Source organism: Petaurus breviceps, unplaced genomic scaffold, assembly GCF_028583685.1.
Source record: "Petaurus breviceps papuanus isolate PSGF00001 unplaced genomic scaffold, PetGlider_PUasm1.0 181, whole genome shotgun sequence".
NCBI classification, from domain to species: Eukaryota; Metazoa; Chordata; class Mammalia; order Diprotodontia; family Petauridae; genus Petaurus; species Petaurus breviceps.
The window spans coordinates 10433358-10504123 of NW_027185784.1; the positions used below are offsets into that span (position 1 = coordinate 10433358).

Consider the following 70766-nt stretch of genomic DNA (forward strand, 5'->3'; position numbering starts at 1 on the left):
TCTGGGGTCATGGTGAAGCATTTCTAGAAAAAAATTATTTGGGCTACTTTGAAATTCTTGGGACCTCCAGGGAGCCAAGAGAAAAAGAAAAGGGGAATAAGAAAGATCTCAGGTGTACTAAGGGGAAACATTTGCCAACAAGAGCCAACAAGAGTCCAGTTTTTCTTTTCATATTTCATATTCTAGCTTCTGGCCTAACATCAGTTCTGTTCTCTTAGCCAGGAGCTGGACAACAACCTACATCTCACTTAATCCTTCTCTCTTCCTCCTCCTCCCAAGGGAGCCATCCCTTATACAAAAGTTTAGCAATGTTCTGGATTCATTCTCCCAGAGCAAGGCCTGGTACATGACCCTCAAGGTTCTAGTGGTATCCCTGAGGGGATAGGAGGATTCTTCTAATGACACCAGTTTGAGCTCCCATTCTAGTGTATTCCTCCTGCTGATCAACTGCCAGTGATTCAAGCTCCACTTTCATTTCACTAATATCAATTAGCTGTTGCAAAGGACTATTTACTGAGAAGGTAGATCAAGAACCACAGTGATAAATATTTCCACCCCTGGGGGCTCATTCTCAAAGTATTTTCTACAAAGCATTGGTCATTAGTTTCAAAGGTGACAGTCACTGGATACCTGCTCATCTAACTACCAATAGGCTGAATCTCTCAGGTCATTCCTCAGGGACCTCCCTGCTGGGCTGGCTGGCCACAAAACCTATCATGGATTCTGGCTCCCAGTCTTCTGGTAGCTCATTATTCTGACCTTTCAAAGCTCACAAGGTTGTTTCCAATAAAACAGGAAAGGACAGACTTAATAGAGACAGAAACAATAGCAGGATATGGCATTCACTGGCCACACTGTAGCTACCCCAATGGGAAGGTAAAGTACTGAGGTCTCTCCCTGTGTGGGACAGAGACCACTATCAAAAATCAATACAAAGACTTATGCACCTGAAAGCAGGGGATTGCTTTCTCATGAGAAAGGATACTGCCCCTCATCTCCCTAATGGTGTTGTAACAAGAAATTACGAGTTGAGACCATTAATCATTTTAAGTGGAGCTTTAATGAACCTGGGGACTGCAAGGGGCATGTAGCCAAACCATGCAGCCTCAAGTATATACATCTTGGGGTTTTTATAGACAAAAGCCACAATATAACTGTTGCCAAGGGAGCAAGCTGGGAAAATACAGAAGCCAAAGGATAGCGTTGTTAGTTACCTAAACAGTAAAAATCCCTTAATTGGTTCCTAGGTAAGGGTGAGGGCCTGTGGTGTTCTGCTTGGCGGGTTTTTGTGGTGGGCTTGGACAGGCCTGACTTAGAGGGCCTTTCTGGTGGACTAGGTCTGTTTTGTTGTGAGTTTCCTAGGAGACCAAGAATACAGGTGTTAGGCTGGTTTCTTAGGTGAGCTTGATAGGGAAGGGGATTGGGGAAAGAGTTCCCCAAAATGGAGGTTACAACAATGGTGCCGGCCAGGAAAATAAAAATTGATTCTGGAAAGCAAAGTCTTTTTAAACCTTAAGGCAAGCCACCCCCCTACAACCCTTTTTCCTTATCCCATTGGCTGGGCTTCAGGAGGAACAATCTATTCACTTGAATCTTCCCTGGCAACAAAGAATAAAGGACTAGAAAAGAAGGGAAACTATTAACCCTTTTGAGGAGACTTCACTTCTGAAAAATCATACCTCACATACCTATCAAGAGCTTTCAGAAGTTCTTGCCTCTTTGGAACATGGCCAGACAGAAATGAGGACCAGACCCTTCATGATACATTTCACATCTTTTAGATGTAGTCAAGTTTCATCTCCACAACCAATCAAAAACTCCTCTTCACCATGTAGTTAACTAACTAGAAGCAGCTACAGAATGTCTTTGCCTGTTCTAAAGCCCAAGTAGGGAATGAATCAGTCTTGCTTATGCTCATAAAGATGACCATATTTCACTGCATAATTGTCACAAAGTTTATGCCAGTTTTTGTCAAAAGGTAGGGTGCGACCATTATGTAAAGCTTTAAAATGTGCCAGTATTAACTTGTCTTTTAGTTTCTACCAGTCTTACACCAACTTTTCACTCACTGAAAACTGTCAAACACAGTCACTTTCAGCTTGAAGCCTGCAGAATAGTTTTTATATTTACCTATCATCAGAAAGAAATGCTTTGCACATTAATGTATGGCTGGCAGATGAACTATACAATTTAGCTAGCAAGAGAAGATGCAAGTCTTACCATATCACATGACTTATTCATGGCAACATCACTTGCCCACACCCTCTCCTTGTGCCTATGGTTCTTCATTGGGTTGAGTGACAATATCATTCATACCGCAGCATTCTAACCCAATCATGTAAGTCAGCTTTGGGAAATATATTGACAATGTGCTTTAATTTACTCATTTGTACAATGAGGGACTTAGAGTAAATGGGAATATAGGAATACAGAGTTGAAACAAAACTTAGATGTCATCTAGTCCAAAATTGTTATTTTATTTCTTAAATTTTCTTTTATTATTAACTTCATAAACATCAATAAATGTGAACACTTCCTTATACAATGAATAGGAAGGGATAATTGTATATGATACTATGAATCTACTATGTACAGCTTGGGTTTTTAAAGCATATATTAACTTTATGACAGTAATTGCAACCCTACTCTGCTTGCCTGTGAATCCTCTTGAACTTCCTTCTGTATTCTTCTGTGTATTTTTAATGGTTCATTGATGCGCTTTCTTTTCTCATTTTATCATGAGTACTACTCTTACCAATTCCTCTCAGAGCCCTACCACACCAAAAAATAGAATAAAAATCTTCCCTTATAACAAATAAGTACAGATAAGTAAAATACTTAAGATCTTAGCCATGACTGAAAATGTGTCTCATTCTGTACCTCTTGTCCATCACCTCCCTGCCAAGAGAGGGGGAAACATCAGTGTTCTGGAGCTATATTTGGTTATCACATCAATCAAAATTTTCAAGTCCAGCATAGATGTTCTTTACAATGTTATAGATCCTGTCTAAATTATTCTCCTGTTTCTGATCATTTCACTTCATCAATTCATATAAGTCTTCTGAAGTTTCTTTGAATCCATCCCTTTCATAATTTCTTATGGCTCACTAATATTATACTACTTTTATATGCCATATTTCTTTCACCATTCCTCAATTAATAGAATCTACTTTATTTCTAGTTGTTGCCAAAAAAGAAAGAAAGAAAAGGTACTGCCATAAGTATTTTTGTGCATTTTGCTGTTTAATTGCTTTTCAGTCATATCCAATTCTTCCAGATCCCATTTGGGGTTTTCTTGGCCAGTATACTGAAGTGATCTCCCATGTTTTTCTCCAGCTCATTTTACAGATGAGGAACTGAGGAAAACAGGGTTAAGTTACTTTCTCAGGGTCATAAGGCTAGTAAGTATCTGAGACCGGATTTGAACTCAGGAAGAAGAGTCTTCCTGACTCCAGGCCTGGCACACTATCCACTGGGCCACCTAGCTGCTCCATTTTGGTGCCTGAAGGTCCTTTATTCTTTGATTGCTTCGGATCATATGCCAAGTAGTGTTTTCTCTGGCTCAAAGGGCAGACGTAGGTTAATGACTTTTTAAGCACAGTTTTGGGGAAGCGCTCTAAACACTCCACCTACCCCTTTTTCTCTTTCAAAAATATTATGAAAAATTATGAGTATATATTATGTATGCATACACATAGATACATTGTGTCTCACAGTCACAATTTTAGACACAGACTTTTTAGCCTAATAAAATGCAGGTTGTTAAGTATCACTCCCACAGTTCAAATCCCTCATTTTACAGATTAAAGACCCTAAGGTCCCAAGAAAAGAAAAGACTTGTCCAAAGTTACACAGCTAGTAAGTGGCAAAGTGAGGAATGGAACTCAGCTTATCTGACTCCAAGACAGTATGTTGTTTGTTAAAGAAAAAGCCTAACGTTCTTTCTCAGTCAATGCTTGTGGCTAGGTCCCTTTCTCCTCTCATATTCTATAAGCACATATCACAGCACATTTGTCTCCCATGGAATCTTATCTTCCCAGCTGCTCCAGAGTCAAAGTTGTACCATCACCTCTCTGAACCCCATGTGGAGAGTATCATACATGCAGTAGATGCATTGTGCTAACTGATGCTGGGAGTGAAGCCTAAATAAAGTACAGAACAGTACCTGTTCTGCTTCCCCAGTCTCTCTGTAACCAGAGAAGAGACTTAGCTCTGAAATCTCTTTCCTATCTGAACTGTGAAAAGATTTCCTTTCTCTAGAATCAACTATTATGCTGACTCTCACACTTCCCCCATTCTTCCCGTTGGACCTATAGGACAGTATCCTAAAAATAATCTTCTGCTGAAATATGTATAGACACTAGGTGCTGCTGGTTTACCATAAAAATAGAAATTTCTCTTATTTGTTCAGCAATAGACCCAGTTCCATTATCACAAGGTAGTAGGTAATAACACTGAAAATGAGAGGATTTTTTTTTCCTTTTTGGTTATGATACTTCTGACAAATAGGAAATTTCCAAAGTATGCATTAGTCATGTTTCTCCCCTTCTTAGAGGAATTTTCTCAACCACTTCAAATACCAATGTGTGCAAGTAGTAGGAAGGGGAAATAGTCACCAACTCAAAAATAATTTCTCCTCTAATTCTCTCTCTAAATATATAGAATACTTGGAATAAAAAGTAGCATGTTACACTTTAATTTTAATATTTTACCGATGTTCTTATATTGTTATCATTTCCCAATAACTGCTAAATAAACTGATACATTGTCAAACAATGTATTCCTCATTCAGAAACTATAGTCTATCACTTCTCTATTGCCAAGAGAAAAGTATGCTTTATAATCAGTCCTCTGGAATTAATTGGTCATTGAAATGATCTGGGTTGGGATGTTTTTTAAAGTTGCTTTCTTTTGTAAAGGGAAAAAGTCTTAGTGAAGTTCTATACTTTAATAATTTCAGGATTATGAATGCTACAAACTTTAAAAAATAGTTTGAAAACTTAATTATTTGAGTTTTAATAATATTGATGTTTTAATTAAAATTTGACATAACTACCATCTTGTGCTATATATCACTTTGATTGACTTTCAAACTTTGTAAAAACTTATATGCATACATGACAATTTTAACATTACCTCATGAGAAAAAAAATAAAATGAAACTAGCTTAGATGAACAAGGTAGTCAAGCAAGAGAACCTCCTTTACCCTTCACCTATCTGAGAAAATCAAGAAATTGCCACTCATGCAATGCATAATGTCAGGATACCCCATCATGCTGAAATTAAAATTAAAATTCATTTTTTAAAATTCTCAAAACTAAATCAGCTTAAAAGAAATTTAAATAAACTTTCAAATGATTTTTTTAAGAATGGTAGCTCTTATACTTCTGAAATTGTGAAAGCTTAAAGACTTTTAGACTTAAAGACTGCACTCAGACTTTTGGGTCACCCTGTATTACTGTGGTCATTTTGTATACTCCTGGTTCTGCTTACTCCACTCTGCATCCATCTTTCCATATTTCTTTGAATTCACCATATTCATCATTTCTTATAGTGCCATAATTTCCTTTACCATAATTTATCCTGCCAGTCTTACAGTGAATACCCACTGTTTCCAGTTTTTTGCTATCACAAAAACAATCTTGCTATTAAAATGTTGGTATTTATGGGGTCTTTCCAGTTCTCTATCTATGATTTCCTTAGAATTTTATATTTTTCTAATAACTTTCAAATATACTATCTGATTTAACTACTACAACTACTTGGTGAAGTTGATGATATTGTCATTAAAACATACAGAAGTAGGGGTGGCTAGGTGGTGCAGTGAATAGAGCACCAGCCCTGGAGTCAGGAGGACCTGAGTTCAAATCCAACCTTAGACACTCAACATAAAAAAACTAGCAGTGTGGCCTTGGGCAAGTCACTTAACCCCAATTGCCCCCCAAAAAGCAAAAAAACCATACAGAGGTTACATCAGTGTCAATTAATAACATATCCAAAACTAGGATCCATGTCTCCTAAAGCTGGACCATTTTATTTTCCATAGAGAAAAGTATAAATAAGTGTTAGAGCAAATAAGAAAATATCTATTTTTTTCTCAATAAGGAATAGCTGAATAGCAAAGTTTGAAGAAGAAGCAACTACTTTCCAACTCACCCCCAATACCAGCATTAGGAATTCAAAAGTACAAAGAATGATTGAGAATAAATGATGTAGTAAGATTATGCCCCTTGTAGTAATAACTTTCAAGTGAGGCTTTAGGGAAAGGAGAGGATAGAGAAAAGGAATAGAGGAAATGGAGGGAGAAGAAGGGAGAGAAGAAGAGAGATACAGAGATAGAAATACAAGTGTCTTTAATATTTAGCCTAAGAAAGACCTATTGAGCCTCAAGAGAGTCCAAAGAAACTGGCAATATATAAGGATTCAAGGGATAGAGTAAATTAGGTTTGACAAATATGAAAAAGAAATCAGTTTGGGGAGTTAGAAGAGTTTACAAGAAATGTTATGATCTTAAAGGATAGAAAAGTTTGGGGTAAATAGCAGTCGAGGATGCATAACACAGTAAGACAGGGAAAATGAGGGATTAGTTTATCTAATTGCATTTGTTACTAAAAATAAATGCCTTCCCAGAATATAATAGCTTAGGGTTGGTAGGTTAGGGAGTTGAGTATGTGGTATGTGGTTGTTCCCTCCCCTCCATGTTTCAGAGAATAGCCCTGAATAATTTGAATAACCATATGCAGCTTCCTGGGGTAAGAAATTGGAGTAATCTGAGAGATAAATGGGGACAGTGTGTGATCTTCCACCAAGCCTTTATAATGGCAAGTAGTCTTGGCAAGGACAAGAGATAGAGTTGTGGGGAATAGAGTAAATGTCCAGCATAGAACTGGAGAGATGCTTGCAAGGTACAAGAGATAAAGATGCCTCAAGATTCCTATGAGTCCTTTTTTGTTTTGGAGGCCAGGAGCCACACTGTTGTTACTTCAGTCGTGTCTGACTCTTGGTGACCCCATTTGGGGTTTTCTTGGCAAATATAATGGAGTGGTTAGCCATTTCCTTCTCTAGCTCATTTACAGATAAGGAAATTGAGGCAAACAGAGTTAAGTAACTTGCCCAGGGTCACACAGTTAGTGACTAAGGCCAGATTTGAGCTGAGGAAGATGAGTTTTCCTGACTCCAGGCCCAGCACTCTATCCACTGTGCCACCAGGAACCACAAGAATTACAATACAAAAAGAGGCTTCAGCAGTAGAGACATTCTAGTTTGATGGCATGTTTTGAATAGCAAACACGTTGTGGTACGATAGGTACCTTAGAGTTCTATTTCCCTAAGTAAAGGAAAAGTCCAGCATTGTCTTCTGGAAGCTGTCCAAGGCCTGAACTTTATGCCTAACAACACCATGCAACAGAGTTAAAGGAGCAATCTCCCGTGCTGGAGCCCTACTCAAGGCAGTTCTGTGTCTGAGACTTTATGGGCTGCTGGGTGGATGGCTGCTTAATGGTGAATGTTGTTATTTTTCATGGGCTCTGACACAAGTTCTATTTGTTTCCTTTAACTTCTTACTAAATCCAGGTTTTGAGTTTTATGAATCTGTGTGCTTATAAAGGGAGCTTAACAATAGCCCGTGGGGACAGTGGGATATGGCCAGACACTGAAGTTCTCAAATTATCTGGGTAGGGACCCTATAGGAACAAGAAGAGTGAAAAGTCCTACAAAGTATGTCTGGGCCCTTCTTTTAAGAAAAGAACTTTTACACGGGAGCTATGTAAATCCCTTCTCCAATTCTAAGAGCTATGTGTCTAAAGTAGGGGGAGGGAGAGAAAAGGATAGTAATATAATATTGGAGCAACAGTGTCAAATGCAAACAGACCACTTAAACATGCAGAAGGACCCCTGTGGCTACATGTTAACTTGGAAGACCACATATTATCTGTGTTCTGTTATATTTTTCCTTACTTTGTTAAATATTTCCCAAATACATGTTAATCTGGTTAGAGCTGTACTCAGGAGTGTTGTTGGCAGCAATGGGACATTTGAGCCATGTGGTCCAACACCTCTGCTGTGGCTTATTCCCTTCCTATTCTCCTTTCTATTTTTGCTACAATGCAAAGATGTTCCTAATCCTGAATTCTGCTCAGATGTAGCAATACAACCTCAGACTCAACTTCCACGATGTAGCAATGGATTCTGGGCAATTTCCACCACACCATACTGCCTCATCAAACAGTTGAGGTTTTTAATGACAAAATATGTCTTCAAGTTCTTTGGAAGGAAAAAAAATCAACCCTAGACAACAAAGGGCATCTTTGTGCTTTGACAGATGGATTCTTTACAGTAGAACCTCAGTACATAGTCTCATGTGCATCCAGGCATTTAAATATCATTTGATGATTAACTTGTTTCTTTCTTTGCTTATTATTTGTGCCCTTTCAAAGGTGGAAAAGAGAAGATGTAAGGCATATTGTAGGAAAAAACTGATCCAGAAGACAGATTAAGGAGAAAAATCTAATCATCTAAACACCAATGAACAATCACAAGGGACTAATGGATAAACTGCTTACATTCTAATATGGAGAGGTGATATATGTGTCCCTTCTGAGCTCTATCATCATCAGGGATCATAGAGGGAGTCTAATTAGACAAAGGACCTGGAAGTGGTTCTTTTATGTCTTGATGATCTTAAAAGAATAGAAATTGAGGGGTGGCTAGATGGTGCAGTGAGTAGAGTGCTGGCCCTGGAGTCAGGAGGACCTGAGTTCGGATCCGGCCTCAGACACATAACACACACAAACAAAAAACCTAGCTGTGTGACCTTGGGCAAGTTACTTAAACTCAATTGCCCTCCAAAAAAGCAAAAAGAATAGAAATTGAAAGGAAGATGGATATCCTGTGGTGAAGGTAGGGTAAGGTGGTAGGGAGTGAAAGGAAGGTTAGAAAAAAATTTTCTTGAAAGTCATGAACAAAAAAAAAAATCTAAACATCATTTTTCAAGAAATCTTAAAACTAACCAGACCTCTTAGAGCTAGAGGGCAAGTTGGAAACAGAAAGAATCTACTAGTCACCTCCTGAAAGAAACCCAAAATGAAAAATCCCAGTGATAAAATTAAGATCACTTCTGCATTATTTTCTCGTTGACCTTATTTACAATTAATTGATTTTGTCCTGTAACTGTTTTTGTGTGTTAAGTGCTTAAGTCATGGCTCTTTGTCTCTGAAGTTGGTTCAGGGATTCAGCTGGCCTGTAATAGGTTAAATTTTAAAATTCAGCTCTGGGGCAGCTAGGTGGCGAAGTGAATAGAGCACCGGCCCTGGACTCAGGAGGACCTGAGTTCAAGTATGACCTCAGACACTTACACACAAAAAATACTAGCTGTGTGACTTTGGACAAGTCACTTAATCCCAATTGCCCTATCTTCCCCCCTCCAAAATTTTTTTTTAAATAAATAAGTAAAAATCCAGCTCTTCTGCTAATCACTGATCTATTCTTGTCTCAAGGAACTTAGTTGACCTTGGGGACAGTGTGAATACAAAGGGAGTTTGGGACTAATATCTTTCTTTCTACCACCAAGCTATCCTTCAAAGATGTCTGGTTTGCTCTCTAAGAGGTCTGGTCCATTATCTCTAAACCTTACACCTGCACTCAAATAATGAGTACTTTTTAGTCTCATGAGAGAAGGGGCACAAGGTGGGGATCTTGCTAGCCCCCATTACCAAACTTCCAACCAGTTGTGTTGTTCCCTGTGCCTCAGTTCTGTAAACAACACTGTTATCCCCAATCCCATGACATCATCTGCCCTATTCCATTCTTAGCTCTGTACCCCCACAAACTTTATAAAAGCTGTCTGCTTGGAGTCTTTGATAATAAATGGAGGTAATCCATTGACCCATTTATTGATATGCAACAAGCCCCTGTTAACAAATGTTATCTTTTGCAAAGAATTGTCTCAGTTTACCTCCTTGTTAAATTTAAATCACTACACCAGGAACATTATAACCAAAACCCAGAGTCTCCAGGTCAAAAGAAAAATACCACAAATAGAAAAAATTCAAGTACCAAGGAACCACAATCAGGATCACATAAGATTTAGTAGTCATGACTATAGAGAAGTAGATCTTGGAATGCAATATTCCAGAAGGCATAAAATATAGTCTTACAGCAAAGAATAATTTATCCAGGAAAACTGAGTATAATCCTACAGTGGGAGAAATGGATTTTTAATGAAATAGAAGATTTTTTAGCATTCCTGATGAAATAACTAGAGCTGAACAGAAACTCTGATACTCAAAGAAGTTAAAAGAAACACAAAAAGGTAAATACCAATGAACATTCACAATGGACTAACTGATAAACTACTTACATTCTAATACGGAGAGATAATATTCCCTTCTGAGCCCTATCATCATCAGGGGTCATGGAGGGAGTCTAATTAGACAAAGAACCTGGAAGTGGTTCTCTTATGTCTTGATGGTCTTAAAAGAAGAACAGAAATTGAAAAGAAGATGGAGATCCTGGGGTGAAGGTAGGGTGAGGTGGTAGAGATTGAAAGGAAGGTTAGAGAAAATTTTCTCACATAATCAAGTGCACAAATGGATGTACATAATAACAAGGAGAAAGTAGGGGGTGGCTGACACCTGAACTTCATTTTGATCTGAACTGGTCAAAGGATAGAAAATACACACACAGAGTTTGGTAAAGAAATACATTTCACTGAATAGAGAAATAGGAAACAAAAGGGAGAAGGAAGAGTAAGAATTATAAGAAGGGTAAATTAAGAGAAGACTTAGTCCTAAACAAAACATACTCTAGCAAAAGATTACAAAAATATTTTTAGCTCTTTCTGAGGTGACAAAATGGGAATCAGAAGGGGTGTTTATCAGTTGGGGAATTGCTGAACAATTGTAAGGGGATATTATTGTGTTGTAAAAAATAATAGAGATGGGGGCAGCCAGGTGGTGAAGTGAGTAAGAGCACTAGCCCCAGAGTCGGGAGACCTGGGATCGGTTCCAGCCTCAGATACTTGGTACCCACACAAAAATAACTGGCCGTGTAACCTTGAGCAAGTTACTTAACCCCAAGTGCTTTAAATAAATAAATAATGGAGATGGTCTCAGGGGAAAAGTAGGAAGAATTACATGAACTAATGTAGTTAAGTGAACTGAACCAGGAGAACAATTTATACAAGAACAATATTGTTAAGACAAATAACTTTGAAAGACTTAAGAATTCTGATCAGTATAATGATCAATCTAGAAAACTAATGATGAAAAATGCTACTAATCTCCTGATAGGTGAAAAAATTAAGAGTGCAGAAAGAGGGGTGCTTTTAGACATGGCCAAGGCAGAAGTGTATTTTGCTTAATTATACATATTTGTAACAGTCCATAAACATTTATTAATTGCCAACCATGTGCCAGGCACTGTGCTAAGTACTTCGGATACTGTAATGCGAATGTAAATTTTAAAGATCTTCCCTGCCCCTAGGCTAAAGTGCACCAGAAGCCTGGGGAGGGAGGCTTGTTTTTCAGTAGATACTTTTTGATTGGCCAGTGGGTCAATAAGGTTGTTACATTCTCTGAGCCAGGAGAAGGCTATATAAGCCCTGATGTGTAGCTTTGTTTTGGGACTCACTTTGAGAAGTGTTCTGTGATTTGATCTGCATTATGGGAAGCCGTTGTTGAGAGTCCCCCGGCTTTGAAAAACCCAGAATGTGGAAACCCAGATGTTGACTGGGTATGGATGTAATGGTTGGACAGTTTGGAAATCTGTCTACTTGATGTTTCTGTCTTGATAATTCTGCCTGTATGCTTTGAAGTTCGGGGTGCTGACCTTTTCTCCTGAACAAGGTAAACGATATATGTCTGACTGATTAAAGTAAGCTTGTTAACCCATTTTGAGTTGCTTTCCTTTAACAAAGCAGATCCAAGAACCTGTGGTAGCTGCAAACCCTGAGGACGCTTGGGGTGCTTGCTGCTACAGATACAAACAAAATTAAAAGCCAGTGCCTGCTTTTAAGGAGCTGTCTAACAGGAGAGAGACAACATGCTAACAACTATGTACAAACAAGCTACGTACAGGAGGAATTGGAAATAATCATCAGAGTGAAGGCATTAGAATTAAGGGAGATTGAGAAAAGCCTCCTATAAAAGATGGAACTTGAAGGAAGCCCAGGAAGTTGGAAGCAGAGTTGAGGCGGGAGAGGGTTTCAGGCAGGGGAGACAGCCAATGAAAACTCCCAGTGTTTGGAGGTGGACTATCTTGCTCAAGAAACAGCAAGGAGGCCTGCATCATTGGATAGAATACATGGGGATGGAGGTATAAAATGTAAGAAGACTGGTAAGATAGGAAGGGGACGGAGTTTTAAAGATAAGAGTTTCATAACTCAGTTTTAACAGCCTCTAATATCCTAATTGCTTCTGCCCTCCTCCCCGATCTAGTCAAGCCCATCGAACCTTTGTGTGGGCCTACTTCGAGGCACCCATGATGGAGGAGCCCTTCCCATCAACTTCAGTTTCTGAAAAGGCATAGCTTGCTTCCTGTTGGCCACCATGACTCAGGGATTCCTACTGAATGGTGACAAATAGTCTTTCAATTAGCAGTTGAACCTGACATTTGTGGACGTAGCAGAGTGAGACCCTTTGCCCCTCCAACTTCCTCTTGACAACATTGAACTGTAAGGATAACTGTCTCTAATCACAACCACCTGGCTGTGACCTCATGGCCTACTAGGCAAACCTGCCTACTTTGGGGGGATATAAGGCCTTGTGAAATCTTAAAAGACATGTGGCATCTTCCCCTCCTTGAGTACCCAAGCAGCAGGGCAATAATACCAGAAGAGTTGCAACAGCAGCAGAAGCAGACAGGCTGAAAGGTAAAGGAGCTCCTTTGGTGTTAATGAGAGTGGGCTCAGGAGAGATGAAGTGTAAAGGGCTAATTTAGCATTCCTCACAAACTGTTTGGGAATGTGCCAGTGAGATTTGATTTTTTTTTTTTTTTTGGTTTTTGGAGAGGGGAAGGTAGGGCAATTGGGGTTAAGTGACTTGTCCGAGGTCACACAGCTAGTTTTATTTGTGTTGTGTCTGAGGTCACATTTGAACTCAGGTCCTCCTGACTCCAGGGCCAGAGCTCTATTCACTACGCCACCTAGCTACCCCATGAGGTTTGAATATTAGCCTTTCAACTATACTAGTAGTAATGAGTTACTAGATTCTATTCTAATCATTCTATGAGTCCTTATTGTTTAGTATTCCCCTTTTCTATGTGGGAATAAAATTATCTGTTCTGTACTTGATTCATACTTGTACTGTGGGAACTTTTTACTTCCCCTCACTCCTTTTAGCTGGGAAGAACCCTTAGACTAAACCCAAGACCAGAACTGTTCCTTGAGAATATAAATAGGGGTGGGGGTGAAATTGAAGAACTGGGCAGTCTAGTTTCCTTATTGAAGGGACAGGCAACCTCAGAGCAGTAAACCCTAGGCAAACTGCAACAGGTAAAGGACAGAAATTGACAAAAGTTACCAACCCCAGTGGTCTCAGACTAGTAGTGTTTGGCTAACTACTGTGCTAGAAGAGGAAAAATTAACCCAAAGCTATAGTTTTTGCTATGTTTTTATCATAGCATATCATTACTGTTCCAAACATATTTTTTGTGTTCACCCCTCAAGGTAGTGTATTGCAAGTCTCCACTCAGCATCAGAATCAACTTTTCAGGAGCAGATAAGAAAGGAGGTCTGGTCCTCCACTAAGAACTTCATCCCAGGTCTTTTTCAGAAGTAAATCTAAGGTCCTATCATTCTATGGACCTTTTAATCATAGCACTCAGAGCCACAAATCTCTGCTGTGAGGTAAAAAAAAAAACACCAAACCAACAAACATTTCTCCATACCAGGATACAACAGACAGGTGCTTAGGGAGTTCAATTAGTGACAAAGTAGCAGCATTTGAGATTCCCACAAGGGAGTTTAAGGAGATGAAAGAAATATTACAGCAGGATTCTGAGTTTCACAATTCCCACAGTACCTGTAGGAAGGGACAAACTCTACTTAACAAATAAAATCATGTAAGGAGAAAGGAAAAAAGAAAATCACATTTACATGGGAAAATTTTAACTCCATTGCCTTCCCAAGCCAAAGGGCAAAACCTCCTAGTGCAGTGTGCCATCTTAATGGGAGAGAAAGCTGTGGAAATTCTTATAGTAACTTGACCTGGAAATTTAGCTAACTCAGAAAGGGAAATGTGTAATGTGTCAATACTAGCAGCCCTCCCCTCAACTTGGCTATTTTATTATACTTCTCAATCCACTGGGCTTCATGACCTGCCCTTCTAATTCCCATTTGAAACAAAGACCTTCTTGGGCAAGGTCAGCAGAATTATGCCTTTAATACAACAACAGAAAGAAGTTTTAAGGCACCCAACAAAAGGAAGAAGAGGAGGAACAAGGAATATGACCAACCAGCTTTCCTCTTACTACTTTCCAAATCTCAAATTTCTAAAGCGCTAGAGGGCTATGAAACCTCATGAGGTACCACTGCTCAAATGAAGTTAAAGTGGAATATTTTTTCAGCTGAGATTCAAATCCTCTGCACTCCAGGGGTCCCCCTGCAACTTATGAAATGTGACCAACTAGGCAAAAAACTGCTTTTTTTCTTCTCTTCCTGGTCTCCCCACAAGGACGGAAAGACCTGAGAGAGAACAAGAGGAATTGCTTGCAAGATGGCCTGCCAAAGCTTTGTAACCAATACCTAACACCTCCCAGTACTGAGGTAGGATATTATATAAAGTGATTGCTCAACTGGGAGGCAGTTTTCTTTAAAAACCGGAAGTTCAACATTGAAGATGTAGCAAGACAAATAACCATTCACTCCACAACCCACCCCCAACCCAATTCTGATTTCAGCCACAGGGATGGTGGACAAAACAGGGCTAAGTCTGAGAGAGGCCTAGTCTAGGCATACAGACTCCTGATATTCCCAACCAGAAAAGCTAGGGCAGGGGAGGTCTGAACTTGTCTATGAACTTACTTTTCTTTTTACTATTTTGATAAATGTATTTCTATATTACTGTTTTCCTTTGTAATGCTAGTTATTTCATTTTATGTATTTAAAAACATTCTGAAAGGGGGTCCATAAATTTTACCAGCCTGAAAAAGGAGTCTAAGGCACAAAACAAAAGAAACCCTGTTCTAGGGCAAGTACAAGATTTCAGGTCTACTCTAGGCTGATTATTGTTGTAATTTTAGGTCTGAGACACCTGGTATTATCTGGGCTCATCCTGGACTTCCTAATGGCCACCTATGTTTATTATTAGTTCTAGATCCTTTATGTTTGGAAAATAGTGTGCTGTGACAAGCAGCACAAGAGTTCACATACCCAAGTTTCTTCTTGAAAATTGGGATAAATATTGAGACCATGGAACCAAAATATAAATTAATTACTTTGGGGAAATTTTAGCTCAAAGGTAGCATGGTACAGAGGTGTCAAACTCACTGAGGCTTATACAGTCCTGCCAAGAACAGCTGAAACCAGATTAAAATGTAAGTGAGAAACATCTCACAAAATAAATAAAAATACAATATAGTATATTGTTAATGGGGGTTTTCTAAGTCAATATGAAACCTACAAAGATCCATTTCTTCTTGTTTGGCACCAATGGGTTAGTGGATCAAGACTTTGAATCAGAAAGACATAAGGGATCCCTCAGGTGTTTATTAACTATGGGACTCTGAACAAGTCACTCTTCCTCTCTGTACCTTGTTTCCTCATTCATTAGATAAGGAAATTGGATTCCTTTAAGATTCCTTCCAGCTCTATGATCCTATGATCTACCAGATAACCGCCTGGTATAAAGAATTTAATTAATAAATCCTATCAACAAGGGAGAAATTCAAGACTTGCTTCTACTCTCAATTTACCATCCTTTCATAACATATGAGCTGAGAGAAAGAGTAAGAAATGAGTATTAAGGAGGTATGAAAAATACAATCAGACTGAATAGTGGTGAAAAAACTAAGGGCAATGAGAGTAGAATAACATCTTCATCCCCAAATCCCCTCAGAGTACCAGCAAAGGATACACAGAAAATGTGTTTCCTTTAATAGACAAGAATTAAACCAAACTGTCATATCAGCAGACTCTTAGGTTTTCTATACCTTAAGATGATATCAGAAGAGTAGATGGTATCCTGTTGGTGGAACTGTAAATTGGTCTGAACTTCTGGAAAGCAATTTAGAATTATGTTTAAAAAGTAACCAAAATACCCATACCCTTTGACCTAGAGGTTCCACTGCTGGTAAGGGATCCTAAAAATATTCCTAATATGGGGGTGGAGGGGGAGGGGAGGAAGGTGGCACAGTGAATAGAGCACTGGCCCTGTTGTCAGGAGGACCTGAGTTCAACTCCAGCCTCAGACACTTAACACAAAACTAGCCGTGTGACCTTGGGCAAGTCACTTAACCCCAACTGCCCTTCAAAAAAAAATTTAATTGTAAAGGTAAGAATTCTCTGATAAAACCTGAGACTATCTGTTCAGCTGATCTTAATTTTTACCTTAACTTATCCTTTAGGGCAGCTAGGTGGTGCAGTGAATAGAGCACCAGCCCTGGATTCAGGAGGACCTGAGTTCAAATCTGGCCTCAGACACTTAACATAAAAACCAGCCATGTGACCTTGGGCAAGTCACTTAACCCTAATTGCCCTCCAAAAAGCAAAAAAATATATCTATATTCCTAATATATGAAAACTCAGCTTTAACCGCACTTTTTATAGTAGCAAAGAATTGGAAACAAAAGTGGATGACCATCAACTGGAAAATAGCTAAACAAATTGTGTTACAAGGATATGATAGAATATTATTTCCTATAAGGAATGATGAATATGAACAAGAAAAAGAAGCATGGAAAAAACATATGAAGTGATGCAAATAAGCAGAACTAAAAAAACAATATACCAAATTACAACAAATGAAATTGAGTGCTGTTTAATTGTAAAGTCTGTAATATGAAAATGCACTTTCCACCCTTCTTTGCAGAGGTAGGGTATTATTGGCATGAAACTGAGTATGTTTAGAAGAAAAGTGTAGTAAACAGTGTGTCAGAGTTGAAGTCAGGAAGACCTGGGTTCAAATCCTGCCTGACACTAGCTATGACCACTCACAAGCCACTTTAATCTAAGCCTCATCTGTAAAATACTTGGTGGATGAGTTGGTTAATTTGGCTAAACTATTTTATATTTCTTCTTTTTCACACTGTTATAAGAGATAACTCCCTAAAAGGAAAAACAAGAGGTAAAGCAGAAAATTTAGGTGATGTAAGATCAAGGTAGCAATAATTTTTTTTTTTAAAGACTGAGCTCTTGGCTAGAAAACTAGACTTGTTATCAGGCCAGAAGTTTGACTCTGAAGAGAGTAAAACTGGGCTGAGAACAGTTAATGTTCTTGTTGACAGTCCTCCCCACTTTTCTTTTGGGTACATTGTCATATCTGTGAAGTGTCTCTCATTCCTCCTTTTCCTTTGGTTCCCTGAATATACCAAGAATTTCAAAGTGCCACAAATCACTCTTCTCCAGGATGCTTGACTGTGACCCCAGAAAAGCATCTTTCTCATATTTTCTGAATTACTGTTGTTAGTGAGGTTTTTTTCATCATTTATTAAAGCTAATTCTCCATGTAAGAGATTTAACTATGTTAATCACTAATTTTTGATCAACAAAGATTTAAATATTTGTCTTTCAGCTTAAAAGAACATACTTTTGGGGCAGCTAGGTGGCACAGTGAATAGAGTACCAGCCCTGGAGTTAGGAGAATCTTGAGTTCAAATCTGGCCTCAGACACTTGACACTTACTAGCTTTGTGATCTTGGGTAAGTCACTTAACACCAATTGCCCTGCCTTCCCCTCTCAAAAAAAAAAATAATAATTACAATAAAAGAACATACTTTTAATCCTATGTGCTATAGACATAGTACTTTCTCCCTCCCCTCAACATCTGCTTTTCAAAACATGAGTGCCCAGGCAAAATCCCACCTGCATCTGAAAATGAAGAAACAAATCAGTCTGTGACTTCATATTATTTTCATCATATTAAAAACACCAGTGGTACTGGATTACCTTTCCAGTGGAATTAATTTATTATCTACTCAGAAACAAAACTGTCTCTGGGAACTTGCAAAGGATAACAAAACATTTTATTTTTGAAAGTTTCAATATTTTCCAACCTTTGGCATTCAGTCTCAAACCCCAAATCAGAGGTTGCTATTACAGTAATATCATAAGCACTTCCAGGGCCCAGAAGCATCTAGCAGACACCATCCCAGCCCAGTAGGAGAAAGACAGAAATGATACTTGTAAGAGAAGAGGTTATAGTATCAGAACTGACTCCAGAATAAAAAAAGGTTCAGAAACAGAAACAGACCAAGAGTTTATCTCTTGCCAGAAGGCCACCAGCTACTACTAGTTGGGAGTTTCATAATCACTTGTTTCTCCTCTGGACTGAAATGCAAGATAGTCAATATGGCTGTAAGTGTCTGCTGTCGGCCCAAAGAGTCAGACAGGGTTAAGAAGCGGTAGATTATATTTTTTAAATACTCCAGATTGGCCCCCTCCCTGCTTTGGTCTCTGATACTTTTTTCAATGTGGCTCTGTAAAGCAGAGACTTGTTCTCGATGTTGCTCCCCCTCCACAATTAGCCTGTCCTGAAGTTGGTGCACCTCCACCTCAAGCTTATGCTTTTGTTTCCTCAAAGATGTTATCTCAACCTCCTTGCGAGCCAGCTGCTCAGCATACAAGAAGAAAGTGGGTTCATTTGATGCAGCCAGGTGCAGAGCTTGGGTCAAACTGTCTGGAGATGAGTCACTTAGATCTCCGTTACTCCCTTGGCCCACTGAGGCCTTATGTCCCTGCAGCCCAGAGCACAAAGCCACAGAGCGGAGCTGCTCTAGCTCCAAGTCCTTTTCGGCAAGCACTGCTAGAGCACGGTCTCTCTGTTTGTGTAGCTCTTCTTCTAGCTTCAGTGTCCGGTCCCGGAAGTCAAGCTGGCTTCTCTCCAGCTCCTGCCGATGGACCTGCTGTAGCTGAGCCAACTCCTGCTTCCAGCTCTCTGCCTCTTGTTGGTGCTGCCGTTCTAGCTCTTCACAGGACAGTCGAAGGGAAATGTACTTCTCCTTCAGCTCTGCAAGCTGCTCCTGGCTCTCCTCCAGTTCCTTGGCTAGGTTTCCATCCTTGGTTGTCTTGCTCTTGAGGACAACTTGGGCCCTCATTTTGTACCGTTCAAACTCCTCTTTCAGCTGCTTTAGCTCTTGCTGGTAATAGAGTGCAGTAGCCTTTTCCCCATCAGCAGCATCTGAGTTTGTCAGCATCTCTATTTCACATAGTTTTTCCATATTCAAAGACACTTGGCTCTTCCTGGCTGCAATCTGCAACAGCCTCCTCAGTTTCTCCATCTTATCCTTTAGGACATTGACATCCAGGCTGGTCTCCTCATTGTGGCTGTCCAGGGGAGAACGACTAGAGGCTGCAAGTGCAAGAGTCTTATTCTCCATATCCAGCTGCAGAAGGCGATCCTTTAGCTTTTGAATGGCCAGCTGGTCCTTTTGCTTGGCTTTCTCATAGGTGCCCAGAAGTTCAGACACTTCTGACACTTGGTTCTCTAGGGCAGCCACCCTCTGTTCCTCCATCTGAGAATATTGACGGAGCTGCTCCTCTGCCAAAGCAGTCTAAAACCAAGGAAATGAACAAAGATGAATTAAGAGAGAGTGCAGAGCTTGTCACTGAATCTAGGAAAGCCAGAAAAGAGAGAGAGCGTTTAATTAGGATGTGCTGGCAGGAATAGGCCGAACAGGGCAAGCTAGGTGGATAGAGAACCAGCCCTAGAGTCAGGAGGACCTGAGGTCAAATCCGGCCTCAGGTAGCACTTACTTAACACTTACTAGCCATATGACTTTGGGAAAATCCCTTAACCCCAATTACCCTGCCTCCCCTCCTCCAAAAAGAAAAAAAAAAGGAATGGGAAGAACTTTTCATTGACTCAAGCACCAATAAAACTTAAAGGATTATCCATTCCCATTCTGCAACCCTGCCCTCACCCCTTAAAGACTCATTATTTATTTTACCAAATAATATTAAGCTCATTTTATGTGACTTGACAAAAATCACATGAACACTAAAACCATTACTAGATCAAGTCAAAACAAATGCACTACCATCTTCAGTTCAAGAAGTTCAAAGTGAATCCTTCTTCATGAATCCTGATCAACTCAGCTTGAAATTTTCTCTCCCTCCTCAAATTTTCCTATAACACTATATCTAGATCTCTCCTTTGCCTTCACAAACACTATCTTGTATAATGTCTATTTGTGAACATGTATTGTTTCTACCTGCCACCTGCTTCCCAGTAGAAAGTAAGTTCCTTGAGGCATGGAATGTTTTTTCCCCCTTTGTAATTCCATTGCCTGGCACAGTGCCTTAGCACATGATAGGTACGTAAGGTTTGTTGAGTGTTCATGAACATGGTGCTATTCTGCTTTTAGTTCCTAAATTTTTGTCACACATCTAGCATATTATGTCTACAATCCTTAATCTGTTGTTTATCCTCAGAAACTGCATGCTATTGCATGCTACCCTACATAGAAAGTTCATAATTGAAAAGGGGCCCTCATAAAATTCAAAACAGTATTCTGGGATAGCACATTCATCTCCAAAACAAATCCTGATTGACAACAATTGAGGGAAACTGTTTCCTTTTGAAAAAAAATATCAACCACATACATAGAATACAGTACTTCACTGTTTTCCCAAACACAGCTGTTAAGAAGCCAATACCTAGAATCTGGGAGCACTCCAACTTCATTCCATATAGCACCCACAAAAACCACATCCCCTTAGAAGTATGCTTTGTAATTTTTGTAAACATCAATTAGACCAAGATTTTCTCGTAGATTTGTCCGTGAGAAATTTTGAATAAGGACCATGAGAATATAGGAATCAAAAGCATGAAGAGACCTTGGAGGTAAATTTGGCACAAGCCCTTCATTTTGCAGAAGAGAACACTGAGTTCTTAAAAGATAAAGCAATTTGCCTACAGGTACAAAGATGACAAGTGGCACAGTGAGGATTTGAACTCTAATTAAAAATTTAGTGCTTCTTTCAACTAGCGCAGACTGCTTGAAAAGAAGAAAAAGTCTAATATTCTTAGTCTCACATTAAGTACCCACAGATTTGAATCAGATAGGATGAATTACCTTCCTCATTTCCTGCTGCAATTGCGACTGGAAATGGTTCTTAAGGTGGGCAGCTTCTTCCTGAAGCTCTTCCAGCCGAGGGTCTGGATGACTCTTCTCCTCTCGAAGGGCCTGCAGCTCCCGCTTCAGTTCCTCCACTTCTTGGGTCAACTGTTTGATCTGTAACTCGAACCCTTCCACCTGGTCAGCTGAATAGGCCTGTCCAGCCAGGGCTTCCCGGGTCTCCTCTAGCTGAAGCTCAATATCCTGCCGTAAGGTTCTCTCCCCTTGTAGCAATTTCTGCAGCTCCCTCAGCATCAAAGCGTGATCACTCTGCTCCTGGGCTCTGTCATGCTGCTGGGTGATCAACCTGGCTTTTGTTTCTGCCATCTGCTCCTGCAGCCCCTTCAGCTCCCCCTCCAGCCGGCTCCGTTCTTCCTCAGCCTTTCTGCTGGCATCCTCCAAATCTTGTTTCATCTTCTTTTTATCAGCCTGGTAGGAGGCTTCCATGCGAGACTTCTCTTGAGTCACTGTGGCCAAAGAGCTGGTCAGAGTGGTCAGCTGGGTCTTCAGTTGGTGCAACCGTTTGTCAGTCTCCCCCCCAGCACTGGCTGGCACATCCCCACTACTGGAACTAATGCCACTCTCCGACCCACTGGCTTCCTCTGACTTTGGCGGCGGCGGACCAGCGGCCAGTCTCTCCTCTTCCACCCCGAGATCACCCCTGGTGCTGGTCAGACTGGCCGTTGTGTCCATGCTGGTGGTAGTGCCGGTGCTGTCCTCACTGTGAGTGGAGCACCGGTCATCCACAGCATCGGCCAAGGGAAGGCCCGGGGACTGGACAGCAGGGAGGCCGGCATCGTCGGCTTCGTGGGACGCCGAGAGCACCTTGAGGCTGGCCTCCAGGGCCTCCTTCTCCTTCAGCAGGCTCTTATAGGCCCGGACGACGTCCTTGAGGCGGACCTGGTACTGGAGCAGCTGTTTCTTCTGCGTCTCTATGGTCTCCAGCAGGTCCTTCTTGCTAGGCCCCCCGCCGAAGTTCATGCCAAACTTCTCCATGGCAGGGGCTGCTCCGTGACGTCACCGCTCACGGAGCCCGAGGGAGGGTCAGAAGGGAGGGGTCCGAGCTTACGCGTGCTCCCGCTGAGGGGTCTCTGCTGCCAACGCCGCCATGGCAGGCGCTTTCCTGCTCCAGACCCCGAAGGCTAGCGGGGCGACTGACGAAGCTGGCAAACGCCGCCGCGTCCCTCTCTCCCTCTGCCCCAGACTCCCAACCGACTGGTTCCGGCTCCGAACAGAACTCTGTAACCACTTCAGTCAGTGGCCAACAACGCTTCCGGGTCCGCCGGAAGTGCAGGTAGGCATTCGGGATAGGCGTGCGCTCGGGGAGGGGAGGTGGGGACGAAGAGCAAAAGGGGTGGGGCAGAGTGAGAGGGGCGGGGCCTCTGGAGCGTCAAGGGGAGGGGCCTTGAGCACAAGCTGAGCTGTTGCCTTTGCTCCTTGTCGCTTCTGGGAGCTGCTTCCTGGGGTCGGCCTGGTCTGGGGATCTGATGCAGTGGAGTGACTGAGCCTTGGGGAAATGTATGGAGAGACCTGTATTCATGACTGCAGCGCAGGGAATGGAGCCGACCCCCTGCCAAGCGAACGACCACCAGTTCTTCACTTCTTTTGGCTCATGGACCCTTTAAAGCACTATATAAATTATATTGTTTATTAAAATGTCTATAGTGCTTGAAGAAGAACCCTGCCCTCCATGGGAAGTGGGGAAGGGAAGTACTGAGGGGCCATTCTCCATACCTCTTGCTACCAGACCCTGGGCAAATCACTTAACCTTTTTCTGCCTCTTTCCTCATCTCTAAAATGAGGATAAAAGCATCTACCTCACAGGGTTGTTGTTAGGGTCAAATGAGAAATTTGTAAATGACCTTTACAAACCTTAAAGCACTATATAACTACTTCTTATTCTTCTTATCATTATTATTATAATACATCAACCCAGAAGATCCAGAAAGCTGCAGCCACTATGGTCAGTTGACTCTTGAGAGTTGTTTGCTCTAAATTTGCAAATTGGCTATCTGCAGATCTCTCATTTCATTCAATTCAGCAAGTGTTTATTGATACAGATGTCTAGTATTTTATGGTGTAGTGTGAATCCTGAATTTGTGCATCTAAGGCTAGAATTGAAATCTCTCCCTTAATATCTTTCTACCTATGTAATCTTGGGTAAGTCACTTCATTTCTCTTGATCATAAAAGTTTTCTAATTTGTCAAATGAGAGTGTTAGATAATCACTTATACCCATTCCAACTCAAAAGGCCTATTACTCTGGCAACTAGACAGCACAGTGGATAGAGTATGGTCCCTGGAGTCAAGAGGAACTGAGTTCAAATTCAACCTCAAACATTGACTAGCTGTATGACCCTGGACAAGTCACTTAATCCCATTGCCTCCAAAAAAATAGGCACATTTTGGGAGGTGTATTTGTATAATTACAGAGAGGCAAAAACAGCAAATCTGGGGATTGCATCTGGATTTGAATATGCTTCCTCTCCCTAGATAATGATCTAAAATTTACATTTTACTCTCCTATCCTGCCAGTTAACTTAATTCAAACATTGAATTACTATATGTCTAGACTTGGGCTGGAGGCTGTCAGAGATACAAAGTATAAAAGGAAATTTCTTCTTTGAAGAGATAAATTCTTACTCTACCCTGCCTCTTATTTACATGAGGTGCAAGGAATTGTAAGTAAACCACAGTAGGGTTCCTTAGAATGCTCTTGAAAAAACTCAGCTCCTTGAAAGCAGGGACTGTCTTGCTTGTATTCATAATCCTAGCATTTAGCACAGTGCTTGGAATATTTCAAAGCGCTTAATACATACTTCATCTGTTTATTATCATTAGCAATTATTGTAGGACAGTTATGATACCTGGAAGTAAGGGCAGAATCCACAAATGCATTCCTTACTTTGCAAAGGAAGCAAGAGGTTAAGGTGGTTTGAAGCACATAATACTTCTTCTGTTTATTATCATTAGTGTTTATTGTAGGTCAGTTATGATATCTAGAAATAGGGGCAGAGTCCATAGATTCACTCCTTACTTTGCAGTGGCTCTGGGAAGGAATGGAAAAAAGAGATTAAAGAGTAAAAACCACTGAATCTTGGGGTGGTCTGACAGGTATAGGGAAGAGAAGTTGCATCTATTACAATTGATCCTGATGATGGGAAGGGAGATGGGCTCTGAGGCAATATTCTGGAGAGCCAGGGAATTCTTTCTCCTACTTGCCACAAACACACAAAAATACAGGGTCCCAAGTACACTGTTCCAGAATTCTGGGGGTTCTTCCTGAACCTTCTTTCTGTGTTTCAGTTTTTCCTGGTGGAAAGAAGTGATTTGGAGTCAGTAGACCAGGGTTCGAACCTCATCTCTGCTATATCCAGGTGACTTTGAGCAAATCACTTCCCCTCCCGGCCCAAGTATTCTCTTTTGCAAAAGGAGGTTGGTGCTAAGCTCTTTAAGGTGCGCGGAATGGGGGCGGGGCCCTGAATGGGGGCGGAGCTCTTCAGTGACGTCACGCTGGTCCTGTAAGCGCGGAGGCGGCTCTGGTTCCTGCTGCCGCTGCTCTTCATACCCCCCAGCAACCTGCCGGCTCCCGGCTCCTGGCTCCCCGCTCCCCGCTCCTCCCTCCCCAGCCCAGCCATGGGCCTCACGGTGTCCGCGCTCTTCTCGCGGATCTTCGGGAAGAAGCAGATGCGGATCCTCATGGGTGAGGTCCCGGGCAGCGTCACAACCCTCGCATCCTTCCCTGCCCACGGTGTAACGCCCTCCGCCGCCCCCGCAGCATCCCCGCCCTGCCTCCGCCGCCCCCGCAGCATCCTTGCCAGCCCTGCTCTGCCTTCCTGCACGCCCAGCCCCGGCCTCCCCTTCCTTTCGCGGGGGCAAGAGCCTGGGGGCGGGGGGGAGGCCCGAGGAGGGGGTAGGAGAAGATGTGGTCGGGAGAGAGGGGAAACTGAGGCACGGCGAGGCGGGTGAGGGAGGAGAGAGAAAAGGGATCCCCAGTGTTCGGGCCCCGCTGCCTGGGAGCTGGGGGCGGGGTTGGGTAGGAGAGGTATGGCCTGCCGCCCAGCCAGCCCTGCCTGCAGCCTCCTCCGCTTTGCAGCAGCAGCAACCCAAGCCTGCCGGCGTCCAGGCCCAGGAAGCGGCCGGCCTGTGTGGGGTTAACCCACAGGCAGCCCGCCCGCCCCCACGCGAGGCTCTTGGACGTGGCTGGAATGTCTCTTTGGAGAGGCGCCTTCCTGGAGAGAGAGCCCCCGTCCCTATGGGGGCCCCTACCTCATTCCCTGGGCTGTCTTTCCTGTAATCTACAGGCCTGCTTTGGGTGGGGTTTTTTGTTTGGCCCTGGGTGTGCGTGTTTTTCAATTTAGGGGAAGAGAAATGGCTTGTGATGGCCTAAACGTAGCTCCAAGGAGGGGGAGATGCAGGTTGAGACTTTCCCATTGCACTTTTCCCGTTGAGCCCTTGTTGATTCCTGAACCCGCTCCCTCCCTGTCTCACCCGGAGCTTCTCCGGTACCCCCTATCCATTACCCTGCCTCTCTATTACAGTCGGCTTGGATGCCGCAGGCAAGACCACAATCCTCTACAAACTGAAGCTGGGCGAGATTGTCACTACTATCCCCACCATAGGTGAGCTCCTGGGAAGGAGGGGAGGGTTGGTTTCAGCATCTGCTCCCCGGTAGGCTGTGAGGGTTCCCCTTATTTCCTGTCTGGGGCCCGACCCTGACACTAGATATGGCTGCTTTGAGAAAGTAGGTCATGGTGTCTTTGGCCGGTGGTGCCAGGATGTGGAAGAAGTAGCCCCGGGGCCCTGCTGTATTAATTCTTTTAAGTCTGCATGAAGTAATTCTGGGGACTCCCAGAAGTTCTCCTGTCCATGCTGATCTCCCTTGGCTTTTGTGGAGTTGAATGTACCTTCCCACATTACAGCGCCCCTCCTCCCCCCCAGGCTTCCCCCCCTTTTCCCTTTCCTCACAGGCTTCAACGTGGAGACAGTGGAATATAAGAACATTTGTTTCACCGTCTGGGATGTGGGAGGCCAGGACAAGATTCGGCCTCTCTGGAGACACTACTTCCAAAACACTCAGGTGGGCCAGAGAGTCCTGGGGTCTAAGGATCCCATACCATTGTCCAGCCAGGCACAAATAGCTAAATAACCACTCCCCTGCCTTAAAATTTCCCATGCTTCTCCATTGCCTACAAAATAAAACTTATTCCTATTTCTGGTATCTATTAAGCACCAACTATGTGCGAGACACTATATTAGTGCTAGAGATAAAAATAAAATAACACTTTGCCCTGAAGGAACTTTTATTCTATTTTCTAGCCATTTTTTTTTCAATTATTCCCTTTTTGAGTCTAGCTACTTTGACCTAGTCTATGTTTCTTGAACAAGCCTTCCTGCCTCCATGCATCTGTTCACCATTCCCTTTACTTAGAATATTCCTCTCTTTCACCCTTCTCCCCTACTCTAATCTCCTTCCTCCACCTGTTGAAATTCTGTTCATCCTTTAAGGTCCCACCCAAATACCACTTCCTTCTCTATGAAGCTTTCTCTGATCTCTCCAGCCAGAAGCAATTTTTCCATTCATTGTTTCTGTAGTTTTTGCTTGTATCATCTGTAAATGGCCCTCATAAAATTCTTTCTCATACAATATTGGTATACTTATCCTTTTACATTAGTGTTTTGAGAGTAGAAAATACATACATATATATATTATATATATAATATATATATTTTCCCTCACAGTGCCTTGCATATAATAGATGCTCAAAAGATGTTTTGAGTTTGGGAGTTAGGATTTTTTGGTTTTGTTTCATTTTTTTAAAATGAAAAACAGTTGAGTTTGTTAATGGATGATGAAAGTGAAGATAGAAAGGGCAAGGAAAGGGGATGGAGAAGATAGAACTATGGTTCATTTTCTTTGGCTGGGCTAACTGCTCTTTCTTCCCACCCTAGGGTCTTATCTTTGTAGTGGATAGCAATGACCGAGAACGGGTCCAAGAATCTGCTGATGAGCTTCAGAAGATGGTGAGTACCAGATGGGCTGTGGAAAACATTGGACAATGAGCCTTCTCTCATGAGTCAGAAATAGCAGAGACAGTGAAAACACAGATTAGGTTGCAGCCTGGGCCAAGAGATCTGAGTCTTTTTTGGTTGTAAAATCTCATGTGTTGATTCACCCTGGGTAAAGAAAAAGAGAGAAGCTCTCCTCCTTATGGGATGAAGCAGGTGAAATGGACTTTCTTTTTCTTTTTTTTGAAGCAATTGGGGTTAAGTAACTTGCTCAAGGTTACACGGCCAGTTATTTCTGGGTGTGGTGCTAAGTATTTGAGCCCAGATTTGATCCCCAGGTCATCCCGACACTGGGGCCGGTGCTCTTACTCGATGAGCCACCTGGCCGCCCCATGGACTTTCTTTTTATCCTTGTTTCTGGGAGATGCTGGCCAAGTTAGGGAAGGGAAATAGATTGTACATCATATATTTTATTATGTTGAAGTAGATTTCTATCTCATTTACCAAGATCTATGGGTTGTTTATAAGGACACAATGATTTCCTTTAGATTAATAATTCTATTTTATTTGTATTTATAATACTGTAATATTATCTATATAGACCAGCATTCCCTTAAGCAATTTGGCTACAAATTATATAAAACACTTCCAAATCCTGGTCTAGGTATATAAAATACTCACAGAAAAAAAAGTTGAAAAATGTTAGTTAAGAATCAATGCAATTGAATCTTTTCATGCTGGAAAAATTTGCATGTAATACATATTTTTGATACATTCATATCTAATATTGTAGGAGGGGAAATATCTCTTAAATTGAGATCCTTCTCTCAGAAACTAGTCACATTATGTTCATCATCAGGGTTCTACAGAGCCTAGTTTGAGGAATGTTGATATAAAAATAATTGCCTTTTATATAGCACCATGAAATTCATATAACACCTTTTTTATATATTTCTATAATATTCTTTCATTATCTTAAGTTCATGACAACTCTGTGAAGTAGGTAGAATAATAGTGTCCCGTTTTACAAATGATGAGGGTTGTAAATACTATATTCTACTGACTGTAGAATACTCTTGCCCAGAGGCAGGTAGGTAGCAAAGGGGATAGAGTGCTAGGCCTGGACTCGGGAAGACCTTAGTTCAAATCTGGCCTCAGACACTAGCTGTATGACTGTGGGACAAGCCCTTTAACTTCTCTTTGCCTCAGTTTCCTCTGCTGTACTATGGGGAATTCATAATAGTACCTACTGTCCATGGTTTTTGTGAGGAACAAATGAGATAATATTTGTAAAGTACTTAGCACAGTGCCTGGGACATAAGTGCTTAATAACTGCTTATTCCTTCCTACGGTGTTTGCCTTGCCTCTCTTGGAACATAAGCCAGTTATGGATGTCTGAATCCTTATCTCATCTTTCCCTTCTTTTCCTATCTCAAGCTCCAGGAGGATGAGCTTCGGGAGGCTGTATTGCTGGTGTTTGCAAATAAGCAGGATATGCCCAATGCCATGCCTGTGAGTGAGCTGACTGACAAGTTGGGTTTGCAGAGCTTGCGTAGCCGGACTGTGAGTGTCTCTCCTTGACCTCCCTGCTCCCTGGGGCTAGGGATAGGAGGGGTGGCATGAGGGAAGGGATTATGCCTGAAAAAGTGAAAGCTGGCTTGAGAACTGAAGCTCCCACCCCCTATCATGGAACCACTTGCCCAGTTGCTAACTTCTCCTTTCTCCCTTACAGTGGTATGTCCAAGCAACCTGCGCTACCCAGGGTACAGGGCTGTATGATGGGCTGGACTGGCTATCCCATGAGCTGTCAAAGCGCTAACTACCGCAGGGGCAAAACCTCTGCTGGAAGAAAATTCCCAGGTTGTATCTCTTGGACAATTGAACTCTTGAGGACTCCTGAGGCAGCACTCCCTGCTCCTACCCCCTACCCCTCCTGAACACACACACGCACACACACACGCACACGCGTGCACACACACACACACACACACACACACACAGTTACAGCTGCTCTTGCCTGCATGTTCTCTCTTACCAGGACCCAAAAGACTAACCCTCTGGGTACTGGGGGGAGGGGGGAAGGGGTTGTCTTCTGACTCCCTGGGAACTGTGGAAGCAGCTACAGGAACCAAGGCCTTCCAGAAAAGGAACTGGGTTGACTTTTGATTTCATTCTTTTGGGTATACTTCTTGGGGGTATGTGGGGAGGGGGACCAGACTGGTGCTGTGATTCAGCGCTAGATATTGAATAATAAATTTGCTGTGGTTTGTAGCTTTGTCATTGCTTTCGTCTCTAGAATGGGGACCTTCTTTGTAGGGTACCTTGGGGTAGCATTACCTAGGTACCTTGAAGACTTGTTTTGTGAGGAACAAACTCTCTAAACCCAAAAGCCTTCTACACAAGTGAGTCACTAGTGGCAGTATTGCCTGGGACGGTGGTGGGGAGGCTAGCAGCAGGGAGGCAACGGACCTGGGAGATGTCATGGGCTGAGGAGGTTGAAAGAGTAGTGCCTTTTTCTCAGCCATCTTGGCTGCTTGTCTCAGTCTCACCTTAATATCTGTGTCTGAGACTAGACAGAGTAACAGGACCACCCTTTGGAGCCCCTGCTCTGTGTGTATCACTGGGCCCGAAGGCTGTCCTGTCCCTGCCTCTCAGCAGGAGCCCTGGCTGCCCATCATCTCCATTACTGCTACTCTATCTACTGGAATGGCACGTGTTAGAGCCTACAGAATATTCTGCTGTGCCCTCAGTATGTACTACTGGGTGCTGTCCCCTCTAGGGAAGTCCCCTGGCTGGGAAGGAAAAATTCAGTTTAAGGAAGAAAATGCTACCACTTCTCTTCCAATACAACTGACAGTTTTCATCTCCTTTGAACCTTCAGTGAAGAGTCAAAGAGCCCTCCCCACCACCATTTTTCTTTAAATGGCTCATTTATCTATTTTGCTACCCTCCCCCAGATCAGTTAATTTCCCCAGGGCTTCCACTATGTGCTTTGTCTCTTTATGCTTCATGTAGCAGCACCTCAATCACTGTGGGAGTCAAAATTAGTCATGTGGAGACCCTTCTTTCTTTAATGGTAGTATTGTGGGAGCAACATTTCTGGGGACCCAACATCTGGACCCTCTGCTGCTTTCTTGTCCTTGAGTTCCTTGCCAACTATACCACTGGTTAGCAATGATGCAGTTATAGGAAACTATTGTAGCTGGAAGTTTAGGGGTGGGGGGGTGGAGTAAGGTGATAACACATGTCATATCCATTTCTACGTCAGTTTCCTTAGCCTAGTCATGAGTCCTCACATCACTCCTACCTGAAAGCTAGTTTTGGGCTCTCTTCCCTTTTGCCCAAAGAATTCAGCATTCTCAATAGTTTTTTCTTTCCTCACATTCTTAGGCTAGAGGGATCCCTCAACCCTAAGGGAATCTCATACCCATGAATAGAGGTTGAGAATGTCTTCTCCTGTTTAACAATGAAAGAAACAGACCCAGAAGGAGGACTTGCCTGAAGTCACAAGTTGGTCATAGAAGAGTCAAGAGGTTTGTGATTTTCAGTCTTAGGTCCAACTTGCTCTCTGCCCAGGCTCAGAATGTGGAAGATTGCCATAGGTCCTGGGTTCTTATTCACTCTGGAGTGACAGTTTGACAAATGTGGAGGGATACATTTGTGAAGGATTGGGACCATACCTTGTCTCGCTATAGGGTGATGACAGCCAGACCTCTAGGGAAAGGAGGCAGCCTTCATGGTCATAATGCCCACGGGTCACAGAGGTATCTAGGTTCAGGGGGAGGGCACTTACCCAGGAGGTTCCCCCTTTAGATTCCCTCCCTTGTTGGTCCTGGGGCCCTGTTCCTGGCCTTATGGCCTGCAGGTGCACGCTAGAACGAGGCTGGGCCGGACAGAGTCATCAAGCGTGGCGCTGGCCCCATGGAGGAGGACTGGATGCATTATGGGTCCCGGCCAGAGGACCAGAAGGTTGGCCTTATCAGCTGGGCTGGAACCTATCTAACAGCTGAGAACTATGGAAATAAAATCACTGCTGTAGCTCAAGGCTTAGGCAGGAGACAGGTAACCAGCCATCACTGGGGTGAGTGGGTATCACAACGCTATGCTCAAATGGCCACACACCCCCTGTCTGAGGGATGTTGGCATCTTTTCTCCTGCCCTTTTGCTTGCCTCTGTCACTGACATTCCTGAGTCCTTTCTGTTCTATGCCCATGGTGTCTCCATCTCTAACCCAGTCTTACCTTATCAGAATCTCACACACCTTTAGCAAAGTCCACAGCTAACTTCCAGTCTTCCTGCCCCTCTCTGCTCTGACTGCTCTCTCACCCTTTGCTCCCTAGAGTGTCAGCACAGAGGTACTGTGACATCACAAAGGAGGCACTTCCAGAGCCTCAGGCTAGAATGAAGGATGATGGGGTCTCAAGAGAAATCATATATATATATATATATATATATATATATATAGGGGAAAGGGGAAAGGTCTGTGTAACACTAAGTCCTGATTTCTTATCTTGAAAAGGGTATAGAAATGGAGGGATCCAGCAGAGTCAGGAACTCATAAGTTTCATAGGATGAATGGCATGGAACAGAGGCCAGAACTGGGTTCTTTGTCTCCTAAGGAAAAAGAATTTCCATATTTCTCCCTCAGATCCTCCCATTGTTCCCTCTCCACTAAGAACATTTAAATATAAATTTTTTTAACCCAAAGTAAAAAGCATAAGTGCAAGTCTCCGAGGACAAGTATTGCAGAGCTTTGCTGGTCCTCAAATGCTGCTTTGGGGGGGATTGAGGAACAGGCAGCCTGCCAGCAAGGAGCTCCACTGGGGTATTACTAGTGGCTAGCAGGCCACATCTGGGCGTTTCTGATATTAACTAATTATTCTTGCTAACTAGGTGCTGAATGCAAAGGACTGGAAGTGCTGCCTGAACCCTCTACATTTTAGTACCCTGTTGAAAAGCTACTTGATCTAGTTCTGCCTCTGACCCCAATACACACACACACACTTTCTAAGTCTTGCTGCCTAAGTCTGTGGCTAACACATTATTTCTAGAAAACATGAAACCTAAAAGTTTAGACTTGGCCAGAATCACACAGCTAGTAAGCATCTGGGGCAGGATTCATACTCAGTTCTCCTTGACTACGGACCTCACATTCTATCGAGGTTTTGTTCCCTTGACCTGAGGCCCTTGGTCATCTCTGACGCATGAGGGAGAGAGAGAATTCTATGAGATGGCTATCCTAAGAACAGAAGGTTCTGGGGATGGAGACACAGACTGAGGGTGATGAGCTGATGGCGCCTGTTTCTTAATTATAGTATATATAGTATTAGAGAGAGAAGAAGTGAATCTTAAGTCTGAATCTCACTGAAATTTTAGCCTGGCGCCAGTCTTTGGAGGAGATTAAGAAGAATAGGGAATGGAAAGTTCACATTGGGCCAACTAGAGAGAAGCACCACGACGCGATTGATAGAGCCAAGAAGACCTGCGTTCATATCCTGCCAAAAATGCTTACTAGCTGTGTGACTAGCCAAGTCACTTCACCTCTGCCTCAGTTTCCTTATCTGTAAAATGAGAATGCTGGCCTCAATGACCTCTAAGGTCCTTTCTATTTCTAAATCTACAATCCTGTGAATGTGGCACTTTCAACTTCTTTTTTTTAAGAAACTATGTGAGAAACTGTGATTTGTATATTGATGATACTGGCTTCACATCCCCGGTGGTAAGCATGTAGGTCATGTTATTGCTCCTGCCCCAGTGGTCATGGTTTGAGGGCATTAGGGAATATGGGGTTGGTGGCCATGAGGAAACTAGCACTGCTAGGAGTTGATAGCAGTGGTTGGATGGTCATGGTGAATCATCTGCACAATCATAACAGTGGTGTCAGTGATTGATCTTGAAGGCACTGTGAATGAGTGGCTTAGGCCAGTATTCTAATGCGCACTAATATCTTCTCCCTCACTGGGACCTCTCTGTAGACCTGGGAATTAATACTGTGCAATGAGCAGGATGAGGACCGTCAGGCCGTGGTGCGTCTACAGAGCATCCATGGCTATATCTTGCTGCCAGAGGGAGATGGCTCAGTGTACTGTGGGTGGCCCCGGGACACACAGCATGGCTACTTCTTGCTTCGTTTCCACCGCCACGGCAAGTGGACTCTGCAGTGTATGATCACTGGACACTATCTGGAATCTGATGGTGAGGATGTGTTCTGCAGCTCGACGGTGCTCTCTGCCTACCACATGTGGGCCCCACGGCCAGCCTTGCACGCCCACGTGATGCTCTACAGCCCAGTCACCCAGTGCTATGTCCGGGCCAGTCCTGAGCAGGATTGTGTCTGGGTGGATGCCCCTGTGCCTTACTTAGAGGAGTGTGGCTTCCTGCTGCACTTCCACGAAGGTCTCTACCACCTTGAGTCTTCTTCCCACCACTTCCTGTCCCAAAATGACAGGCTGGTCAATAGGCCCTCACTGCAAACAGCCTTTCACCTTCAGGTCCGGCCTGGCGGACAGATAGCTTTGGGTGATGGGGAGGGATGCCTCCTGTACCCACAGGGCTCCTGTGCCCTCCTGGCTCTGGGCTCCAGCCCCATGGGGGGAGAGGAGTGGTTTGTACTACAGCACTGCACGGCCTGGATCACTATCAAATCTAAGAATCGGAAATTTGTCACCATCATTTCGGGCAAGTGCTGGGACTGGTGGGAGGGGTAGAGGAAAAATCCATAGGGGAGAGGAACTGAATGAAGGAAATAAGGAGAACAGGGGAGGGGGGATGAATGAAAAATGCTGAACCTTACAAAGTGAAGAATCTCCAAAGTAAAGAATAGAAGTATGGCCTGGAAGGCAGACAGAGAGGGGGTTGAAAAATAAAGAAATTAGTCTCTGGCTGGAAGGGTCCAGGTGCTCCTATTCTATAAAATGTCATAGAGTATCTGGTGTAGACCATTCTGTACAGAATAATAATGAGGACAGAAAATAGGGTTTGGCTCCTAATTATTGGGGATGGTTGGGTCTGGGTCTTGTGGGGGACAAAGAGGCTATAACAGGAAGAACAGGGGCTGGCGCTAGCTCATGGGCTGCCTGTGATCAAAATCCCTCTCTCCGCAGATTTGGAAGTCTGTGCTAGATCTGAGCGGATGACCCCTATGTCCTTCTTCCAGTATGAGAGTAATCCAAACACTAAGGCCATTCAGCTCCGTTCAGTTACTGGTCAATATTTAGCACAGGTAAGAATATAGACCTGAAGCCCGACTCAGGACAATCTGGAGGAATACGAAACCCAGGTATTCCCTTCTTCTCACCCTGTATGCATACCCTAGCACCTCAGGGTCCCATTTCACAGTGGAAATGAAAGTCATCTCTTCCAGGGTAGATGTCCAGAGTTTTTAAGCTGCCCCACAAAAGTAAGATGCTTGTGTCCCTAATCCCTTATTCATTCTGATTTGCCCCCATAATCCTGAGTGCAGATCTCTTCTTTCCTTTGACTGTTCCTAGAGCTAAACCCTAGAAGAGCAGCCTAGACTATGGGAGGGTTGAGCTAAAGAATTCAGAGTTGGACCATACTCTAAGTCCCTAGGGCTATGAAACCTCAGCAGAAATTTTATATAGAGACTAGCATGATTTTCAAAGACTTCCTTCTCTTTAACAATTATAATAATATTATGTAATTATGATATTATAATTATCATCAAAAGTATTAATTATAATTATATTACATATAATATATTATGTATAATTATATAATATATTATATGTAATTATATAACATTATTATAATAAATAACAATAATAGCCAACTTAGCATTTAGTGCACATTATCTCATTTGGACTATGCAACAGCCCTGTGAAGTAGGTACTACAAATAATATCATCCTCATTTTGTAGATGAGAAAACTGAGACTCGGAGAGGTTCACAAGGCAATTAGGTGGCACAGTGGATGGAGCACTAGGCTTGGAGTCAGGAAGATCTGAGTTCAAATCTAGCCTCAGATACTAACCTTATGACCTTAGACATGTCACTTAACCGTTGTTTACCTCAATTTCCTCATCTGTAAAATGGGGATAATAATAGCACTTACTCCCTAGGGTTTTTATGAGGATCAAATGAGATAATTGTAAAATGCTTACCATGGTTGCCTGTCATATAGCAAGCTCTATTTAAATGTTTAACTATCATTATTATCATTATTTATAAGTTCCATAGGATCAATAGATTTAGAGCTGGAAGAGGCCTTCGGGGCCATCCAACTCCCTCATTTTAAAAATGAGGAAGATGAGACCCAGAGAAGTTAACTTGCCCAGAATCACATAGCTTGGAATTGTTCAAGGCATGATTTGAGCCATTGAATATTCTCAATCCTAGTCCAATGTTCCTTTCTATACCACAACACTGCCTCTCTTTCCTTCTTCTGTTCCACTCTCTTGCCCTTTGTGAACATAGCTCCTCCTGTGTAGATAATAGGTCTTTTTCCAAGAACTTGAAAGAAAAGGAGAAGGAAGCTCTGGACTAGGGATAAGTATGGATAAGTATCAGATGGTCCAGTAACTTGAGTAGGAAAAAAGTATTTTACTAGCCATATTTCAGTATAAATGGTTTCCTTTGCAGTGTATTTTATTTTATACATTTAAACACATTATTCTGAGGAGGGGGTCAAAGGAGTCTGTAACACAGAAAAGGTTCAGAATTCCTGGACTAAGTGAATGTTAATAAGCTGAGAGGGGAAGCCAGAGGCAGGGTTTGAGAGGGGACCTGGACTCTGCCCCAAAGCTGAGACTTTCTCCCTCTCTGCAGAGGTCACATAGAGCTGTAGTGGGAGATGGGCAAAAACTAGAGCCCAATGCCATCTTCTGCGTGAACTGGAACTGTGGCAAGATTACTCTGCGGGCTGCTAATGAACACTATGTGGGTGTCACATCCAACGGGTTTTTAATAGCCACTTCCTTGCATCCAGGTACGCCAGGGGAAGGGGCTTTCCTATTAGGATCTTCGGACCAGGAATCCTTGCACAATGCCCTTCCATACCTAGTCTGCCCCTAGTACATCATGTCTGAAAGAGAGCTCAGAGCAATTATCATCTCCAATGATCTTGACTTCCCTTTCCCCCAGGCCCCTGTGAAGAGTTTAGGATCCGCTTTGTCAATCGACCCTTCCTGGCATTGCGAGGTCGCTATGGCTATGTGGGCACATCATCAGAACATGACCAACTGCAGTGCAACATGGACCAGCCAGACTGCATCCAGCTACTGCCCTGCCGGCAAAGCATATACCATTTCCAGGGTGAGTACTACCCTTGATCCAATCCTTCCCCTTGAGTATGCCACTAGGGATCTGGGGCTCATAGCTCAGTGTTGCTTGGCTCCTTCCCCAATTCAGCCCTCTCCAGGATTTGGGAAAGTGACTTTGGGGGAGTCTGGGTTGGATGGTCTCTGATTCTCTTCCAACTCTTAATATTTATATAATTGGAGCTGGAGAAGATCGTGAAGGCTATCTGGTCTAGCTCATCCCTCTGACAAGGACCTAGCAAGGAGAGGTGGTCTGAATGAGGTCATTTAGCAAATTAGTGGCAATGCAGGGAATCCAGATTTCCTGACTCCCAGTCTAATGTCCATCCTGCTATGCATCTCCCTAAGATTTTATGATTTTCTGAAAACAAGACATCTTTCTGAAACAATTCTTATGCCTCAGCATTTACTGGATGCCACAGTAGTATATGCTGAGCACGAAGAAGGAGGTTCAGGTTTGCCCTCTCCCACTGTGTATATACTTTACTGAAGAATCTCATTATCCTGAGTTAAAAGGAGCCCCTCCACTCCCACTTTTCCTCTGACACCCTCATTCCTGCCACTTCAAGAGTCTAACCATAGTGCTAAGTTAAAGGCAACTGTAAGGCAGCTCACTGTCAAATACTGGGGAAGGTGATGGGCAGGGAGAAGGGGGTGGGGCTGGTAAGAGATTGTCATAGGGCTGGGGTGGGAGGTGGGGGTGGTAGATAGGTAAACAAAAGAAGGTTCCTCAGTAGAAGAAGATTTTTTTAAAAAGTCAATCTAAAGAGGAAGATACCTTCCTATATCTCCTTATAACAGATCCCAAATTGGGAAGACATGGCCCAGAGATCTATGGCATCTATGGCGTCATGATTCTCTGAGGTAACCAGGTGGTACAGTCAATAGATCCCTGGACCCAGAGTCAGCAATGCCTGGGTTTGATTCCTGCCTCAGACACTTACTAACTGGGTGACCCTGGACAAGTCATTTGACTTCTCTGTGACTCAGTTCCCTCATCTGTGAAAAGAAGATAATAATAGTACTACTTCCCATGTTATTGGGAGGATCAAATGAAACAATCTATATAAAGTGATTCCTAAACTTTAAACTCCTATAGAAACGCCAGCTGCTAATATTATTAGGCAAGGTACAACCCACAAAGGGTGGGAGATTTGAGGAGGAGGAGTATGGTGTATGATGGTTGTGTGGTTGTGTGTCCCCTCTACCCATGCCGCAACTCAGGGGTCCAGGGACCTGGGACACATTCTTTGCTTTCACATCACTTAATGACCTCAGCTTTCCTACCCTCCCAGCACAGGGTGGCACCTTCTGGTCCCTGACAGCCTATGGCACCTTCCGCCCCTGGGGAAAGTTTGCTCTCAACTTCTATCTGGAACTACGAGGCAGCAACCTACTTGCTGTGTTGGCCCCCAATGGCTATTATATACGGGCCGACAGCAGTGGTGTCTTGCGGGCCGACAGCGAGGCCATCACCAGCGAATGTCTCTGGGAGTTTTAGGTATGAAAAAATTTTCACTTGACCCCTACCATCCCTTTAAGCTATTATCCTGTATTTCTCCTCCTGCTCACAAATTCCTAGAAAAAGTTGTTTACACTCACCTCCACTCATTTCTCAACCTTTTGCAATTTGATCTTGGTCTCTACCACTCAACTGAAACAGTCTCTGTCAAGGTCCCCATTATATTCTTTTTTTTTTTTTTTTTTTTTTTTGCTTTTAGAAGGGGGGAGGGCAGGGCAACTGGGGTTAAGTGATTTGCCCAAGGTCACATGGCTAGTAAGTGTTAAGTTCCTGAGGCCAGATTTGAACTCAGGTCCTCCTGACTCCAGGGCTGGTGCTCTATTCACTGTGCCACCTAGCTATCTCCCCCTCCCCCCAGTATATTCTTTATTGCTAAATACAGTCATCTTTGTTTGGGTCCCCATAATTTTTTACCTTTCTGTAGCATTTAATCTGTACCCTTCTGGATACTCTCTTTCCTAGGGTTTTGTGAAATTATTCTGTCATGGTTCTCCTCTCTAATCCTTCTCAACCTCCATTTTAGGATCATCAGCCATGTTCTGACCCCTTCACATAAGTCACCCAGGGCCCTGTCTTGAATCCTCTTCTCTTCGCTTTATGGGATCTCTTTCATTTATTTCATCAGCCCTCATTGTTTCAACTATCATCTCTCTGCCAGTGACTCTCAAATCTACGTATGCAGCCTTCATCTCTTCCTTGAACCCTAATGCAACCTCACCAATTGCCTGAAGGGCATTGCTGCCTAGATATCTCATAGGCATCTCACACTCAACATGTTCAAAAATCTTTGCTCTTGACTGCCCCACTCCCTTCTGACTTCCTCTTTTTTGTCAAGGTTACCACCATTCTAGTCAAATGCATTTACCCTCCACTCTTCACTTTCACTCACCCCTTCTCCCTCAATATCCTATCAATTGCCAAATTCTGCTGATTCTTCCTTCTTTATATCTCTTGCATCCGTCACCTTCTCCCCATTCATACCATAATCACCCTAATTCAGGCCCTCACTATTAATATTTTAGAGCTTAAGGAGATTTACTTGTTGTAGCGTGTAAAGGATACTCAGCAAGAATACAGCATGAATTCAGTTGAATGTAGTTTCTGTGCTTCTCTGTTGCTATGCTTACACATTTATCAAACCTGAGGCAGAGCAACTCCTGCCTTCTGGTGGGTTGGCTTTTATACTTAGATCACCAGGAAGCTCTGTCCCTCAGCACCCAGAGCCAATTAAATTTTAAGGTTGATTTCAATCTGCCCTTTCAAAGTAGGTCCTCATTATTGAAATCACCTCTGAATTGGTCTCCTCTCTCCAATTCATCCTTCACACAGTTGCCAAATTGATATTGCTAACACAGAGATCTGACCATGTTACTCCCCCTGCTCAGGATGAGAAAATACAGATTCCTTTATTTGGCATTTAACACTATTCACAATCTGGCTCCAGGACTGTCTTTCTAGGTTGATTACAGATTAGTAGTCTGTCAGTACTTTTCGTTCTGGCCAAATTGATGTAATTACTGTGGTCTGTATGCAATATTCCCTTTCCTGCCCCCACGCCTCTGCACAGCCTGTTCCCCAAAGCTGAAATGCTCTTCCTCTTCAGTTCTACCTTCAAGGCTAAGCTCAAGCATCACCTACTTTGAGACTTTTTCTGATTCCCACCAGTTTTTAGTGCCTTTCTCCCCTCAATCTCCTTTGTTATCCTTTATATATATAATAGTTCTCTTTACTTTTGGTGTACATATAGGTTCCACCCAGAATATAAGTTCCTAGACATTAAGGGGATTATTTTTATCACCAACATCTAGCACAGTGCCTGACCTATAGTAGGCACTTATTAAATGTTTGTTGATTAATTAATTGTATCAGGACTTGAGAGAGAAAAGAAGAGCAAGAAGATGAGCCATGGAAATACTTCTGGGTCATAGAATTCTAGATCCTAGGTCCTAGATTTAGAGTTTAGAAGGACTCTTGAGGCCATCCAGACTCACCCCTTCATTTTACAGATGAAGAAACTGAGGCCGAAAGGGTTTAGTGATTTGCTCAAGGTCACGGTGACATACTAAGAATTTATCAACTGATGGAGACTTCTAAACATGCCATTTTGCCATACAGATTCTCTAACCCAAACTCAATAGAGAGAATAAAGGAATGGCCTCTAAAAATGTTTTCATATGGTTGTCTTGAGGAAGTAGGAACTCCCACTGTCATACTCTCTACTTAGGTGCAGAAATCCTCACCTAAATCTAAGCCTTTGAAAAGTCCAATAGTAGGGGGTAAGGGAGAGGAGGATGAGTTCGAGAGAGAATATATTTATGTACCTATACATTGATCTCCCTCTCACCACTTCTGTGGGTCTTTTCGGATAAGATGACTACCAAATGTACATCAATATCCTTCCCTCTCTCATGGGTTCCATTCCAAATCACCTTGTATGTTCTTCCACCTCCACCACCTCAGAGTCTGTGTTTCTGAAACTATAAATTCCACATCTTCCTTCTGAAACTGGCTCCTCATTTCCCTATTTCTGTCCTTCCAGGTATCTATCCTCAAAACCTGAATAAATTTTTAAATTGTTTATTTTATTTTTAATTTATGGAATAAAATGATCATTTCCATAATACAGTATAATAAAAAAGATAATTGCACATGAAACTACAAATCTATTATGTACAACTTGCTACTCCTTCTAAATATAATACTTATAATGTAAATTTCTTTTCTTCCCTTTTTTTTCTTCCTTCCCCCCTACCCTAAATGAATATAATACTCCATGCTTTAGTCTGACCAGATAGTATGGTATAGCTTTAATCTCTTGTTCTGGGCACTGTACTTCTATGAATGATCCCTAGAGAACTACACTATTCTGTTTACTTTCGTTACCATGTCATATGATTCGGTTCCCACTTAGTCATTTGTCAAGTAAACCATTGCCTAGCCACATCCTTCCTTTCTCATATTTGTGCAATTGTTCTTTTCTCCCACTTACAAATGCAATACTTTACATTTATCTTATTTAAATAGTCTAACCTTTCAGGAATTATGAATTTTGTAAGAGCCATTAATTTATCAGTAATAGTATTGATACAGATAAATAATAGGATTCATTTTGTATCAAGATGTTGCATGATCTTATCATCTGTGGGGGACCTGAATAATTTTTTTTAATTTCTCCCTTCCTCTAACTTCTTACTTAGTTACTAAGTGCTATCTGTTTATTAGTTCTTCCTTTCCAAGTCTTTTGAATTTATTCTTTCTAGTCCCACTACCTTGTTTCAGGTCCTCAATACCTCATACATAGTTTACTAAAAGGCTTCCTAATAGGTGGCCTTCTCCAACTTATCGAGATTCCAGTCCTTCTATCTTAATCTTCCTAAAGCATGGCTTAGATTGGAGGTGTCAGACAGTACTGGCTAGCCAAATGAACTCTGAAGGGAAGACTGAACAAGATTAACATGTAATTAGGAAATGTTTAGTGAAATAAATAAAAATACAATACAACATAGATGTTAACTTATGCAATATGTGTGCCAGAAGAGATCTGTTTCTATTTGAGTTTGATACCTCTTGTTAGATCAGGTTATTCTGCATCTCAGAAACCTTCCATGACCCCCAAGTGCATGATTCCAAACCTTTTATCCTGACATAATAAACACCCCATAATCTAATCCCAGTCCACCTTCTCGATTTGGTACTCCTTTGAAGTATGTGTGGCATGGTGGAGATTGTAGTAGATGGAGTCAGGAGGACTTGACTCATACTTTCTATCCTTTTCCTCCTACCTTTCTGACTAGTCCTTCTCAATCTTCTTTGCAGGGTGATCATCTATGTACTGCCTCCTCTGGGAAGATATATTTTAGGGCTCTGTTCTAGGACTATATCCCTCTCCCTTTACTTTATCTCACTTGGAGACCTCATTAGTTCCCAGGAGTTCAATTGTAGTCTCTATGCAGAAGACTCCTAACTCTACATATCCAGCTAACATCTCTCTCTTGAACTCCAATTCCATATCTCCAACTATTTGCTAGATGTTCTGTAGGCATCTCCAAGGAAGCATGTCTAAAACAGGACTCATTTCCTCCTAAGCCTCTCATTCATCCTAACTTGTCTGTTCTTCCCTCCCCCAACATCCTTTTAGTCACCCAGGTTCACTCGGGACACAGAAGCTGTCCTCAGATCTTTGTTGTCCCTTTCTTTATCTTCCTATTCTGTCACTGCTGATTCTTGTGCCAAACCTACCTTCTTGTCATTCCCATTCTCTCAACAATACAACCATTGTTCAGGTCCTCATCATTTCTTACTTCTAGGCTATTACAATGATGAACTTCCTAAATCCAGGCCCTTCCCGCTCCAAAATCATCCTCTATTTACTCCCCAAAATAACACTTTGAAATCCCAAGTCTTACCATGTCCCTGTTCAAGGAGTTTCAATGGTTCCCTGTTCCTTCTAGAATAAAATATGAACTCTTCTGAGTTTGCCATTTTAAGCTTGTCACAATGTGGGGTCCCAACCAAACTGACTCACTTGTCATTCCCTGTACACAATATTCCATCTTCTGACTTTTATGCTTTTGCCTAGGTTCCTATCTTTATTAGCTATATGACCCTGGATATTACTTAACTTTTCAGCTTCAGTTTCTTGTTCTGCATAATGGGGATAATAATAGCACCTGCCTTCCAAGGTTATTGTGATAATTAAACAAGATAATAAACATTTGTAAAACACTTTGCAAACCTTATAATGCTATAGAAGTGCTAGCTAAATGCTTGGGCTGTACCCCAGGCCTGTTGGAATATGCTCTCCCTCTTTACCTCTGCCTCCTGGCACATCCACTTCTCTTCAAGACTCAAGTGCCACCTCCTTCAAAAAAAGTCTTTTCCAGTTTCCCCATTTGTTAGTACTCTCCACTCCTCTCAAAAATTACTTTGCATTAATCTTTACTCAACTCAGTATGTCTTGTTCTTTTCCTTAGAGATTACAAGCAGCTTAAGAGTAGGGACTTTTCATTTTTGTCTTTTTCTATCTGGCACAGAGTAGGCATTTACTAACTATTCGTTGAACTAAATTACTAGCTGTGTGGCTATGAGAAAGACACTCCAAATCTCACAGAATTTTCTAACACTATGAGGCATAGATGGAGTACATCTCTTAAATTGAGGGAGTATTCTCATTGAAGCAACCACAGTTAGCCATACCTAAACATAAACGTTCCATTTTATCTAAACTGGACTTCTCTTTTCTGGACTTTGATTTCCTCTTCTTAAAAATGAGAATGCTGTACTAGATAATTACTAAGGTCCTTTCCCATGCTAAAATTGTATGTTCTTTCCTCTATTCTCTGCCCTTGGAACATGTCTGGCTTTTCCCTACCCTCCACCCCCTTTTTACTTGCCAGCCTGGAATGCCCTTGTGTTTCTCTTTGCCTGCTGAAATCTCATCCATCATTCGGAGAATCACAATGTCTCAGAGCTAGAAAGCATTTCATCTTAAAGGTCATCTAGTCCAAACTCTACCTAAATAAGTCATTCTCTTTCTCCTGAAAAAGAAATTGAGGCACTGAGAAGTTGACACTCAAGCTCAAATCCTATCTCTTCAGTGAAGCCCTTATAATTTAATGCCTCTTTTTCTTGCAAATGTCTTTCTCTCTAACTAGTCTAGAATTTCCTTGAGGAAGCCAAGGAGCTTATGTGCTTTTTTGTATCCCCTATAGCAACTAGCATATCCCCTCATAAGTGCTCAATAAATACTTGATTGATCTGATTTATCGAAAGTTCCTATTTGACTCACATACCCCACCCCACCCCCCAGGTAGACATGATGCCATCGTAAAGAAGCCTTCTGGAGGAACCAAGCTACTGAACAGGATGGAAACCCTGAAGATGAGATCTGCGAGAAGATTGTCCACAACACAACCCCTAACCCTGCCAGCCACAGCTTATCCTTCCACTCCTCAGTTGTGTTCGGTAACAATACACCATGACCAGCCACCAACATTTCTGTGTGCTGCCTCTTCCTAAGGGAGCAGAAGAAGGGGTGGGGGTGGGGATTAAGGTGGAGAGGCTATGGCTATGAGGCCTTGGGACACTTTGGGTCTGACATTCAGAGGGGCTAAAGAAGGTGTGTCACGGCCAGGCATGGTGGCACACACCTGTAATCCCAGCTATTGGGGAGGCTATGGCTACCAGATCTCTAGAACTCAGGAATTCTGAATTGCAATGGGCTATGCAAATCTGGTATCTACACTAAGTTTGGCATCCATTGGGAGAGCCCCCCAGGAGTGGGGTTAGACACAAGAGCAGTGTCAAAGCTCCTATGATCAGCAGTGGGATCAGCCTGTAGTAGCCTCTGTACTTCCAGCATGGGTGAGATGGGGAGATCTAGTCTTTGGGGGGAAAAAGTGGCAGGAGAGAAAAGGAATTCCTCTTTTCCCTTTTCCTGCTATTCTCATTTCATCCTAGTGATATTAACTAGCTGTGTCCTAGATGGGGAGATCCAGTCTTTTTTTTAAAAAAAAGTTTTTTTGCAGATAAGAAGAGAAAATCCTTTCTTTACTTTACCTGCCTTCTCACCTCATCTAATATATATTAATTAGCTGTGTCCTAGAACTGTGGTCTTCTACATAGGGTATACAAGATAATCCACTAGGCGGCATGAGAAGAAATAATAGCACTTTTATTTATATTCATTTTAGCTAAAATTAAGGAATTAAGATTTACTAATACACAATATAGAGATTGGCACTGTTGCCCTTATTCAGTCAGTATTGCAGAAGCTTCCAAATGGTATGCAAAATATTTTAAGGAAAAAATAGGATTTCCATAGTACAGAAGGATTTGAAGTGGTTCATTTCATTCGTTTTTGAGTGAACTGTGACATGTTGAAGTTGACTGGTACCTGGCTGAGATTATCTTATCTAGAAACATGCTTTGTCTACCTCTTTATAGAGAAGTAATAGACTCAGAGTGCAGATTGAGATGCATTTTTTTTTGGACATAGCCAATTCGAGGATTTATTTTGTTTCAGTATACATGTTTATAGTTTTATCAGTAGGGGGGAGGTGGAAAGGAGAGAAGGCAGATCTTCTTGGAAAAAAAATTATATTATCTTTTAACTAAACTAACCTACTCCAAAATGGGCAAGTGGCTTCAAAAGGTTGCTACAAAGAAATCATGGGTTAAAAATAATAATATTACTGTGCTCAATAATAATGTGACCACAACATCCCAAAATGGCAAACCTGACTCATACTACCAGTTTCTCATCAACTACATTATTAGAAGAAAGTTAAAAACAACCTAATCGAATCTAATAAGAATTTGGTAAAAAAAAAATTTCAAAATTATAAAGATTGTTTAAAACACAGATTTACCACCGTTAGTGAATTCAATCCATTTTATGGCTTGAGATATTAACTAATGATAAAGATGAAGCCTTCATAATGAACAAAGACACTTAAAACTATGCTTTTGTTGCTGAAAACAATCCAATTATCATCTCAAAAAATGTTTTGTATCCACACACTTAAAAAAACATGGTAAAAGAATTCTCTAACCTGTTTAAAATCTGTCAGATGAAAGGTTTTAATGGGTTTTGAACTAATGAAAAAGAATAATGAAATGCGATGAATTTGCAAGGACAGTTGATTGGTATCAAGAAAGATGGAAATTTACTAGATGAGTTTCAACAAAAAAAAAACTGCATAATTAACTGGGAATGAACAATGAGTATAGTGATGTAAGCAGAGCTGGTGCTGCAATTCTTCCATTTGGAGCTATGTTTCTTCATCTTTTTTAGCTAAACATCCATTAAAACTACTGTTATACTAAAAATAAACTGAACCTAAAGAAGACATTCAAATGGATATATCACAAGGTTTGACCACAATTTAAAAAAAAATAAACAATATTCAATCATGTTGAATATGAAACTCTAACTCTGATCTGCTTTTTCTCAATTTTATATTGCATTTTTATGTTGGCAACCTTTGTAATGCTTCCCAGCTAAGACCTTAAATGTAAAGGATGTATTTACCTCCTGTGCCTTATCTACAAACACTAACTTAGATGATACTGAGTATCTATAGTGCAGAAAACAGTAGCAAGTTTAAATGTTTCAATGTCTGAGTGTCCTTAAAGATTTGTAAAGTTTTGTAAATCAATAGTAATACGTTACAGGTAGATGTTGTCACCTTGTTTTCTCAAACTCAATTGTCCTATAAAACTTAACTTTAAAAATCCATTATAAATAGTTTTAGCAACAGTAAAAGACATATTTTTATATGGTTAAATAATTTTAAACCATTTTCCAACTTTTTCATCCCTTTAAAATATCTGTTATAGGTATATTCTATAACAAAGATAATCATGCAGTAAAGTATTGTGTGTAGGTACTTTTTTTTTTAAACCAGACTTGTCCAAGGTTACATAGCTAATATGTATCAGAGTCAGAACATGACCTCAGGTCTTTCTGACTCCACAACCAACATCAAGCTGCCTCTCTAGTGCAGTAGAATACATGTGCCCAATTTATAAATATGAACATGTATCTAGCTGCCTTTTGAGGGAACCTATGTTGCTAAAGGGAAGCTAGGTGATTCAGTGTTAAAGCACTAGGCCTAGAGTGAGGAAGATTCATCTTAACTGAGTTCAAATCTGGCCTCAGACACTTACTAGCTGTGTGACTCTGGGCTAGTCACTCAAACCTGTTTGCCTCAGTTTCCTCATCTATAAGGTGAACTAGAGAAGGAAATGGCAAACCACCCTATTTTCTTTGCCAAGAAAACCCTAAATGGAGTCATAAAGAGTTGGACATGACTAAAAACTACTAAGCAATGCTAATATGTTGCTAAAGACTCTGGGAGTTGTGTCCCAGTATGGAAAAAAGGGAAGCTAATGTTGTATCAAGACTTAGAAAGTGAATTTTTCTGCTATAAGTAGGAGTTTAAGTTATCTCTGGAAAGACCTGAGAGAGAACAAGTGGAAAGAAGGGAGGTGGTGGGGCTTCCCCTATAGATAGAGTAGCAGCATGATCTCAGCCATAGCTCTAAAACATAACCTTTCTGGGTCACCAGAAAAATGGAAGGTATGAGTATGAAGTTTTTGTTTTTTACTTCCAGCAGTTAGTTGGTCAGAGGGTTGGATCACTGAGAAGAAAAAAAAAACAGGAACTGGTAATCCTTGCTGAGTGCAACCATCACCTCTTTCTAGACACATTTTATTCTGCTAAAGATTGCATCTCATGAATGTAATCTAATTCCTTAAAAAAACTTGTGGTTTTCTCATAAAGCCTATCCTTTACATTTCCTTGTGTCCTTTCATTCAAGGCATGAGGGATGCTGTGTAACAACTATGGGGACCATGTAAGGGAGAATAAGCTTAAGAGCTTTCCCATAAAAGAGGTGGCATACCACCATTGTTAGTTTTCTCTCTCTACCTGAGGGGCATCATCACAAATCATTCATATGTTTCATAATTATATTTCTGTGGGCAGAATTATTACTTACTTTGGAGCCATTTAAATCTGACTTATTGGACTTTGAGCTTAGAGTTATACATCTATGAAAGAATGCTTAAACTGATACATGCTTAAACTTTTAAACTGATGGGATATATTGGTCAAAAAATTTTGGATACCATTGCCCTACAGATCTACTAGGACCCTGCCTAGCCTTAGTCCCTAGTGCAGGCTGTAAGCCTTTTCAACTCTTGTGAATGTAAGTCATGTGGAAAATGATGAAAGCTGGTGTTCTATTGCAAATGACAAGAAAACGCAGAAGCTTAAACTGTAGCAAAGGAGAGACTTATGTTAGAAAAATAATGAAGCTTCAAATTCATATAACACTTTTCTCCTTAAGAATTAAAAGTATCAGGGCAGCTAGGTGACCCAGTGGATAGAGCACTAGTTTTGGTGTCAGGAGGACCTGAGTTCAAATCCAGCCTCAGACAATGACTAGCTGTGTGACCCTGAGCAAATCCCTTAAACTCGATTGCCTCCAAAAAACAAAAGATTTAAAAGTATTGATATATTTTTTGAAAATCTGTCACAAAAGTACTTTCGATGACTATTCTGAGATGCTGTAGGTTGTACAACCAGATCTGGAGGTCAGGGAGGAGTATCTATGACGATCACTTCTGAGTTTGATCTGCATTATTAGCATTTTCTACATAATTTTCTTAAGTCTAGACTACTGACAAAACATTAAATCAAGCCTTGATTTATAGTTTGCTGATTTCAGAGATATAAATGCTCACATTGAAAATTTAATAATTGGCTGTCCCAAGCTGGTTCAAACTGGCTTCCATACACCTCTGGTTGTACTGTAGGTATGAAGAGTCATGGAGTCTCTCTTGGAATGGACCTTTAAGGTTGTCTATACAAACTGTTACCTGATACATGAATCCCCTCTATACCCTCCTTCACAAGTAGCCATTTGAGCACTATGAGTAGTAGAGAATACACCACCTTAGAAAGTCCTTGTTACTTTTTTAAAATTAAAAATGTTTAAAATTTTATTTTTTAAATTTAGCATTTATTTCTTCACACTCTCACATCCCTCCCCCATAAAGAAAAACAAAATCCTTGTAATTAAGTTGCATAGTCAAGCAAAACAAATTCCCACATTGGTCATGCCCACAAAAATATGTTCCATTTTACATCTTTAATCTAATACCTCTCTGTCAGGAGGCTGGAATTATGTCTGGTCTTTGCATTGATCAGAATTCTAAAGTCTTTCAAAGTCCATTTCTTTATAATGTACTCACTATATAAATTATTCTTGGTTCTGCTTACTTTGTATCAATTCATGCAAGTCTAACCAGTCTTCCCAGTCTGTCCCTCTGATTATTTATTCCTTATAATGATTTAAAACAATTCTAATTGTCAAAAAAAAGTCTTACTTATATTGAACTGAAATATGTACCACCCTCCCTCCCACTGTAAATTCTACCAATTGCTTCTCTTTCTGTTCATAGGAACCACGCTGATTTGTATTTGTTTTTATACATAGCCCAGCACATTTGTGAAGTGCACTCTCTCTCTCTCTCTCTCTCTCTCTCTCTCTCTCTCTCTCTCTCTCATTTTCCCCTAACTCTGTTCTTCTCCCAGATAAACACCCTCAGTTCCTCCATGCAATCCCTCAGACATGGCTTCACTTGCACAATGTTGGCATTTACACCTCAGAAATGGCAAACTACCAATCAAGGCTTGATTTATTTTTTTTATTGTTTAGATTTCAGAAATAAGTAGAGAAAAATGTTATTAATGCAGATTAAACTTTAAAGTGTATCTTGCAGTACTGAGAGCCAATTGTTTATATTGGATTTACTCCTGGTTTTAAGTCTCACCATTCTGGTCCCATCTCCTCGGACACAACACAGGTTATTAGTGCCCCTCTTAAAAGGTAGTGTGCAGAACTGAACACATTGTTGTGTTCATATAGTAAAAATGAACTGAATTACAGTGGTCTGATGAATGAAGAGTAGAGTGGGACAATAACGTTCCTTGTTTAGGACACTATCATCAAAGATATATATATGAAAAGAAAAGGAGATAGATCATATGTGGAGCATGAGAGGCTATAGATGGACAGCCTGAGGGCTACAATGGACCCTCCAATACAAGATATCCCCAAAATCTTTGTTGTTGTTGTTGTTGTTGTTGGTTGGTTAGTCATGTCCAACTCTTTGTGACCCGGTTTTGGGGTTTCCTTGGCAAAGATACTGGAGAGATTTGCCATTTTCTTATCCAGCTCATTTTACAGATGAGGAAACTGGAGCAAACAGGGTGAATTGACTTGCTCAGGGTCACACAGCTAGTAAGTGTGTGAGGCCAGATTTTAACTCAAAAAGATGAGTCTTCCTCATTCCCAGCCTGGCCTTCTATCCACTGAGCCACCTAACTGCCCACACTTTGATAAAAAAAAAAAAAAACTTATTAGGGGCAGCTAGGTGGTGCAGTTAATAGAGCACCAGCCCTGAAGTCAGGAGGACCTGAGTTCAAATCCAGCCTCAGATACTTAACACTTACTTACTAGCTGTGTGACCTTGGGCAAGTCACTTAACCCCAATTGCCCTCCCAAAAAAAGGCAAAAAAAAACCCCAACAACCCTGTATATTAAAAGAAGTAGAGAATTTGTAAAATGATAATGGCCAAACTTAGTCAAATTCCACCATGCTTTTTAGTAGAAATTGGGGCAGGGGTGGGAAACCTCAGGCTTCAAGGCCCCATGTGGCTTTCTAGGTCCTTGGATGCAGGCTTTTGACTGAGTTCAAGTTTTACAGAACAGATCCTTTTATTAAGGGGATTTGTTCTGTGATGTTTGGATTTAGTCAAAGGGCCACACTTGAGGACCTAGAAGTCTACATGTGGCCTTCAGGTAACAGGTTCCCCACCCCTAGCATTGGGTTCTGTGAATATGAAACACTAAATATGTCAGACCTTTGCTATATCTTGGTCAGTTTTGCTCAACTATTTCCCCCTATAGTCTTATCCTTTGTTATAAGGCATGATTCTCTGGTAAAGGGAGCAAGGAGGGACAAATTGGGAAATGGATATGATATAAAAACAAAAAAAATCAACAAAATATAATTTTTTATAAAAACAGACAAAAATCTACTCATTAGACTGTTATTTTATGACAAGTCATGTACAAGCATCACATAGGGCAAAATAGAACATGGAGGCTTTGCAATCCAAATCAGTGAAGGAAGTCCCATGACGATAGAATAATGGCAGCTCACTTAAGTATCAAAGTAACTTTTAGGACATTAAACTTCTATTAATATAGCCTAAGATTATTTTTGTTTTCTTGAGAGTCACTTCACACTGCTGACTCACACTGAGTGTTTAGCCATTTAAAACCTGGGATATTTTCTGCATGAACTGCTGTTCCTTCCCTCATCTTGTGTCCGTGTGTGTGTGTGTATTTAGTACAAGTACAGAAATTTATATATCCCTTCTAAATTTCATCTTGTCAAATGTGAACTTCACTCTAGCCTGTCAGAATCTTTTTGCATTCTGATTCTATTATCAAATAAATTAGCTATCCCTCCCGACTGTGTGTGATCTACAAATGTAGTGAAGAGAATATCCAAACCATTGATAAAAGTGTTCAAATTAAACAGAACATAGGACTGAGACCTATGATGACACACCACTAGAGGTCTCACTCTGGCTTTATATTTTTACCTCAACTAATACTCAAACTTTTTGGTTTCAGGACCTTATTATACTCTTAAAAATGGTTTTGGAGATCTTCACAGGACCATATTCTGAGAGTCACTGCCCTATGTCATTGATTTTAAAATATGGTCTTTCAACTACTTACAAATCCGCCTAACATATCCACTGTCATCTTGTCTACATCTCTCCATTCTATCCACATGAAAATTATTTGTCTAATTTCTTGCTGTAATCTAAGTATTTGTTTATAGTATTTGTCCAAGTACATGTCTATAGCATTATCCTGACCTATCAGTCTAGTAACTATATTGAAAAAGGAAATTAGGTTAGTTTGATATAATTGTTTTTGCAGAACCTAATTTGACTTTATTCTGTTCAGTACTCACAGACCATTTCTTCAATACTCCACTTAAAATTTTTGCCAGAAATCAATATCAAGTTCATAAGTTTGTATTTTATGATCTATCGTCTTCCTCTCTTTAAAAATTAATACAATATATATCTTTCTTTCATCTTCCAGTTCTTCTTCAATTATCTAAAACTGGTCAAAGATCACTAATAGTTCAGTGATCATATCTGCAAGCTATTTTAGGACCCTGGAGTGTACGTCTTTTAGGCCAGAAGAGTTAAATTCATATCAATACGGTATTCTCTTACTGGGGTCTTCAACTTTTTCTTAATCCCATTTCTTTTTCTAGTATATCTTTCTACTAGTAAATCATTCTCCTTGAATGAAAAAAGATGGAAGCAAAGTAAGAATTGAGTAGCTCCTTTTCTCAGTTGATTGTTTTCTTCTTCTCCGAAAGCCTTAAGAACAGGCAAGATGTTTACAATAAGTGCAGTCCTGTCCACTTGGTTTTGACTCCAAGAAAATCATACTTTCCCCCAGGATAAACTCATCACCTGAAATTCCATCACAGAGATTGATGCAGCCTTGATACTCAACATTTCCTATACACTTTCCAAGAATATCATGCCCTCATCTCATAGGTACCCTTTGGTGACAAGCCCCCCTCCATTCTCAACTTCCTTTTGTGCACTGCCTTCCCCAATTACACTGTAAGCTTCTTGAGGGCAGAGATTGTCTTTCTTTTTTGTATCTCTCATCCTTAGCACAGTGCCCAGCACATAGTAGGCACTTAATACATGTTGATTAAATGAATGAATGGATCCAAGGAATGAAATGAATGACTCTTCAAGTCCTTGAACTTTTCTGGTGATTTTACATTAAAGTTGGGGTTATGATTCCACCACCCATTTCCCTAGTCCATTCTGGCAGTCTGACAGTAGTGTCAGAGACTTAGCCATATACTGGTAAATATTTAACAATTGGCTTTCAAAAAATAAATGTACTCATGCCACACTTATAAGCTTAATCTGCATTAATAACACTTTCTCTATCACTTTCTTAAGTCTAGATACCCAACAAAATAATAAATTAAGCTCTAATGTAGCATTTGCAGATGACTGAGAAATTAACAATCATTCTCCCAAGCTAGTTTGAGCCAGCCCCAGCAACACATCTGTGACCCCAACTAAAGTGATGGACTAGGGAAAAAATGATGATTATTTTCTGGATGTAGTGTGGGTTATTCTCTCCTTATTCCTGGGGTGTGGGGGTGTGCAAGTTTCACCCTAAAAGCAAAGTGATGAATGGCCCTTCTGGATCAATGTTTAAAGTCCAGAAGATGGAATTCAGCTGAAAAGATAAGTTCCCAAGACAACTCCAGACAGGAAAGGATTTATAAAAATTTGTTTATCCTGAAAAAAACATGTTCTTTCCCTTCCCTGCCTTCTCCATTTCCTTCTCTCCCCAGCAATAGGGAGCATATTTCAAGTGGGAGCATAGATGATTCTCTGTGTTTGAGTACAGAAAATTTGGACCTTCCAATAAGAACCAAAAGCCATTTCTCAGAGGAAATAGTGGAGCCTTCTTTTCTCCCTATCAGACTAGAGCAAGGACTATTGCTTCTTCATCTTGGTGTCCTCTGCTCTTGGCACAGTGCCTCAAACTGAGGAGACTCTTAACAAAACATATTGAATTGAGTTGGATGGAATAAGATGGAATTTTAAAATCAGAGAAGGGAAGAGAACCAAAGGTTGTACCCAGACCCAAGGGTTATTCCCTGATTTCAGTGAGGGTCAAGGTTGGAGAGATGTTATTTCCTAAATGCCCCTGTCATGGCCAGGACTAGTCAGCATATATATGAAAACACACACACACATACCCCTCTATACAAACATACTTCATCCTCATCATGTTCTCATTCCAGAAAAATGAAAGTGGCAATAAGCTTTTCATCATCTTCCCATTAAAAACAAAAGATCTTTATTAGACATGGGACGAAGACCTGTAAAAAGGAATCTCATTAACTCCAACTTTGAAAAGTAGATGAACCTTCCCTAGTCTGCAATTGCATGATGAACTAAGAAAGAAGGTTTGGGGCATTTAGGAGAGAGCTTAAACTATTGGATAATGAGAGGTTATGTGAGCATCAGCTGACCTATAGAGGCTGCTGGAGGAAGGGAAACAAAGATTTGGAGATGAGATTTTCCTGGGGCTGAATTATATGAACTCAAGGAGAGGGAAGGTATTCTTTATTATTAACTTACTCTTTCATCCAAATCTCCAGCAAAATGGTCATTTTACTGATGAAAAATCTGAGGACTAGAGAAGTGACTCATACAAGGTAATACAATTTTTAAAAATTCAATTTTATTTTATTTTTAGTTCCTAATTCTCTCCCTACTACCTCCCCTTCTCCACCCACTGAGAAAACAAGAAAAACAAAACCTATTATAAACACACGTAGTAAAGCAAACTAATGTTCGCATTAGCCATGTCCAAAAACAGAAAGAAAGAAGGAAAGCAGAAAGGAAAGAAATAAAGGAAAGAAAAGAAAATTGATGTGATTTAATTTGTACTTTGAGTCCATCATCTCCCTATCTGGAGGTGGGAGCATATTTCACCTTGAGTCCTTTGGAATTTCTTCATTTCTTAGAGCACAATAGTATTCCATCCCATTTATAATTTGTTTACCATTCCAACTGGTGTCCCAGTTGATGGACATTTCCTATCCATTTGATGAACATTTATTATTCATTTCTAGTTCTTTGCAATCATGAAAAGAAGCTGGTATAAACATTTTTGTGCATATGGTTCCTTTTTATCTCCCTCTTATATCTTTGGGGTATAGACCTCATAGTGGTATCACTGGGTCAAAGGTTATACACATTTTAACAGCTTTGTGGGCATAGTTCTAAACTGATTTCCAATAAGAACCAAAAGCCATTTCTCAGAGGGAATAGTGGAGCTTTAGTAGAGTTCCCAGCTCTACCAACAGTGCATTAATGTACTTGCTTTTCCCACAACCCCTCTAGCATTTGTCATGTTCCTTTTTCGTCAACTTTCCCAATCTGATGAGTGTGAGATGGTACTTCAAAGTTGTTTTAATTTGCATTTCTCTGTTGATTAGTGATTTTTGAGTATTTTTTCCCTTGGCTATTGATAGCCAAGGAAACATAATTAGTGAATGGCAGAGTTAAGATTAGAATATTTTCCCTATACCATAATACTTTCTATTCCACTCCAGTTCTTAGAGTGGGAGGGGGCTAGCAATGGCAGAAGAGGGAATGAAAGGCATGAAGATATGGGGTAGGGATGGTGGAAAGAAGGGCCTAGTATCCAAGGCAGGGAAGGGCATTGATGACAACCATGTGCTGTATCCAGAATATGAGGCTCCAATGGATATTTGTCCTGTAGTGACAAAAAAAAATCAGGGTGAGCCCTATCCTTTCCGATCCCCCTCATGGAAAAAGAAGAAGAGCTGAGACTCTTTTTTCCTGACTTCAAAACCAACAGACATTTTGTCTCCCACCCCCTATCCCCAATATCCTAGTCTACTGCTGCTGAAATTAGAACATCATCAAGATACTGCTCCTTCCCTAGCTTTGTGCCCTCTCAAGGGAGAGAGTGATGTGAAGCTGGATTCAGTTTCCATTTTGACCCTTGTTTGTGATTCTTATCTGCCAGTGGTTCAAGGGAAGTCTGTTCCTCCCTCTTCATGACCTGAGAATGAAGGAGGAGAGAGGTGAGGGTACCTCTGAGTTCTTACCACCACATGATTCTTGCCAGACACTGGGTAAGGCATCGCTCATATACCTTCCTAATGCTGTCCCCAAGCATAGTTGATAGTGACATGGTTCTGAGGACTCCAAGGCAAGAAGAGGAGACATGGGAAGGCTGGTTGGGGGCTGCCAGGAAAGAAAAGAAGAGGGAGAAGAAATTTGGCCTACCTTCCTTACCTATGTATCAGTGGTGCTGGGGAGAAATTGTGATCATTCCTACATCAGGAGGGCTGAAATTAGCCTTTTGTCCTCCCTAAAACAAACTAGGGGATGAGCTGAGAGATCCCTTGGACCAGTCCCACAACTCTCATCTATGTTTTGGTACCTGTTCAGTAGTGGTCCATTTTGAAGTATCTTGTGAGGCCAGACTCTCGGAAGCAGCTCCAAGATTGGGCCAGATTTGCTCAGAACATGGAGCTGAGAAGAGCAGGTTGAGTAGGGTAAGGGTAGGGACTGATTCTCCTTGACCCAAAGGGAAGGGGAGGATGTGGTGAGAAAGTTAGGAAAAGGGGCATGGGTGGGCTGGATGGCAGGAAAATTGATGAGTTGGGGACTGTGGACTTAGTATGCCTGGAGGATTGAGGATCAAGATGCAATCACCTGGGAACTGAGTTTCCCACTTCAATTTCTCTTCCCTTCGCCATTTGGCTCTTCGGTTGGAAAACCAAACCTGAGATTAGAATGGAATCAGAAAGCTACTACCAATTCCATGGTCTTGTTCCCACTCCAGCTTGTCTCCCCATCCCTTTCTCTACTCAGGATGACAGCTCCTTTCAGCCCTCACTCTGCCATTTATTAGTCTCACCTTCACTGTAGCCTCAGGCAGAGAGGTGGCAGCAGCTAGCTTTCCACGGGTTGCTGGATCAGGATATTGTACCCTCTGGAACTCTGCCAGGAGACTCACAGAGTGAGGGCATGAGAGACACAGTACAAGAGGGTAACAGACACCTGTCCTCAATTCCATGTCTCAGGTAGATGTATTCTGCAATGTTCTTGAGCCCCAAAGCAGGTTCTCTCCCTAACTTCTTTTCTTAACCAGTGCCCAGAGTGTCTAAATCTCACCCGCTGATTTGTTTCCATCCCTATTCCCACCCTCTTTGTCCAAAGATTGTGTGCCTGTCAGGCTGAGCTACCATTGTGATTGGTGAGTAAGGGACTGGGAGGAGGGGTGGAGAGGGAGTTTTCTTCTAGGAGACTACTCAACACCCTCCCCTCCTCTTCCTAGACCCAGCACCTTTTTCCAGGGCAGCAGCCTGATATGGAGAGAAGACAGTCCGATTTCGCTGTCGAGTGCCTGGTTTGGCTCCCTGGGATGCCTCAGAACCACTGTGGGGAAAGTAGAGACCTGGAGAAGGGAAATCTGTAGGGAGAGGGGAGTGGCTGATTGTTAGTAATTAGTCATAGGATCTCCAGTATCTCAAAAATCCTGGGGCAGTGACAGGAGCTAAAGGGAAACCTATTTGCTGAACTGAGTTGGGGGCATAGGGCACAAATGGATTCTGCACATAGAGATTCACAGGCAGAGAAACGACAGAACTGTGTCCAATCAGCCTCAACAGGGACTCTTTGCAAGCAAGGATTATGGGACTGACCCAAATTCCAGGTGATGGATATTGAAATGTGTTTCTGGGTGGGCACTCTTCAGAGGCCAGGAGGGAACAAACAGTCCTTTTTCTCCTGTTTCCCTTCTTCCCTGCCATCCCTATGCATTGCTCCATTTCCCACCTGGCAATGTGAGTTGGGCCCAGGGAAGCCTCTTGTCCTCTTGCAAGGCCCTCAGAATTCGGTTGATGGAGGAGACCTGGGCAAGAGGGATGTATAGGACTAGCTCTGGGGCTATTACTTGGTAGCCAAGGCTGGAATTTACTCTAAGGTCCTGACTCTTCTTTTGTCTCCATAGCCCTCTACATCCTCTGGCACTTTCCCTTGTTAGCAGTCTCCTCAAAATTTACTAAATAGGAACAGTCTTTTCTCTCCTCCCTCTCTTGAAACTCTGTTTTCCTCTTCTCACTGCCGTCTTGCCCCCCCTTTTCAGGTGATTAAATTTTAGGTCCCAATAGAACTCAGGAAAGCTGCTGGTTCATTTCCTTTCATGCACCCTAGTAGTAGTATCCCACATTATCTTCCAGAAATGAACTTCTGCTCAGACTTTCTCACTGGGTAGGGACAAATACTCACACTGGGTGTCCTGTCTTTGGTGCAGAGCCCTTCAGCACATAACTGGTGACGGATCTCCCAGGCAAAGATAGCTGGGCACTCACCCTTGAGCTGGGCAATACGAGCTACCACAGGGGGTGTAGCTAGGCGAGGTTTGCTTCCCCCAGTGCCCTTGGGTTCCAGGGTACCTGTGCGGTAGTATCTCCCCAGAATCTTGCTCACACAGCCATTAGATACCTAGGTAGGGTGGGAGGATGGAGAGATACACAGCATGGGGGAAGGAATTGCCTCTTTTCAGAGGAAGCCTCTCAAGTAAAATAAGACTCCAAGGATTAAAAACAAGAGAATGAGGGCGGCTAGGGGGAGCAGTGAGTAGCACCAGCCCTGGAGTCAGGAGGGCCTGAGTTCAGGTCCGGCCTCAGACACTTGATACTTGCTAGCCGTGTGACCTTAGGCAGGTCACTTATCCCCAATTGCCCTGCCTTCCTCCCTCCAAAAAGCAAAATAAAAACAAAACAAACAAACAAAACCAAGAGAATGCTCCAGAGTACAGTCTTGTTTTTGGACTCCAAATGCTTCCCAACCTCAAGGAGCATCCTTTGAGAAGGCTTTATAGAAACTACAGTTGGTTTCCTATTAAGCTTCCTGCCCACCAGAACCCAACACCAGGTTGGTTATTTGGATTTTTCCCTCCCCACCCCCATCTCCTACCTTGAGGCTTCTGGAGATGTCACAGGGTCGAACTCCACTGACAGCCAGCTTCACTATCTGCTGCCGGGTATCCTGGGGCAGAGGTCGCCCATTCACAAAGATCCCCCCCAGCTGATTCACACTACTGATTCCTGGGAAGAAGCATAAGATATCCTGCGGAGAAGTTCTCCCTCTACCCCCCTGCAGTAAGATGCCCCCTAGGAAAGCAGGGTCAACCGGCATGACTCCTGAGATAGGTAGGGCTCACCCCTAGGGGCCAGGTTTCCACTCAACTCTTCAGGACCTCTCAGAGGTACCACTTCCTTCTCCCTGGGCATAACTGAGGGGCCAATTTTTCCCATTCAACCATACTTTCAGGTCTAGGGGTGGTGGTGGTGAAGTGATGTCATATTAGGGGAGAGTGTTCCTTAGCACCACGGTTAAGGGTAGATGAATCAGAGTTAGGAGAGGTAAAGTCCTAAATGGGTCAGCTACCACTTCACCCCTCCCCCATCTTATCTTTCTCTTACCGTTTTGATGCATGACCTGAGATGATTTGCCTGGATAGAGGAAAGCAGATGTGAGGATTAGAAATGTGGGGAGGCAAAACTGGGCTATCTCCTGCTTTAGGATTGGACCTGTAGTGATATAGAAAATTTGTAGACATTCCCTTGCATAATCAGTCTAGAAATGGTAGTAACTTGTGTTCCAGAGTAATAATAGCATATTACTCTACTAACTGAAGGACAGGTAGATCAGTATAATAATAAGAGGCAACATTTATATAGTATTTTAAGCACTTTACACATATTATATCATCTATTCATCACAACAACCTTGTGAGATAGCTGTTTCTATTATGCTCATTTAACTTTCCTCCCAAACCTCTCTCCTTCTGAACTCCTCAATAACCATCAATGATACCACTACCTTCTCAATCATCCAGTCTTACAACATTTATCAGTCTCAACTCCTTGACCTAATTCACCCCACATATCCAATATGTGCCCAATCTTGTGTTCTTGCCTTTACACAATATCTCATACATTGCTTTCTCTCCACTCACAGCTACTACCTTAGTTTAGGCCCTCTTCACCTCTTGCCTGAACTACCTCAAAAGCCTTCTAACTGGTTTTCCTGCATTATTTCTCTCTCCATTCCAATCCATAGTCTACTTGGCTGCTAAAGTGATTTTTCTTTTTTTCTTTTCTTTTTTTTTTGCTTTTTGGAGGGCAATTAGGGTTAAGTGACTTGCCCAAGGCCACATGGCTAGTTTTTGTCTGTGTGTGTGTGTGTGTGTGTGTGTGTGTGTGTGTGTGTGAACTGTCTGAGTCCAGATTTGAACTCAGGTTCTCCTGACTACAGGGTGGGTGCTCTATTCACTGTGCCACCTAGCTGCCCCAAAAGTGATTTTTCTTAAAGCAGATATCTGACTATGTTATCCCTCCTCCTCCATACACACATATATACTCAATAAATTTTAGTGACTACTAGATTTATGGAGATACCCCAAAGAGATCAAAGAAAGAGAAAAATGATTTATATATGCAGAAATATTTGTAACAGGTCTTTTCATAGTAGCCCTGTTATTTGTTCTTAAGAGAAGAGAACCATGGCATCAGGGAGGTGATGCCATGATTTGTAAGTGAATTGGATTTAAGTGAGAGAAGGCTATGCAAAGTCACCAACCTCACTTTCTCATCCAGAACCATCTGGGTCTAGTGGCCAGATATAAATCAGGACAATTAGAGGTGGCCCAGGATGCAGTTGGGGACTCTGGCCTTTTCAAGCAAAGGTCTTTACTAGGTCTCAGGTTGACTGAGGCAATGCCTATTCAGTGATTAAGCCTTAATAAGAAAAGAGGCAGAGAATGGCCTTTTTACCTCATCAAAAAAATAATCTCAGAGGGAAAGACCCACAGGTTTTCTGGCCAAAACAGAAACAATTGCTATTTACATTCATTTTGAGCCAATCAGGGCCCAAATAATGGCTAAATAGGGCTTGACTAGGGACTTATCATTGGCCAACTTATTATTGTCGATGAGAATCCTAGTGGTTTAGGGTTAAGGCTGGACTTTAACAAATAAAAAAACAAACAAACAAACAAACAAGCAGGTTTCAAAGATTAAAATTTACATTCCCTTTGGGCAGAGCACCTGTAGGAAAAGGTATGATACCCTATGTGGACAAAGGGAAGGGAGGAAAAGAAAGAGACAAAGAAAGAAAGAAAGAGAGAGAGAGAGAAAGGAAGGAAGGAAGGAAGGAAGGAAGGAAGGAAGGAAGGAAGGAAGGAAGGAAGGAAGGAAGGAAGGAAGGAAGGAAGGAAGAAGGGAGGGAGGGCAGGAGGAAGGAAAGGAGGGAAAGAAGAAGGCAAGCCATGTTGCCCAATTGGCCAGTTCCAGTTTGGTCTCCAATGGGCAGCTCCTTTTCTATTCACAGAGGTTGCTGTTTGTCCTTCATTTTTGAAGAAGACAATGACATCAGGGAAATGATGTCATGACATGCAAGTGAATTGAGTTTAAATGAGGGAGGGATGTGCAAAGCTGCCAGCCTTACTTTTTCATCCAGAGATATCTGGATCCAATGGCCAGATATAGATCAAGACAGCTGGAGATGGCTCAGAATGCAGTGGGGTCCATAGCTACCATAAACTAGAAACTAGGAAAGTGCCCACCTATTAGGGCAATTGGCTAAACAAACTATGGTAAATTAATGTAACAGAATATTATTTTGTCATTAGAAATGACAAAATGGACAATTTCAGAAGAAACTGGGATGATCTCTAACAACTGATGCAGAGCGAAGTGAACAGAACTAGGAGAATATTATATGATGGCAACACAATTCTAAAGAAAAATAACTTTGGGGCGGCCAGGTAGCACAGCGAGTAAGAGCTCCGGCTCCAGTGTTGAGAAGACCTGGAGATCGAATCCCGGGCTCAGACACTTAGCACCCACCCAGAAACACCTGGCCGTGTAACCTTGAGCAAGTTACTTAACCCCAATTGCTTAGGGGCGGCCAGGTGGCTCAGCGAGTAAGAGCACCAGCTCCAGTGTCGGGATGACCTGAATCAAATCTGGGCTCAGATACTCAGCACCACACCCAGAAATAACTGGCCGTGTAACCTTGAGCAAGTTACTTAACCCCGATTGCTTAAATAAAAAAAAAAAAAAAGAAAAAGAAAAATAACTTTGAAAGACTTTAGAACTCTGACCAATGCAATGATAAAACCACAAGCCCAGGGGCGGCCAGGTAGCACAGCGAGTAAGAGCACTGGCTCCAGTGTCAGGATGACCTGGGGATCAAATATGGGCTCAGATACTCAGCACCACACCCAGAAATAACTGGCTGTGTAACCTTGAGCAAGTTCCTTAACCCCGATTGCTTTAAAAAAAAACAAAACACAAGCCCAAAGGACTAAAGATGACTCATACCAACACCTCCATCTAGAGAGATGAAGGACTCAAGATGCAGAACAAGACCTACATTTTTAGACATGGTCAATGTGGGAATTTTTTTTTGGACTATAAATATGTTTGTATATATATGTATATTTTTTTTCCTTTTAAAAAACCATTTAGTTGGGAATGGAAGCAGTGGGAGAGATAATAAAATGCTTATAAAATAATACATTCCAGAGGCTCTTTATTACCTCCATAATCAAATAGAAAATCTTCTATTTGGGAATTAGAGCACTTCACAACATGGATCCTTCCTACCTTTCTAATCATTTTGCACTTTACTTCCCTCCACTCACTCTAGGATCTGGCTGATCAGGACAAGGTGTTAATCACCATAAGCTTGGGCCTAGGACCTGGCAGCATCTTTCCTAGCCCAGACACCCAGGTTAGCTCCTGTGCTGATGATCCAGTTGGGGTTCCAAAATAATTTGGCCACATCTCTAGTGGTTCATGTCTCTATGTATATCCTGAAGACAACTCCCCAGAGTTACTGAGATCCTCTAGCTTAGTGTTCTATCAGTTGCCTTTAAGTACCTCAGGAGAATTGGTCCTCAGTCCCTATACCACCAGGATGCCACACTCCTCCCTGTTTTCTTGCAAAGTCATTCAGGAAAGGCTATTTTTTCCCTCTTCCATAGCATACTCTAATTAAATACTCTAGTAAAACGTGTGATGAAAAGGGGACAGGACCAGTCTTTCCTCTGGCTGTCTTCTGAAGACCTCAGCAGCTCAGGCTTGGTCTGAGAGCCCCTATTGGAAAGGAGTCTGTATAGTATCTTGGATAAAGAGCTGACCTCAGGGGTGAGGAAGACATGGATTCAAGTCCTGCCTCTGACACATACTAGCAGTGTGACCCTGGGTAAGACATTAACCTACCAATGTCCCCCAGCCAATTCCCTATAAGTTGCAGAACATGCATCAATTCATTTGCCTTGGTAAAGAGTTTCTCTATACTATTGATATAATTTTTTTAAAAAATTAGAAGGGGAGGATCTAGGTGGGGAAAACTATGACTATTTCTAAAAGACATCTCTATGGGGGCAGCTAGGTGGTGCAGTGAATAGAGCACTGGCCCTGCAGTCAGAAGGACATGAGTTCAAATTCAGCCTCAGACACTTGACACACTTAATAGCCATGTGACATTGGGCAAGTCACTTAATCCCAATTGCCCTCCAAAAAAAAAAAGACATCACTATGGCCAGTTTTATGGACTTCCAGAATTTCTGACATGTCTGTAGACATGAAATGGGGTACAGGGATCCTCTGCTGTAATCAGTGACCCCACAACCCTTCCCCTGGGATTGTTATACAATAATAGTAGACAAGCAAGGACCTTCTGATGACTTATGGTAGGCATATTAGGAGAATCTGTCAAGTAGCTAAAGACTACATTTGGTCATTTATCTGGTCAGTGGAAAAGAAGAAACAAAACAGAAGTGGGAGTGCCAGGAAACAGGACATTTTCCTTGATGGTGCCACCCTGAAGTCAAGTACATATTAAGCACCCTTTATGTGGCCCATAACTGAGTCAAACAATGGTGGGAAGAGACTCAGAAGAATAAGATAAAGTCATCACACAACAAATTTAAAGCTGGAAGAGACCTCAAAAACTAGCTGGTTCAACCCCCCTCAATTCACAGATGAAAAGGCTTGGATCCAGAGAAGTTGTGATTTTTTCCCCTTGTCATACATGTAGGAAGTAGCAGACATGAGATTTGTTCCTCAGTCCCCTGCTGCCAAAGCCTCTGCTCTTTCCACTCTGCCCCTCTATCACCTGCTCTCTCTAGGGGCTGCCAATCAAACTGGGGCAAAGAAGACTAACAAATGGGAAATAATGGTGGACAAAACAGTGAAGAACACAATACCAATTGTAAAACTAAGTGCTAGATTAGCTTCCATTTCTGCTTCTCAAAGAGTCTAGAATGCACGTTTCACCAACCACTTATTCTCCCAAGAAATGAGAAAGAAGAGTCAAACTTTTTCATATTGGGCAAGGGATGCATCGTGCCTAGGTTCTAGAGGTAAAGCAAATAGTAAAATGCAGGGCAGGGCATTTCTAGCCCTCAAGATTTGAGGCTCTTAGTTCTGGTGCTTTCTTTTTTTTGGTCTCCTTTGCCACTTTTGCCACAAAAAGCAATGGGATAATGGGGTAAGAACCTTAAAGAGTTACATTAAAGCAATGTGAAGAAAGTAGATTTTCAACTCAGTCCTGAATACTGGGTATATCTGTTCCCAAAGATGAAAATTAGGAGTGAAGAAACTGAGAGGAGTTCAGGCTCAGTTCATCTAAAATTACCCTCCTCCCATACATTCACCTGCCCACTTGCACCCTATTTCCAATAGCCACACACATGCTTACAACAAGCACATTAACTTATTTAACAAAATAATTGATGATCATGATAATGGGAGAGGAGGATAGAAGGATGAAAGAGGTAGAAGCAATGTTGCTCCAACAACAGCAGGAAGAATTAGGTTGGGATTGACCACACAAAGACATGGAGACAGCACAGAGAGGCAGAACAGACAATGAATTTGCAAGGTAAGCTACCTGTGTGAAGTTAAGTGGGGGAGCTTTAGGTAAGAGATCAGCCAATCTCTCCTGAGAGGGTGGACTGCTGGAGTTCCACTTCGATCACCCTGGGGTGGTGAGTTCTGGTCCCAGGAATAGTCTCTCCCCTCCCCTCACCAGGGGAGCTGCTCCAGTCCTGCCTTGGAGGGGGGGGTCCAGTTCTACAGAGAGCCAGAGCTCAGGTGCAGAGGGCAGGCTTCTGGGAGCAGCCAGTGATGTCACAGGCCATGAGGAGAGGAGAGAGGAGGAGGGAGGTGTGCACCATGGATCTGACTCTTTCTCTGAGACAAGTCAGCCCAAAGTTACCTTCCCTATTTTCTCCCCAAGTTCTGAGGGCTGAGATTCCACCTTGCCCACACTCCCTCCATCACCAAGCATCCAGCTGTGCCAGGCCTTTTGGAGTGGGTATGCACACATTTCCACTCATGGACACACACACATATACACATATATATGCAAATGTACACATACATATCACACACAGCCTCGACTTCCACATTCATATGGAAAGAAAAGACTAAGGAACACACAGTACAGGAGGATCCAAAATCTTTCTAGTTTACCATCAAAGCCATAAAGATACACATGCCTGAACACTCCTCGACACAGATACAAAGAAGTATGTCAGCATACATAAATATCTGAGTATGTTCCCTCCATTTCAACTATGGTTTTGTTGAGATATGCATGCCATATGTGTATTTCATTTTCATGTATATCATAGAAAATATGTAGAGACAGAAAGAAATAAGGGAAGGAAGGAGATAAAAGAGAAGTGAAGGAGAAAAGAAGGAAGGAAGGAAGGAAGAAAGGAAGGAAGGAAGGAAGAAAGGAAGGAAGGAAAGAAGGAAGGAAGGAAGGAAGGAAGGAAGGAAGGAAGGAAGGAAGGAAGGAAGGAAGGAAGGAAGGAAGGAAGGAAGGAAGATTTCTATTAGATCAAGCTGAACTCTCAAACACTAGGTCATTGGGCATAGTCTGCATATATTTGGTAGTCCTGGCTTTACATGAAGTGAGACCTCACAGAATCCCCAGTCTGCTACCTTATTTCAGTGACTTCTTAGGGAAGGTGCTAGTCTGGGAGTAGTGGCATCTTGTCGTTTCTATGTAGGGGGGATACCAATGGGTATATGTAGAGGAGTATGTGGGGATTTCTGTGTCCTGGTATGTAGCCTGAGCTCTTCCTCCTTCAATCCCAAGTACCAAATGCCCTCCCTTCTCACCAGAATTAATATATGTGCATCTGTGATCACCAGGAATGACATTTAATATTCACAACTACCTCCACATATTGGCTAGGTCACCATTTTGAAGTGCACAGGGTGGGAATACAGAGGTTGATCTAGATGCTCTAAAGGTCTGGTAGGCACTGGACAAGAGAGGAACAAAGCAAAAAGAAGTTCAGAATCCCAGAAGTCTGGCTGTATCTTCACATTCTAGTGTCAAACCCTAAGATAATCCAGCAATAAGAGTAAATGATGGGGCAGTCAACAATGTGGGGGCAATGAGGCCCGGACTCAACTATTGGTGGGAGTGACCATGTTCTGTTGGAGATGTGCTGTACACTTCACTAATTTCTTTCTTTTTTTATTGAAGGGTCAGAGTTTAGGGCGCATAAGAGAGACGGAGAACAATGATCTGGAAGAGTAAAACTCTAGACTCCAAGACTGAATTAAGGGTGTTTCTCCCTCATTTCAGAGCTCACACACCTTTCATTATCTCAGGTCTTTCTCCTCAGCTACTTCATGCCAGTGCTACTGACTTTGGCTTAGTGTCAGGGTAGATCCCGCAAGATGGTAGTTTCGGGACCACAGAATGTGGAAAGTCCCACTGCTACTGGGAATGCTGAGTTCCTGTGTGCTGCTGCCTGCCCCTAGATAGTCAGCTCCTCCCCTGTACCTGAGTACAGGGACAGAGGTAGTACATGAGACCTACTTAATGCTGTTGTTGTTCAATTTCTCTTCCCTCCTGCCCATCACGCTTCCCAGGCCTAGCCCTTGGAAGTGCCCACAATGTTAGGGAGATGCAAGTCGCTGCGCCCCAAGCCATGATCTTCCAGTAAACAGCTGCATGGGGATGGGGGTGGGGTAGAGATGTCAGGGGGAGCTAAGGCAAGCCTCGGCAGATGGTGGTGACTGCGATTTCCCCCATAAACCTCTCCCTCCCCCCGCCTTTACAACGAGCTCTCTGGTCTGAGCAAATAGAGGCTCCCAGACCTGGTGAGGGGGACTGGGGGGAAGAGTGACTGGGGACCGGGCTCAGAAGGAAGGGGGAGCCAGGGTAAGCCCAGAGGCTCAGTTACTCAGCCCTCTGCCCAACTTACTTCACTGTTTGAGGAGCAAATATCAACCTTTGCGACCAGGCTCCCCCAACAGCCCCCACCCCATCTCTGGGCTAATTGTCCCTCATTAGCTGGCCTGGCCCCCAAGCTGCCGCCGGCCCCCGCCATCTGCTCACAATTATACATTAACCCGAAGACCTAGCCACCCGCCAACCAGGTTGTGCGCCCCTCTCCGAGACTGACCGGAGACTCTCCTGTCCTCCATCAGCCATATTGTGGAACCTTGCCTGCTTAGCGTTTTCCACCCAGAGAAGGCTCTGATAAAGAAAACCACAGTTCAGGATAAAGTTCCGCTCTCCAGAGACCAGGCTCAACCTCTCTGCTCTACGCATCGAGGCCCCATTACCTGCCGACGCCCGTGCGTAAAGCTGGAGAGTGCAGGGCGCGGTAGGCGCAAGGAACCCCGGTGGGGCGGGAATCAGACCTCAACCTTCAGGCTCCTGCTACCAATTCTAGGCTGCTTCCCGTCCAGCCTAACACAAAATTAAGATTCCTGCCGTCGGAAGACTTATCTCTGACCTGGGCAGTCCCTCTTTTTCTGAAAAGTCTCCACTTGTATTACCCCTTTGAGCGCACTGCGCCACCTCTCCAAAATAGCTCTACATCTCCTTGCGCCTCCTAGTTTCAGCGCGTGGAGACAGTTGCTGATATAAAGCGGTGGAACCCTACTTTTTCTCACTCTTTCACAGACCCAGTACTCTTCACTCTGGAAATGTAGAGCACCCAGTCAGTCATAGCGGTCCTCCACTTCCACTAGGTTTCCAACTTCAGCTATCAAAGCGCTCTCTTTTGTCTGCCCCTCTCCGATTCTTCTTACCTCTCCCGTAAAGAATGACTGAGCGCTGGAGAATAAAAAAAGAACTTTTTCACTTTGTACAGGTGAGAGAATCAAGCAGCTTTAAAAGGTTCTACTCTTCCTCCTACAATCCCCTAAACCATGTCTGACCTTCCTAGAGATCCTGGCTCCCTATATACCCCCGGGAACTTGAAAGCCCGGGAGTTCTCTCTCCCTGGACCCCAGGCATGTAGCTGAGCTGCGAAGGGCAAGTTGTGGGGTGGGAGCAGACAGGGGCAAAAAGATGGCATTTGATAAGAAAATCTAGAGACTGAGGCTGGAGCCAGTGGGAGCTAGGGAAACCCAGAGAATTTAATGACTGCGGAAAACGACATGAGCCGGGTCTCTGCTCAGGAAGAAGGGGGATAGTATTGTCCACCCAGCAAACTTGAAGGCATAAGAACAGGGGTTTCCTTCAGGTCTCACAGTTTTGAAGGTAACAGACTTCTCTCTATATCCTATACAAACAGAAGATAGTTTTGTTGTATAGATGTTTAAAAAAAATATTCCTCCATGAATGCCAGGAAATGACCTTGGAATTTGACTAAAGACAAACCTCTCCTTAAATTACCAACTTCTCCATCCAGTAACTCCTCAAGCTCCTAGTTCTCATCTCTATAGGAAATAAAGGGGAATCTTCTCTCTGTAAGTCAGTCAGCCAGTCAATAAACATTTACTAAGCACTGGGGCACTTGGCAAAGCCCTGGGGAGACCAAAAAATGTTAAAAAAAAAAAAAAAACAAAGGCCTTGTCCTCACAAAGCATACATTCTAATGGAGAGTACATGCAAACAACTATGTAAACACAGGATTCATACAGATTAGATGGAAGGGGAAAAACCTCTGGCCAGCAATTAGTTCTCAGGGTGGGGGCATAGTTTGCTGGCTGGATAGGTGGGGAGCTGAGTGCTCACATTAGCTCAGCTTATGTAGTAGCTCTGTTCCCCTCATAGATGCCCAAACCAGCATGAATGGGCTTCTTTCTAGGATATTTTCTGAACATTCTGCTCTGAAACCTGGATTTACAGAGATTGGCTTTATGATGGCTACCCCATTCTCCCTTGATTCCTGACATTATTGGCTTGTTTTGGCCATGTGTGACAAAAATAGTCTCCAAAGGGAAGGACATTATAACTCCTACCTCCTACTCCTACCCTCCCAAAGATCACAGGTAGAGCTTTCCTTCTAAATATTTCCATGGTTTCTCACCTTCACTTCTCCTATTTTGACTGCCCTTCTCCAAATTTCTCCTAAATATTTCTTTAACCCAATACATACATACTCAGTCAGTCAGTGAATGGGATTAGGGGAAGGGGAAGCAGAGAGGGTAGGAAAAAGGGGAGGAGTACAAATTTATATATATATATATAGGTAAACAGTTGAAGTCTCATTAATTACTTCAGTTTGCCCCCAGACTAATACCATAAGGTAACTAATTGGGTTCTCAATGAAATATTCCTCTAGGTTTTAATCTCAGGTCAACAAACTCTTTAATTCTGATCCCTGAATTATTCTGTCCTTCCTGACAGGACTATAGGGCAAAATTATTGTATCCACATGCCCCCAAACCTTGGCTCTGTGCTCCCCTAGATTGGACCTAGGGTTTCTTTAAAAAATTTCTCTTCTTTCTGGCACACAGCCCTGGACAAATGCTCAAGACATGCTCCCATACCATTTATGATTTGGTGCCTTCTTTCCTGCTCCCTGGCTGTATGTTTTTATGTCTTTCAGGGCAGAGCATTACTGAATTTCTCCATCCATCAAGGATGTTTTTATTTCAATTTACTTATGCTTTTTGAATTCTTTTCTCTTAAAGAGACATAGTATAGCATAATGGATAGAGATTTGGAGCTGGGAAGACTTGGATTCAAGTCTGCCTCTGAGAAATAATGGCTTCATGATCCTGGAGAAGTCATTAAATTTCTCAGTGGTCCAGGCAACTTTCTAAAACTATCAATTGCCAAGAAGGTCATACATGATAGAAGCAGGATTTGAACCCAGGTCTCTGACTTCAAACCCAGTGTTCTTTTCACAGTAATATGCTGCCTTAATTCACTTAAATTCTCTGAGCCTCAGCTTACTCCTCCACAAAATGGGGATGACAATACCTGTAGCAATAATAACTGAAGGCACTTTATATACATAAGCTCATTTGATCCTCACAACCCCAACAAAGTACTATATTATATATGATATATGTGTATATACATATGTGTGTTTATATACAGGAATAAATCTTGTTGAATAGATTAGGAAACGGAGGCTGAAAGAGATTAAATTGCTTTCCTAGGGTTGCAAAACTGTAAGTATGTAAGTCAGGATTTGAACCCAGATTTCAAGTCCAATGTTTTAACCAGTATACCTCCTAACTGTCCCACAAGCCTATTTTGAGGATCAAATTAGGTAATCTACATGCTTTATAAAGCTATACATGCTGATTAAATGTCATTCATCATGTCTTCTTTCATTGATTCCCTACTCCCTGAAAAGCCTGGGGAAAAAAAAAACCTGGAAAGCATTTCATTCCTATATCCCAAGTCACACTTTACTCGCAATATACAATTAAAAATAGACATTTCCTGGGGTTATTTCTTTTTCAGTATAAAAACTAGACTGTCTATAAAAAATCACAGACTGTCTAAAAAACTCATTTACTTTATGATTACTCCTGCCACAGTCAGACAAAGGTCCTATTTAAATAAAAACATATATGTGTGTATATAATATTGGGAATGGAATGATCCCCACATCTTCGTCTCCATTATCTGTTCTTCCTAGGAGTGTAGAGAGGGTATGCCTCTTATCACTGGTGATGCCTGAAAGATTGTACCCAGGAAGTAAAACAGCAGCTTTGCAATATATTCAACATTAATCACATACATTGTATTGTTTAGTTCTTGTAATATCCAAATATTCTATTTGGCCAAATAAAGAATTCTCCCTATGTTTTCCTATCCCCTCCACTCTGACTGGATTGGTCAAGGACTCAGAGTTTACTCAGTTAACTTGATTCTGTAAATATTCTGTAAAGGAGTTAGGAAGCATGTCAACAAGTGGGTAAATACTAATGTCTGAAATGATTATTTGGAATGGTACAATACTTCGGTATTGATTCAGTCTCCAGAAGAATAATAAAACCTCAGCTCCACAGCAGCCCAGGGAAACCATTCAGTCACTGATCACTAGTTTCTATGATACTGGGCTTGAATCCTGACCAATTCCAAACTGATGGTATCTTCATGTTAGACAAGATGGAGTGTGTGTGGGGGGTGACTATACAGTAATTCTTCAATAGTCAATAAACATTTATTAAGTGCCTACTATAT

At 42.0% G+C, this 70766-nt stretch overlaps 4 protein-coding genes across 7 annotated transcripts; 2 read left to right on the forward strand and 2 right to left on the reverse strand.

Moving 5' to 3' along the window:
- Window positions 1-18097: 18097 nt before the first annotated feature.
- On the reverse strand, window positions 18098-22565 carry GCC1 (GRIP and coiled-coil domain containing 1). The gene is made up of 2 exons (XM_069087143.1): window positions 21230-22565; window positions 18098-19705 (listed from the first exon to the last, which is right to left on the reverse strand). The coding sequence occupies exons 1-2, from the start codon at window positions 22265-22267 to the stop codon at window positions 18413-18415; spliced, it is 2331 nt and encodes a 776-aa protein (XP_068943244.1). The 5' UTR covers window positions 22268-22565; the 3' UTR covers window positions 18098-18412.
- A 2182-nt stretch (window positions 22566-24747) lies between these two features.
- Window positions 24748-29551, forward strand: ARF5 (ARF GTPase 5). Of its 4 annotated transcripts, none has more exons than XM_069087146.1 (6): window positions 24748-24974; window positions 25813-25893; window positions 26242-26351; window positions 27224-27295; window positions 28718-28843; window positions 29013-29551. In XM_069087146.1, exons 1-6 carry the CDS (start codon window positions 24908-24910, stop codon window positions 29097-29099), a joined length of 543 nt encoding a protein of 180 aa, XP_068943247.1. In that variant the 5' UTR covers window positions 24748-24907; the 3' UTR covers window positions 29100-29551. The 4 variants fall into 4 exon arrangements, with proteins under 4 accessions (XP_068943247.1, XP_068943248.1, XP_068943245.1 ...); XM_069087147.1 differs by lacking the exon at window positions 24748-24974 and adding an exon at window positions 25248-25564 and having other exon boundaries at window positions 26213-26351; XM_069087144.1 differs by lacking the exon at window positions 24748-24974 and adding an exon at window positions 25405-25586 and having other exon boundaries at window positions 26213-26351.
- A 119-nt stretch (window positions 29552-29670) lies between these two features.
- FSCN3 (fascin actin-bundling protein 3) lies at window positions 29671-44074 on the forward strand. The gene is made up of 7 exons (XM_069087149.1): window positions 29671-31342; window positions 33256-33958; window positions 34384-34502; window positions 36068-36227; window positions 36383-36553; window positions 37854-38059; window positions 43890-44074. The coding sequence occupies exons 1-6, from the start codon at window positions 31202-31204 to the stop codon at window positions 38057-38059; spliced, it is 1500 nt and encodes a 499-aa protein (XP_068943250.1). The 5' UTR covers window positions 29671-31201; the 3' UTR covers window positions 43890-44074.
- An 11813-nt stretch (window positions 44075-55887) lies between these two features.
- PAX4 (paired box 4) lies at window positions 55888-58778 on the reverse strand. Its single transcript, XM_069086986.1, has 7 exons — window positions 58766-58778; window positions 58257-58387; window positions 57567-57782; window positions 57114-57189; window positions 56623-56748; window positions 56194-56276; window positions 55888-56058 (listed from the first exon to the last, which is right to left on the reverse strand). Exons 1-7 carry the CDS (start codon window positions 58776-58778, stop codon window positions 55888-55890), a joined length of 816 nt encoding a protein of 271 aa, XP_068943087.1.
- Window positions 58779-70766: the final 11988 nt, after the last annotated feature.

Excerpts from the sequence above, each read along its gene's own strand:
- ARF5 (XM_069087144.1), top strand. The coding sequence starts at position 25,480 with ATGTCTCTTTGGAGAGGCGCCTTCCTGGAGAGAGAGCCCCCGTCCCTA. Across the intron at positions 25,894-26,212 it reads CACTACTATCCCCACCATAG|GCTTCCCCCCCTTTTCCCTT; the intron begins GTGAGCTCCTGG and ends CCTCCCCCCCAG. Across the intron at positions 28,844-29,012 it reads AGAGCTTGCGTAGCCGGACT|TGGTATGTCCAAGCAACCTG; the intron begins GTGAGTGTCTCT and ends TCTCCCTTACAG.
- PAX4 (XM_069086986.1), bottom strand. Across the intron at positions 57,783-58,256 it reads ACATCTCCAGAAGCCTCAAG|GTATCTAATGGCTGTGTGAG; the intron begins GTAGGAGATGGG and ends CACCCTACCTAG. Across the intron at positions 57,190-57,566 it reads CCAAAGACAGGACACCCAGT|GTCTCCTCCATCAACCGAAT; the intron begins GTGAGTATTTGT and ends CCTCTTGCCCAG.
- GCC1 (XM_069087143.1), bottom strand. The coding sequence starts at position 22,267 with ATGGAGAAGTTTGGCATGAACTTCGGCGGGGGGCCTAGCAAGAAGGAC. Across the intron at positions 19,706-21,229 it reads TGCAGCAGGAAATGAGGAAG|ACTGCTTTGGCAGAGGAGCA; the intron begins GTAATTCATCCT and ends CCTTGGTTTTAG.
- FSCN3 (XM_069087149.1), top strand. The coding sequence starts at position 31,202 with ATGGAGGAGGACTGGATGCATTATGGGTCCCGGCCAGAGGACCAGAAG. Across the intron at positions 31,343-33,255 it reads AAGGCTTAGGCAGGAGACAG|ACCTGGGAATTAATACTGTG; the intron begins GTAACCAGCCAT and ends ACCTCTCTGTAG. Across the intron at positions 34,503-36,067 it reads CTGGTCAATATTTAGCACAG|AGGTCACATAGAGCTGTAGT; the intron begins GTAAGAATATAG and ends CCCTCTCTGCAG.